We start from the raw sequence: 72,089 nt of genomic DNA, 5'->3' as shown, positions 1-72,089 counted from the left end.
TCTTTGACATTGTCGGTTCCCCGACCTGCTTATCTTCTCCAAACATGGTTTGTTAATATCCCTAATCCCCAGTCAGGGTACACCAAGTTATTGGTCATCCCCAAGCAGAAATCATAAACCCCCCAGCCGAGCATCTTCAAAACAAGATCAGACATCAAAATCACAAAGGCATAGAGATTTATTTTCTCAATCAAGACAACATAAATCACATATCATATGTCATAAACGTATTCATACATTGCATACATTACCTCGTAATGAATTCATCCATAACATACAAAGTTTCTCATTGATTTTGAGGGACTCATTACATAATACATGCATCATGATATTGCATAAGTATACCTATTGCAGGATACAGGTACCGACAAATGAACGAAATCTCCAACTTTCCAAGATCTAATTCAGCTACTACGAATGGTACTGACACGGTCAACGCTCGAAGATCTAATTCATTTACCACGAACGGTAATGACACGGTCATTTTCGAAGATCTAATTCAGTTACTACAAACGATACTGACACGGTCAACTCTCAGAGATCTAATTCTATCATCACGAACGGTGTAGACACGATCACTGACCTTCCTAGTCTAATTCAGTTACTACGAACAGTGCTGACACGACAAGAGAATCTAATTCTATCATCATGAACGATGTAGACACGATTATCTCTCCAAGATCTAATTCAGTTACTACGAACGGTGCTGACACGATCGACGTTTAAAGAATCTAATCCTATCATCACGAACGGTGTAGACACGATCATCTTCCAAATTCTAATTCAGTTAGTACGAACAGTGCTGACACGACAAGAGAATCTAATTCTATCATCACGAACGATGTAGACACGATTATCTCTCCAAGATCTAATTCGGTTACTACGAACGGTGCTGACATGATCGACCTTTAAAGAATCTAATTTTATCATCACGAACGGTGTAGACACGATCATCTTCCAAATTCTAATTCAGTTACTACGAACGGTGCTGACACGACCAACTCTCCGAAAATCTAATTCATCTACTATACGATCAACATTCAAACAACTACTTCTCAAACACTTCAGTATCGACATCTGGATGGCATCTTTAAGCCCATCTCCAACAAATATTCCTCAATACAAAAAATTTCAGCCTAACACACGGCATTCCAGACATCTACGGATGCAATTTGGATTAGTCTAACGCACGACTCATCCATCAACCTGACGCACGGTTTTCCAGACATCTGAGGATGCAATTGAGAATAGTCTAACGCACGATTTATTCTTCGACCTAACGCACGGTTTTCCAGACATCTGAGGATGCAATTGAGAATAGTCTAACGCACGATTTATTCTTCGACCTAACGCACGGTTTTCCAGACATCTGAGGATGCAATTGAGAATAGTCTAACGCACGATTTATTCTTCGACCTAACGCACGGTTTTCCAGACATCTGAGGATGCAATTGAGAATAGTCTAACGCACGATTTATTCTTCGACCTAACGCACGGTTTTCCAGACATTTGAGGATGCAATTGAGAATAGTCTAACGCACGATTTATCCTTCGACCTAACGCAAGGTTTTCCAGACATCTGAGGATGCAATTTGGATCTGATCTAACATACGACACATTCTGACTCTCAAAGTATATCAGGTGATGGCATCTTCAAGCCCATCTCCGACAAAAGTCCCTACTGCAGCAAGGGCAAATTTCTTGGTATTCTAGTGTTCAATCACCTTCCACCTTCATATACCGACTGGCATACAAACCACTCTACATCTTCAGGGTTAAGATAATTGAACAGGGGCAGCTGTCATACCCCAAAATTTGCCCATACATTTTCTCCTACACAAATTCTCCTACATAAAGGCTCTGAACTAGGGTTTAGTTCTTTCAAAGGAAAATAATTGAATCAATGGCTCCAAGACATTTAACATGGCTCAATATATTCTACAGCACCTCTATGACAAGTATCAGGGCCCATCTCAAAGAATTGGACACTCAATTGTTCAGAAAATCAACAATCGACTGGTTGACCTAAAAAGTCAACTGTGGTCAAAGCAAAGTCAAAACTCCTGATTTTTTTGTCAAGATCCTCATTTTGAAGTATCATCCACCATTTGATCAAGATTTGATCATGGTTCATCAAGGAAAGATCAAAACTCAACAAATCAAAAAGTTTCTAAATTAGGGTTTTGTATAGGAAAAGTCAACTGAACTTTGACCAGCCATAACTCTCACATGGAACATCAGAAATTTTCCATCCAAAGCTCAATTCGAAGGAAATTTGATTCTCTACAACTTTGTCTCTCACATGCCAAGTCTAAAAATGCTTCATTTGAGAGATATGGACCAAAACATTATAGGTCCTTTTCAAAAGTCAACAAAAAGACATGTTTTTCAAAAGAACATAAAAGAAGCATGGAAAATGATTTTGATATGAGACCAAAGACACTGGCTAGAGGACTCTCTAAGGTTTCCAAAAAGTCCACAAGCTTGAAAAAATATTGAGACATGAAAAACTGGCAGGGTGTACAAGTTCGCCTACTTTTCAAGGGTGTACAGGAGGAAAAAGCCTAAAACTCCAAAATATTTCTTAATGGGCTTGCATTATTTTTGTTCTATCCTCATTATAAGCCCATCCACGTGATAAAAACAAAGACTTTTTATTTTTTATAATTTTTATTAATTATTCATGATTTTAATCCATTTAAATCATGATTTAATTATATAAAATATGAAAAATAATGAAAGATTGGATTTTCCTTCAAATGCAATCATCATTAATCACCAAATATCCAATATTCATATAAAAATTCGTGCAAGAATAAATTGGTAGGAAAAAGATTGAATTTGGCCAAATTTGGAAATCTTACAAATCAAATTTTCTCAAACAAGCAATCCAAGATTCAAGGAAGATTTAATCAAATTTTATTGCCCTAATTTCACCTCTATAAGTATGTGAGCAAGGCCAGACACAAGGGTGGACGTTTTTTGCATCCAGAGAGTTCCAATCCCGAGTTCAAAGGTTCACAAAATCTCAAAATCGTTTTTGGAGTTTTAGGATAATTCAAGGATTCTTGTTGATCGCAAAACGTTCCCTGGTGTTCGTTGAAGGAATTCCAATCCTCATACGCAAGGAATACGTCCAGAAACCTCCCTAATCGCCCACGGTTTGCTTTACTTTAAACTCAGTCGATTAGCATTTTCCATGCATCATCAATGATTTTAATGCATATATTTGTGTTTATTATTGTGTGATGATCGATTCTGGAAGGTTATACGCGTTATTATGCTGTTATGAATGATATACCATTGTTAGGGTTCTTGCTTCAATTTAGGGCTTTTCTGTACAAGCAAAATTAGGTTCAATTGATGCCATGGTCATGTTCGCAAGGACCATACGAATCGAACGGTAAGGGTGCGCCAAATTTATGTGAACGATTAGCCATATTCGCTATTTTTTAGTTTCGTATGCAGGGGTTTTTACAGTGCTTCAAATCAAAAAGCGCTGTAATAGGTACAGTTGCAGAATCTTGAGGTCAGGGACGATGCGTGTCACGCAACCATTGGCCTGTTCAAATCCAAAAGCGCGCGCAAGAACCTGGACTCCTGAGGGATCACATGCGTTAAGAAACACGCTGTTATCATGGACCTTCGCATCCAGGCTGTCCGATCCCACTTATGCTCGATCCAACGCTCATAGAGATGCTGGCACACCGTAGACCTCATGCGAATGCTACACTGGATCAAAAGTTAAGATTTCCAGAAATTATTTTATTTTCTATTACACAGCCACTTTATTTCTTTTAATATATATATACTTTGTTTTTTTAGTTAAATTTATTTTTAATATATAAAAACTATATAAGAATTATAGAAAATTTTATAAAAACCTTTTATATGTTTATTTTATTATTTATTTATTTAAATTAATAAATTCATATATACTTGTTTAATAACTTTATTTATTTTAATTTACCTTTAAATCTTTAAAAAATCATAATTATTTTATTTAAATTCCAAAAATTTCATAAAAATTATTTTTACTCTCGATTTAATTTTCTGATCCCGATCAAATTAATTAGGTCGCAAGACCAATAATTAATTTAAATCATTTGTATTTTCTTATTTAATTCGTACCCTAATTAGGGTTTACGAAGATCATGCCCTACACTGATTGTTTCTTTTCTGTGCCTTTTCAGGATTGTCTTTTCAAGTACACTCCGATTACGCGCCACGTCAGTCACAAAGCTAAGTATTCTATTTATTTTAATTTAAAATCTATTATGTTTCCTTTTAAGATTAGGGTTTGTTCTGCCTTCATCCTTCCTTTTGCCTTTGCCTTTTTCAGGGTTAACCCTGAGATCTCTCCCGACTACTAACCCTATCAGATCAAATGCGAAGCTAAGTCCTTAGTCGTATTTTATTTCTTTTTGCCATTTTTCCCCTTAAGTTATGGGTAACTCTAATTGTCAATGAATTAGCCATACACTCATTCTATTTTTGTTTGTCTGCCTTTTCAGGGTTTGTCGACCGCCAAAGCTACGTTTTTGGTAACCCTAAAACTCTAACCTTTTATTCTTCTGTTTTTAATTATTACTTATGTCAAACCCTATTAAGGGATCCGCTGGTTACAATTTCCCTCCCCCATATCTGTTTTGGTTATATTATTTAAATGCGTGGTTAGTAATCCTAGGGAGTGCAACCTTTGAATTGAACATAGAATCACTAATTTTACAAGATAATATATTCGAATATGATCACGTGATTGATGCACACACGCACACTTTTGGGTAACCTCTCTGTTGCCTTGTTGCCTGTTGCCTGTTGCCTTCGCCTTGTGTATTTTTTGCAGAATAGCCAGTCCCTCGAATACGAGGATACCTCAGCCATGTTGCCTCGATTAAAAGGTCATGGTCCCTAATGATGCTGCCTTCGATACACTAACATGACCTCGACCCTCGGAAGTTGCCTACGAAAAAGGCTGAGGTATCCTCTGGTTGCCTACGAAAGGCTATTCTGATCCTTCCCCTTAGACTACCTGCCTCTCTATGGCATGGGTTAGTCTTTAGGCGAACGATAATTCGATGACCCTTCTACCTCCAAACGAAAGGCTTCCTGCCCACTTATGGCAAGGATTGACCCTTTCATTCTGAAAGGCTAAAAAGAGACCTATCATCTGAGTTTAAGGTAATTGCCCCTAATTGCCTTGCCATGCTCTATTTTCTATATTCTTTCTCAAAATTCTTCAAAAAAACTGGCTACGCTCATTTACGAGTTAAAGTCCATTTTTCCTCTTTCATCTACATTTTCTGAAACAAAAAAGAGCAAAGCAATTAAGAGCCCATGGAAAACCATGGATGCAAAGGGTGACTTACACCTTCCCTTTGCATAAATTACCCCCCGAACTCAGTTTTCTTTAAAAAGGTTTTTTTCTGTTTCTTTTAGCCTTTCTAACTTGTTTGGATAAAATAAAAGTCGGTGGCGACTCTTGCTATCCGCACATTTCGATAAAGTCAGTTCAACGTATTACACCACGGTTTGCACCTTTCTAAACTTGATCGATCTTGCCAAATCATGCATCATAATTCAATTCTAATTACATATTCTTGCTTATCTTGATGTGTTTATCGTTTCTGGAGAATTTGGTAAGCTATAATGCCTTTATGAACATATTGCCATGTTAGGGTTTTCAAGACCAATTTGGGGCTTTTTGATACAGGCATTTTTTGGTCAAATTGAAACCACCATTAGGTTCGTGAGAGTCCTACGAACATGTTAGGACCCTCGCGAAAAATTTTTGTACGCGTTTGGGCCTATTTGTTATTTTGCAGGTACGAAAGGGGGGTCTTTTATAGCGCTCTTGAGAAAAGCGCTGTTAAAAGCCTTGGCCAGAGGTTGAAGATGAAGAGGTGTCATCCTCTGATTGGTCCAAACGCGCGCGCGAAGGATTTTGAATCCTGGGGGATCCGGTGGTTCAAGACGTACGCGCGTGCCATGTTCCCTCATCATCTCTGCCGTCAGATTTCATTAATTCCAGATCCAACGTGCATCAACCTGCGAGTCCACCATGCTCCACAGGCGAGCGTCACACCTGATCAAAAGTTAAGATTTTTCAGAATTTTTTTTATTTTTAATTACATAGCCCCTTTTATTTTGTTTTAATATATATATATATATATATATATATATATATATATATATATATATATATATATATATATATATATATATATATATATATATATATATATATATATATATATATATTGTTTTTTTCTAAAATAAAATTGTTTTTCTTGTATATAAACTATATAAAATTTTTATATAAATATATTAATATTTATTATTTAACTTTATTTCATAATATTTAATATATGTATTATTTATAAAATGGTTATTTAAATTGATTTAATTATTAAAAATCTTTAAAAATTCATATTTATTTTATTTTAATTCTAAAAAAATTCCTAAAAATTATTTTTTACATTCGATTTTATTTTCTTATTCCGATTTAATTAATTAGGTCGCGAGACCAATAATTAATTAAATTCATTTATCATTATACTCAATTTGAATCCTAATTAGGGTTTACGAGAATTAACCCTACACTGAATATTTCTGTTTTGTGTTTCTTTTCAGGTCGATTTTTTCAAATACGCTCCGACTACGCGCCTATCAAGATTCGAAGCTAAGTATTAAATTTAATTTTTAAGTCTACTTTGTTTCCTTTTATTTTAGGGTTTACCCTTTAAATATGAACTCCGCATACACTCACATCCTTTTTATTTTGCCTTTGCTTTGCCATTTTTTAGGGTTAATCCCGAGGGCTTCCCGCCAACCATATCAGATCAAATTCGAAGCTAAGTGCTTATTTACTTTATTTATTTTAAATTTCTTTATTGTTTATTTTTAGGGTTAATAACGTTTGTCTCCAAACTATAATGCACTCACCCTATTTCTGTTTGCCATTTTTCCACTTTTTATGGGTTTGCCAAACACCAAAGCTTCGCATAGTCGGTAACCCTAAACCCTAATTATTACTTATGTTAGACTTAATTGTTTATTATTCCGCTGGTTTCAATTTCCCTCTCCCTCCGCTGGTTTCAATTTCCCTCTCCCGTTATTGCTTTAATTATTAATTGTTGTGGTTAGTAATTTTAGGGAGTGATAACTTCGAATTGAATCTAGAATCACTTAACTATAAGATAAATATCTGAAACTGATCACGTGATTGGTGCACACACGCACACTTTTGGGGTAACCTCTCTGTTGCCTTGTTGCCTTGTGTTTTTGCAGAATAGCCAGTCCCTCGAATACGAGGATACCTCAGCCATGTTGCCTTTTTTAAGATCATGGTCCCTAATGATGCTGCCTTCGATACACATGATCTCGACCCTTGGAAGTTGCCTACGAAAAGGCTGAGGTATCCCCTGGCTGCCTACGAAAAGGCTATTCTGGTTCTTCCCTCAGACTACCTGCCTCTATATGGCATGGGACAGTCTTATGGCGAACGAACTCTCGATGACCCTTCAACCTCCAAATGAAAGGTTTCCTGCCCTCTTATGGCAAGGATAGACCCTTTCACCCTGAAAGGCTAAAAGAACCTCTTTTTTCAAATTATAAGGTAATTTGCCCTTAATTGCTTTGCCTTTCTCTAAAAAGACTTTTTTTCATATTCTTTCTCATAAATCTTCAATAAGGCTACGCTTATTTTATGAGCTAAAGTCCTTATTACTCCTTTTCTACATTTTCTAAAACTTTTGGCTTCAAAACTAAAGAGCAAAGCAATTAAGAGCCCATGGAAAACCATGGATGCAAAGGGTGCCTTACACCTTCCCTTTACATAATTACCCCCCGAACCCTGTTTTTTATTTAAAAGGTTTTTTCTTGTTCTTTTAGCCTTTCTGATATTTGGATAAAATAAAAGTCGGTGGCGACTCTTGCTATCCGCAACATTTCAAATAAAGTCAGTTCACCATATTACAGAACTGGTGACTCTGCTGGGGAAGAATTTCGATAAAAGAGGGGTTACCTTAAAAGTTTAGGAATCACTTAAATGTTTTCTATTGTTTGCTTTGTTTGTTTTATTTTTGCAGGGCTGTTTTGGGTATTTTGCTGTGTGAAAGATCCTAACCCGGATCTGAGTACCTTAGGTAAATGGCATGAGATCAAGGAGACTGCACAGCGTATACTGATGTGGTTGATCTGATGGCCATTGTTAGTGTGACACATTGGTTTGTCCTGGTGTTCCTTGGGATCCGACCTGAGGAAATGCTTGGCTGCCGCGTGGTGTCATTAAGCACTAATTCGCCCTTAGAACCTTAGTCAAACTTGACTTTGGCCTTTTAGAAAGTAGCGAGATGGCTGGCTTTGGTTCCGACCGAAGTTGGTTGATACTTGAAGCTACACTCATATGGACTAGACTTTCAGGACCTTTTCGGTTGGCGATTCGATTTCCGAACTGAGATAAGCGCCTTCGAGAAAGGTCAATGATATGAGCTCCCTAGAACCCGATCTTTATATAGAACGGGTTTGAACCGACTAAATTTCAGGGGGAGGGTACGCACCTCTGGACTACATGCAAGCCTAACCTTAAGGCAAAATTGTGTGACTTGTTTGTGTTTGTTATATACTTGACATCATGACATCATAAACATCATGACTAACCATTCGAGGACCAAAGAATTCATCTTTGTTCTGTTTTGTAGGTCATGGAGACTAGAAACACCATTTGAGTTAACTTTGTGAAGATACCTTCCGAACTGAAAGAGTTGGTATTAGAGATTCCTGGAGGTTCCCGATTCACTGAAAGACATGGTCTCTTGCCCAATTTGGTTACTTCAGGTTTTGACGAAGAAATGATGAGTGTACTATTTCAATTCTTTGATCCCGAGCATCATTGTTTTACTTTCCCGGATTATCAGTTGGTACCTACTATGGAGGAGTTTGCTGACATACTTGGACTCTCCATCCGAGATCAGATCCCGTTCATTGGTTTGGAAGAAATTCCAAAATTGGAAGTTATCGCTTCCGCTTTACATCTTAAGAAGTCTGATATTGAGGGTCATTGGGAAACCAGGAGTGGAGTCAAGGGATTCCTCGCTAAGTTCTTATTCGGAAAAGCTCGCATGTTTTTGAAGTCCATGAGTTATCAAGCCTTCGAAGACATATTAGCTTTACTCATTTATGGTTTGGTATTATTCCCTAATCCTAATCAGTTCATTGATGTGCACGCCATAAAGATATTTCTGACACGCAATCCAGTTCCTACTTTGCTTGGAGACATCCTACACTCTCTTCACACTCGTACTATGAAGAAACGAGGGACTCTTATGTGTTGCATACCTTTGCTATCTAAGTGGTTTATTTCGCACTTTCCTCGCTTAGTAATGAGGAACGACCAAAGGCTGAAATGGCATAAGAGAATAATGTCACTTTCTCATTCTGATATCCGTTGGCTTTCCTTATCCTAGGAGAATGTTACCATCATCGACCGATGTGGACAATATCCTAATGTGCCTTTACTTGGCATACAAGGGGGTATTACTTATAATCCTTGTTTGGCCTTACGTCAGTTTGGTTACGCTCGAAGAGATGGTCCTCATCAGATGCTTATACAAGGGGTTGTGTTTGATTATGAAGATGATACTCAGAATCACCGCCGGAAGTTTATACGAGCATGGGATATGGTGAACAGAATTGATAGCAAGAGCCTGGGGTAAAGAAATTCCATTCCTTTAGGGCCTTACCTTAGATGGGTGCGCACTCGTGCTCAACGTCTCATCATGCCTTATCCATATGTCCTACCTGTTATAGTGGAGCCTGATTGCGAGGAAAAAGTTCCTCAAGTTATTGCTCATCCAGACATGCCAACTGACATCGAAGAATTAAAGAGATCTTGGATTCAATTAAAGGGAGAAAGAGATACTTTTGAAGCTCAGTTTTGCGCTAAAGAAAAGAAAGTATTAGAGCTCACAAAGCTACTTCAAGGGGAGCAAGGCATCAACAACTTCATTGGTTCAAAAAGGAAGCGTCCATGGGAGACTTGAAGACTTTTGTTTTTATTATTTTATTCCTAGTTTGATTTTTAGTTTTATCCTTTCATTATTGTAAAAGATACTAATAAAACAATTCGCAATTTCTTTTCCTTAAGTATTATTAATAAAGTTTCTTCTGTTTTGTTTTAAACAAATTTGAATTCCAAGGTCCTCGAAAACATTGCATATGCATAATCATATCATTCATAAACATCGCATCACAGGTTTCATAAAAACAAATGCCTCATCTTTCCGCTGTTTATTTCAGCGAGAAAATGGATCTCGAACAATCTGTCAAAAATCTTCAGGCTCAGAATAACCAGTTCCGGAAAATAATCTTTCACTTGGCCAAGGGGCAAGAAGAATTAAAGGCACTTCTAGCCGAGAAGGAGAAGGACCAACAAAGGGAGGAAGGTGTGCAAGATAAATGGAAATCCAAACCTAAGCGGTCATTCACTCCGTTGTAGATGCCGTTGTCTCAAGTTCTACAACAACTGCTCGATCAGAACTTGATAACTCTATTGCCTCCATATTCATTTCCTACCAACCCCACTCCTGGGTATAAGTACCATGCGAGATGTGCTTATCATTCGAATAGTCCTGGCCATGACACGGAGGATTGTGGACCATTGAAGCATAAGATCCAAGACTTAATTGACGACATGATCATTAACTTCAATTCAACTGAAGAGCCTTACAGGGCTAATGTTGTGCACAATTTGAAAGGTCGAGACAAATGCAACCAACAGGTTGGGGAAGTTCTGATCTCTACATCAGCATCACAACCACAACGTAAACATAACGTGCCTAAAAGACAATTCACAAAGATCAACATGACTTTGGCTGAAGCATTACAACAGATGTTGAAGAAAGGGCTAATTACGTTGAGGGATCCGCCTCGGAATCCTAACACTTTGTCTAATCAGTATAACCCTAATGCAAGATGTGCTTATCACTCCGACAATATTGGACATGACACTAACGATAGCTGGCTATTGAGGAATAAGATCCAAGATCTAATCGATAATGGGGAAATCAAATTCAACCCTCCCGAAACTCATGTGGTGATCACCGCTCCTATGCCTAGTCATGACAAGACTGATTGACGTCTAGACGGACAAACTTTTGGATCATTAGATCCACTTTCATGCGCAATTCCTATTCCGTTTGTTTAAACATTCGGCTTATGATAGACATTATCTGTTTTAATCATCATCATCAGTGCATTGCATATGTTTGTCTTGAATAAATTATTTCGCTATCACTCATCTAAACTGCATCTTTACTTTGCATATGTTTTATGATACTCAACTCCTGCCAAAGCTGTATACCTCTTGAGGGAGGATGACGAAAACGATACCGCAACCTCATACAGTATGCTTTTAAGCGGACTATGCTGACGATGTACAGGCATTGTTTCAATTCCTAAACAGTGGAGATATAAGGATGTTAATCCCTCGTCAACCCCTTTGAGCCTAAGAAGTAGAAGTTTCTTTCTTGTAATAATTAAAACCCTTGATCATAACCTGGGGCAGGGTAGTTCTCAGCTAATTTTGCCGTGCATTCTATTTTAAGAGAATCATTCAGTACACCTTTCAACAAAGGTTTCAATCACAGGCGTTCATCCGCACACATCAAAAAAGTGTTGGAGATGTCGATCAAAAGCTAATGATGGTTCATCAATCATTAAGTAAGGCAGTCAATATCTTTCAAAAAAAAATGATGAAAACATACATACAAAGAAAAGCCTGCTAAGTCAAAAAATCAAAAAGAAGACTTAGGCAAAAATCAAGGCATCGCGCTGACCGTAAGCTCAAAATAGACAGTTCAGGAAAAAGTTAGGGATATCAAAAAGATGAAAAAAGAGAAGTCAATAAATTCCTGAACAACACAATGTTGTGACTACCAAAAGGAAGAAGTGTCTGCCATCTCAAAAGTTCTCTTTGCTTGTGAACCATCATCATTACCAAAGGTGAAAATCCAAAAGTCTCCTGGAAACTGAATGCATAAGTTGAATTAACTGAGCTTAGGATTGAAGATCATCACGAAGAGGGGTGGGTACAATCAAATTTTGAGCCTTTATCCTTTGTTTCTTAAACCGTGAACCGAGCCACGTTACAACCCGTAAAAGTCCTAACTGAAGCATGGTTAGTTCGAAAGCATACTATCACCAAAAAGGTATCCTGACTCCTTAAGGCTTACCATAAATGCTGAGTTGACACTTCGTTTTTTACAAACATCACGTTTTTATAAACATCGTGCTTTTACATATCCAGTTTTAATGTTTTTCAACAAACTCAAGATAGACATATGCATTGCATCTCGTGAATTCATTATTAAAACATATTTTGCTACATAATTTCAAATGTTAGCAACAGAAAGAATTTGTACAGGGTATGACTAACGACTCAAAGTTATCCTAACAGACAAGATTACTCCAAGAAGCAATGTCTCCTACATATACAAGGGGCATGCCACGTTTTGCCCGATCAATCTGGGGCAATCAAGTCAAGATTCCAATAATATTTCAAACGCAAAACAGTCAAAGGCATACATCCCAAGTGGGTTTCAAACTATGGCCCGATCAATCCGGGGCAACCAAGTCAAGATTCCGAGAATCTCTCAAAGATGCCAAAAACAATCAGGGGCATGCGTCCAAGTAAATCTAAATCTATTTCCAATCAACATGGGGCATTTTCCTGGGCCTATGATTACGAGGGGCATGACGCCCATAGTGCACATCTCATAAAGTCCTCGCGAGGCGAATCTTTCCAAAGTCCCTACTAGTGGGGGCAAATCTATGCAAGTCCGGTTTGACATCTTGATCAATACTCAATGGTGTGTCCTAATCAAATCTAGGAATGGTAGTTACTATAATACTGGGGGAAACTTTCAAGACACCCATGTCTCCCCACAGAGCCGGGTTCACAAGATCATATCCCCCACAGAGTAATCATTAAGAAGATACCTTCAAATGTTCTTGTCCAACAAAAGACGTAACTCCTAAATAGAGTTCACATAACATGGGTTATTCATCTCTCTTATCCCCAATCAGGATACATCAAGTTACTGATCATCCCCAAGCAGAAGTCATAAATCCCCAGTTGAGCATCTTCAAGATAAGATCAAACATCAAAATTACAATGACATGGAGATCCATCTTCTCAATCAAGATGTGTCAAATAGCATAAATCATAGTCACACGTCATAAAACATAAACATATTCATACATCACATACATTACCTCATAATGAACTCATGCATAACATACAAAGTTTCTCATTTATTTTTAGGGACTCATTACATAACACATGCATCATGACATTGCATAAAAAAATTGCTATACCTATTACAGAATACAGGTACAAACAAATGAACGAAATCTCCAAAATTTCAAGATCTAATTCAGTTACTACGAACGGTGCTGACACGGTCAACACTCGAAGATCTAATTCATTTACTACGAACGGTGATGACACGATCATTCTCAAAGATCTAATTCAGTTACTATGAATGGTGCTGACACGATCAACTCACAGAGATCTAATTCCATCATCACGAACGGTGTGGACACGATCAACTGTGTCTAAAGTCTAATTCAGTTACTACGAACGGTGCTGACACGACAAGAGATCTAATTCTATCATCACGAACGGTGTAGACACGATCATCTTTCCAAGATCTAATTCTATCATCACGAACGGTGTAGACACGATCATCTTCTAAAGATCTAATTCTATCATCACGAACGGTGTAGACACGATCATCTTTCTAAGATCTAATTCAGGTATTACGAACGGTACTGACACGATCAACTCACAGAGATCTAATTCCATCATCACAAACGGTGTGGACATGATCAACTGTTTCTAAAGTCTAATTCAGTTACTACGAACGGTGCTGATACGACAAGAGATCTAATTCTATCATCACGAACGGCGTAGACACGATCATCTTTCCAAGATCTAATTCTATCATCACGAACGGTGTAGACACGATCATCTTCCAAAGATCTAATTCTATCATCACGAACGGTATAGACACGATCATCCTTCCAAGATCTAATTCAGGTATTACGAACGGTACTGACACGATCAAATCTCAGAGATCTAATTCCATCATCACGAACGGTGTGGACACGATCAACTGCTTCTAAAGTCTAATTCGGTTACTACAAACGGTGCTGACACGATAAGAGATCTAATTCTATCATCACGAACGATGTAGACACGATCATCTTTTCGAGATCTAATTCAAGTATTACGAACGGTACTGACACGATCAACTCTCAAAGATCTAATTCACTTACTACGAACAGTAATGACCCGATCAACACTCAGACAACTACTTCTCAAACACTTCAAACGTAATCTAATGCATGACCTACTAGATGGAATCTTCAAGCCCATCCCCATCATACACCTAGATGGCATCTTCAAGCCCATCTCCGATAAAAAGTCCCTACTTCAACAAGGGCAAATTTCTGGGTATTCTAGTGTTCAATCCTCTTCCACCTTCAGATTCCGACTGGTATACAAACCATTCTACATCCTCAGGTTTAAGAAAATTGAACAGGGGCAGTTGTCATACCCCAAAATTTGCCTATACTATTTCTCTTATACAAAGTCAAATCAGTACATAAAGCTCCAAGACACACTCTCCCAAACAAGGCTCAGAAACTAGGGTTTGGCTTGTTCAAAGGAAAATCAATGAATCAATGTCTCCAAGACATCCCATATGGCTCAAAGTATCTCACATTACCTCTATGACAAGTATCAAGTCTCAGCTTAAAGGATTGATCATTCAAATGTTCAGAAAGTCAATAGTCGACTAGGTTGACCTAAAAGTCAACTGTGGGCAAAGTAAAGTCAAAACTCCTGATTCTTTTGTCAAGATCCTAATATTGAAGTATCATTCACCATTTGATCAAGTATTGATCATTGTTCATCAAGGAAAGATCAAAAATCAACAATTCAAAAAGTTTCTAAATTAGGGTTTTCATAGGAGAAAGTCAACTGAACTTTGACCAGCCATAACTTTCACAGGGAACATCCAAAAGTTTCCATCCAAAGCTAATCTTGAAGGAAATTAGATTCTCTACAACTTTGTCTCTCACATGCCAAGTCTAAAAATGCTTCATTTGAGAGATATGGACCAAAACATTATAGGTCCTTTTCAAAAGTCAACTAAAAGTCACTTTTTTCAAAAGGACACACAAGGAGAATGGAAAATAATTTTGATATGAGACCAAAGACACTGGTTATAGGACTCTCTAAGGTTTCTAAAAAGTCTTAGAATACATCCATACCTCAAAAATTGAGAGAGATAGGCCTTGTCAAAGTTGGGTCATTTTGGAGGGAAAATGTGAAGAAAACTTGAAACTTTTTGCAAATGGGCCCATATTTTTGAGATCCAAACTTCTTACTTATGATATTAGGGGCCCATAAATCATTGGCCACGAATTTATTTGGTTTAAATTAATTTTATAGAATTTTTTATTCATTAAAAGTTCAATAAAATTAAAGAAAATCATAAAGATTTGAAAGAAATTTGTTTGGTATCAAATCCAATCAATATTTACTCCAAAACTCAATCAAATTTCGTGCACATGGTAAATGGAGAGAGATTGGATCATTCAAGGCCAAAACTAGAAAGAATATAAATCAAATTTCAATCAAATTTGCATGATTTCCAATCAAAGATTCAAGAGGATTCTTTCTAGTTTTATAACCCTAATATGTTCCTCTATAAAAAGATAAGTAGAGCAGAGCACTAGAGGTTCACAATTTCTGCAGTTTGAAGACCATACCCGAGCTTGCAAGAAACCAAAAAAATTCAAATTCGAATTTGAGATACAAGGCAATTCAATCGATTCTAAGCATTGCAACACCTTCCTTGAAGATCACTGAAGGTGTTTGGATCATTGCACGCGATCAATACTCTCAGAGTCTTCTCCTATAAGCCACGGTTTGCACCTTTCTAAACTTGTTCGATCTTGCCAAATCATGCATCATAATTCAATTCTAATTACATATTCTTGCTTATCTTGATGTGTTTATCGTTTCTGGAGAATTTGGTAAGCTATAATGCCTTTATGAACATATTGCCATGTTAGGGATTTCAAGACCGATTTGGGGCTTTTTGATACAGGCATTTTTTGGTCAAATTGAAACCACCATTAGGTTCGTGAGAGTCCTACGAACATGTTATTTTTGCAGAATAGCCAGTCCCTCGAATACGAGGATACCTCAGCCATGTTGCCTCGATTAAGATCATGGTCCCTAATGATGCTGCCTTCGATACACATGATCTCGACCCTCGGAAGTTGCCTACTAAAAGGCTGAGGTATCCCCTGGCTGCCTACGAAAAGGCTATTCTGGTTCTTCCCTCAGACTACCTGCCTCTATATGGCATGGGACAGTCTTATGGCGAACGAACTCTCGATGACCCTTCAACCTCCAAATGAAAGGTTTCCTGCCCTCTTGTGGCAAGGATAGACCCTTTCACCCTGAAAGGCTAAAAGAACCTCTTTTTTCAAATTATAAGGTAATTTGCCCTTAATTGCTTTGCCTTGCTCTAAAAAGACTTTTTTCATATTCTTTCTCATAAATCTTCAATAAGGCTACGCTTATTTTACGAGCTAAAGTCCTTATTACTCCTTTTCTACATTTTCTAAAACTTTTGGCTTCAAAACTAAAGAGCAAAGCAAATAAGAGCCCATGGAAAACCATGGATACAAAGGGTGCCTTACACCTTCCCTTTGCATAATTACCCCCCGAACCCTGTTTTTTATTTAAAAGGTTTTTTCCTGTTCTTTTAGCCTTTCCGATATTTGGATAAAATAAAAGTCGGTGGCGACTCTTGCTATCCGCAACATTTCAAATAAAGTCAGTTCACCATATTACAAGGAGGTATATACGTATCTTATGCTTAACTTGAAAAACTGTTACTTATTTGCTGTGAGATACAATATATTAGTGAGATTATTTTTTTTTGTGAGGATTGTTTAAGTACAATGTCCTATTATTCAGGTTTGACTTTCAATTTTACCTATTGTTCTTGGTTGTCCTTTAGTTGTTAGGGTTTATGGTTGAAATCGATTTGTTTATTTTTTATAAATTAAAATTGTTTTTGTTATATTTTTTAAGGTTGAAGTATTTGGTCCTAAAATTTAGTAGGTTATAGGTAAAGATCAATCCATTCAAATCCTCATTGTTGTTCCTCTCTATCTCTAATCTCATTCCAATGGTGAATTTGTTTTTATCTTTATTAGACTAATGCTTATTATAATTTGGTTTAAGTTTCTTTCAATTCTCCAGAAGGAAAATGGAAGTCTCAGATATTTATCATGACTTAAGTGGCTCAGTTTTAACATTAACATCAATTATAGGGTTGTGTACCACGTTGAAGTTGGAAAGAAATGTGGGGATCATGGGTATCGTTGAGGAATCTGAATCTGAAAAACAGGGCATTTGTTGTTCGCCAACATGAGAGATCGGCTCCATTATCTCAGAACATTCAACTGCATATTTTCCCAATTCCCTTTCAAGAGAAATTCTTCTTTGGTACACATATTTCCATTGCTCAACACTGTCTCTAGAGTGAAAAGAAACATTGTCCATAAGGGCACCGGGTACTCTGACAGAGAGATTCTTCATCCCAGATTTTTTTCATAATCTAGGTGTCTTGGATATCATCTTCAACATCATAATCTGAGTCATCATTCATTACTCTAGCCTTCTTCTTTCTATGAGGTCTCCTCTCATGGGGGATGTCCTGGACATCAACTTCAGCATCACCATTTTAGTTAGCGATATCCCTGATCTTCCTCTTGTTGGAGCGAGGAACCTCTTTAATCCAAGCCTTTGGAGGGCCATACCTACTTCTGGTAGGATTTGTTATCTCTCTTTGTGAATTTCTCCTTACCCTTCTTATGGACTCATCGTGTATAAACTTTCAAGTTTCACTGTAACTCGGTGAACTGACTTTTATTTTTGTAAGCAACCAGTGTTGCGGTAAGCATGAGTCGCCACCGACTTTTATTTTGTCCAATTTAAGGAAAGGTAAAAAGTACAGAAAAAGACCTTTTAAAAGAAAACGGGCTCGGGGGGTAAGTTATGAAAAGGGAAGGTGCAAGCACCCTTTTCATCCGTAGTTATCTACGGGCTCTTAATTTGCTTAGCTCATGTTTGTTTGTTTTGAGTTGAAAAGGGGCATATAGACTTTAGCGTAAATGCGTAGCCTTAGTTTTTGAAAGAATATTGAATAAATGTTTTTTAATCGAGCTAGGCATATTAAGAGCACTACCCTAAATTAGTCTTTTTCTATGCTTTTTATCCTTCAAAGAAAGGGATAGGGCTATCCTTACCATTTAGGGTAGGTAGTCCTATTGTTTGGACGTTCGGGACAATCGAAGGGTCATCGGATGGTCGTTGAAGGCAACAAGTAGAGGTACCTTTAGCAAATTCGAAGGGACAATCATCGTTTCGTAGGCAACCATTCGAGGGACTAGATCATATTCGTAGGCAACATCGAGGGACTTATGATCTTTGTGATGATCTTTTAACCGTCGGGACTTTTGCTAATGGGTACCTCTACATTTCGAGGGACACGACCTTATATTCGAAGGCAACCAAGAGAGGCGTACCCTAAAGGTGAGTGAGTGAGAAGTGTGTTAATTTCAGTTATTTTAATCTTGATTATGGTTAGCTAACGTTCAGTTAATTAGTCTTGCCATACATGCCTAGTTACTAACAATTAAAATATATACAGAAAATTAAAGTGCGGAAATTAAATCCTACGCTATTACATGGCTTCGGGATGAGGGGTTACAATTTTATCGAACGAGGATAAAAATAATTACAAACCCAAAATGAAACTTAAGACAAAAAAGTAAGTCGATCAAATGCACAAGAATCAGAAACTTGTAAATGGTCCACAATAACCCAAAAGCTCAAGATAGTACCTCACAAAAAAAATCGAGAAAATATTAGCAAAATAACAATGCACAAAATAATATAGGAATAAAAATATGAACAAATACTATCAAAGAGAAATCTAACAATTATAAGAAGTGAAATTAAACAGTTTTGTATGAGAAAAAAATATAGTTCTAAAAATGTTTTTGATGTTTTTATATTATCAATGAGAAAACAAGCAAGTGTAAACAATTAAAAAACTAGGAGTAATATTAAAAGAAAGAATTTAGAAACATGAAAAAAATATGGGCTAGAAATGTAGCAAACAGGAGGTGCATGCTGTTAGATATCCGCTGGGCCAGAAGAAACCGAGGCCCACAATATTCAAAGAAATTTCCAGGAGAGAGGGGCCTGTCGATAGCACTGGGGGCGGAAAGCAATTCGGTTAGGCCTATCCCAACAAGCCCAAGTCAAACAACAAGAGAAATTAAAACCCTAAGGACCAAATGATGTGGCCCGCCCCCACCTCCTTGCTATCACTTGGTCTCTCTCTGATTCTCTCTATCGTAAATTCAATCAAACAAAATGATCATAGCAGAAATCGACCAACATCAAAGAAGAACAAAGGAATCGAGTTACACTATCCACACAAACGTGATATCAACCAACATGATAATGATTCACAATCAATCAGAAATAAGATTAAAGAAGGCGGTTACCGATGGCGATATCATTTGATTCGAAGTTGTTCTGTTGGTGAGATTCTTCGGTTTACGGCTTGTGAGTAGTTGGGTGTTCCACTGTGAATCGTGTTTGAAGATTAGCGTTGTTGTTCATCGTCGATGGTAGTGGCTGGGTCTGATCGGAAGGCTTGCCGGCGGTGGCCGCAGCTGGAGCGTAGAGAGTTGAACAGCGGCAGCATGGACGGGAGTGGATCGAAGGACGAACCGATGGTGGCCGGCGATGGTGGCTATGTGTCGTCGCGTGGCGGAATGATGCGCCATGACGAGTTGATCCGTCGATGAAGAGCTGGAGTGTTTTTGCAACCGATTTGATCTGCGGCGAATTTGTGTATGCGATGAAGATGATGATGGTTCTTAACAGACCTGTTTTTGTTGACGTTGTGCAGGGACAACAATGTTTCCTTTGATTTCTGAGTATTCTTCTTTCACCTGAAAACATGAACATAAATTTGGTTAATTGTTTGGTTCATTGTTTTAAACACAAGGACATGTATTAAAGGTTAATGTTAGCATGATTAAGGTTTCGAATTGCTTATGTGAGTGATATGGGAAAGTTCTTGTTGTATAATCTGTGAAGATGATGACGTTAGAAAAAACAAATTTGTTAGAAAAGATGTTATGGTTAGAATAAATCCTAGATGATAGCAATTAGTAAAAATTTACAATATTAGCAAATCACAAAATTATTACTGTTAGTGTATAGGTGGATAAAATATGTACGTGTTTGTGAACTGTGTAGTTACAAGGTTTTTGGTACCGTATAAAAAAAAGTTAGCTGTTAGTTTAGCGATTGAAAAGAAATATGTACGTCAAAAGTTTTTTTTTTTTTAAAGAGCAAAAAAAAAATTGGTAAGGAATATGAGATTGTTAGTTTACGTATGAAAATAATTTGTAAACATATTGTGAAATGTTGTACAAACTGTTATTAGTATAAAGAAAAATGAACCATCAGATAATTATCATCATATGGTTAAAAATAACGGTAAACTGAAAATAAATTGAGAAATGGGGGAGCCTCATATGAAAATCATCGGCCAAAAAAATTATTAAAGAAAAGCGTAGAGATTTGAAGAAAAGGTTTGAAAAAAATGTATGGGAGATTATGGAATTGTGGGTGATTGTTAGATAATTGTTTGTTAGGGTTAGAAAATTGTTGATGAAAATTGTGAATGTGGAGGACTCTATTTATAGATTGAAATTAGGTCAAAACCAATCCTAAAAACCTTAGAAACACACCAAGCGGGAATTGAACCCGTGACCTTCTGCTTGCAAGCCTTACTTCCTTACCAATTGTGCTATGTTATTTGTTTGAAATAAAAAGCCAATTGAAAGTGTATGAAGCATCGGCTAGCATTTTCTATTTATTAAAATATAAGCAATTTAAGAGTAAACTACTATATTTTAACATAGACTTTAAATTGAATATTTTTAAAATTCAGGATGTCGATGTAAATGAATCCAAAATTCAATTTTAAAAATAATTTCGAAAGTTTTTGTCACTAAAAAGTGTGGGCAAATTTTGGGGTATGACATTCACCTATAATCTTGATGTCGTCATCTCCTTTGATACCTATCACAGAACCTTATCATCAAGGCTCAACAAGATTGCACTGTGGGCTTTCTCTATCATGACTATATTTTATTTTTCGTTAACGCATTGTCCATAGTTATCGATCCCTTAAACGCTTCCAAACAACCCTGATGGACCAGTAGGGCTTTCTTCTTCAAGCACCACAGACCAAAATCGTTCACTCCGGTGAACTTTTCAATCTCATACTTTGTTGAAGGTATCTTCTCCACACTCACCGCACCAATAGGGTTGAGAATTAAGGCGAGTTCTATCGACTCTGAGTGAGAACCCGACTACTTTATTATAATATACACAATCTATCAAGTATGAGGTGAAAAAGAGAGTGTTGTGAAAAACGATGCCAGAATCACAAAGTATAATAGGTTTCTTTTGGCAAGAAACCCACAAGGGTAAGAAAAAGTAGGGGAGAAATAAGAACACAAAGAATTGGTTATAAATGTTATTCTTTACTTTCTCTTTCAATCAACATTACAAGTGTTACAAGAATAACAAATAACCCTCTCACCCTAAATTAGGATTTGCGGCATGCAATGATGAGAGACTAGTATGCTATTTATAATAAACCTAACATACTAAACTGATGAGTTTTTTCACAAATATCCCTTACAAGCTAACTTAGGGTACAAGCTAACTTAAATAATTGGACATAACAAACATGCCCAATTTGAAATACTAACAGCCCTAGCATTTTGACACCCACTTACTAGAACACACTTCGACTACAGTATGTAAGTCTTTGACACCAGCATGTGAACATACTTTGATGGCATGCATAAATCCTGTCGAACCAGAAGCTACTCTTCGACTCAAAAGAGTTCGATCCAATTCTCACAAAGAGAAATATTTTAGAGATAGAGATTGGTTGAGAGACTGAATAATCGGGGCGTACACGAATTGTGTTGGATCGGATTTGACCTAACCTTGTACCCAACACGTTCAAACTTCAATGAGTTGGGTTCATCGTCCAACATGCAACTTCACACTAAAAATTGAACTAAACTGACTCGTTCATTTATGAGTTAGGTCTACGGATTGTGTTTCAAATAAAGAATTTTTTTTGGTAATTTTTTCAATTCTAAAAAAATTATAACACAACTCAATACAATTACACTTATGTCTAATACTTAAATTGGATGAAATACATCATATATCTTAATAAAATTTATCCACATGACATAATATATTATAATAGTAGAAAATTCAACCCCAAAAAATGATATTTTCATAAAACACGTTAGTTGAAAATGATACCAAAGAAAATAAGAGACAACACTTAGTTATAAAATTCCATAAACTCGTTAATCTAGTAGTAGTATTGGTGGTGAATAATTTTTTTTGACAATATCGTAGTGAGATATTAGTTTTATATTTTTGTTTACAATAATAATTAAAAGGATCACTAATGACACATCAACGGGTTGAATGAATGGATCTTTGGATTGTGAAATTCAAATCTAATATTTGAATCAATGCTATATGAGGCATTATGGACTGAATTGTGTATACACGTAAATAAATTTTAGATAATTTACACGTTAGTTTGATTTGGAGCAGCGTGAATCGACCCAATAAACACCCGCAATGAAATGTACGACACTAATTTAGATTGATTAAGAAAAAGACAAATGCTATTTTACGCTCTAATGATAAAAGCTAAGACATTTAATATAAAAATATTTTCTATAAAAAATTAATTATTTCAAAATTTTAAATTTTTATACTTTTCTTTAGCATGTGACATTAGTGGATGAATTTGTAAGATCCTTAAAAAACACAAAAGTCTTCGATACATACCCCGTTTTAAATGTATTCAAACCACTAGGCAAAAAATATCACGATTAATTCAAGCCGTGGACTATTGTCTCAAGTATCAACATCAAGATAAATTAATAGCAATTTAGTTAGATTTGTTTGCACATGCATAACATGCAAGATCCTTTCCAAAAGGAAAATTTTGGTGTAATAATATGGAAATCAAGCAACCCAATATTAGTTTATTGGTTGAATATGTCAATCTGATATGTTAAGTTTTATCTTTATAGTAGATTAGTTTTTATGTTTTATTTAATATCAATTTAGTCTTTTATACTTGTAATAATTTACAATTTTTTTCTTTAAATATGATACATTGTAACAAAAAATAATAATTGATGTATATGTTTAATGCGTGACTTGTCACTCCATCTTTGTGCATATCTATAATTTTGATTACAAAAACTCAAAGCAATGATGTGGAAGGAGACCTTTCAATACATAAGGATTACAAAAGAGAGACGACACAATTTTTTTTTATAAATCTAACATTCTATTCATACATAAACGATTTGAGACTTATTCATTCACACTTGAATAAAATACTGAGATTTTTAATTTGAGACAAATATATAATGAATAAAGATAGGAAGATAGAGTTATATCATATATCACATATTTAACGGCCACCTCAATTGTTTTGGAAAGGTGTTTCGTTAAAATATTATATTCTCTGAGTGTTGTTAATCTAGAATAAGGTTTTGGTTCGAATTTACTAAATTGGAGATTTAGAATGGGTTTTGAAATTTGTCAAAAACATGTTAAATCCAAAAACAACCCTAATAATTAAGCCAACTAAAATTTGGACATCAAATGAACTTGAGAATTTAGAAACCAATGGATCATTACAAATACGATTCTTTAATCCAAGCTACCAAGCAAATTTCTTTTCCATGTGATAAGTGAGTTCATGAACCATGATCTTTAAATTTATTCAGTTACAGATCATTTCTATAGTTTTAGGACGCGAATTTCGATTGTACGAGTTATCAAAGTTGGTTAAACTCACCATATGTGAAAGAAACACTTGTTGAGTGGAAAAGAGAGCCTGATTTACAACAACCATTACTAGATTCTCGCTCATAAATGTAACACCCGTATAATTTTAATTTTAATTTAATTTGAATATTAGATTAATAATTATTATTATTATGGATTTTATGAAAATAATGGAAAAATTGATGGTTAATGGCATTTGGGCCATGTGTGAGATTAGTAAGAAGAGGGGGTGTGGTGTAGTAAAGCCCTTACTAATTTAATATTATATTTTCATAAAATAATTAGAATTGGGAAAGAAGGAAAAGAACGTGAAAAGAGAGAAGTTGGAACACGAAGAACATAGAAGAGGAACAAAGAGCAAGAATTTGGCTAAGATAAGGGGGGACTCTTCCAATTATCATCTCTTATCGTGATTATAGATGAATAGTGTATGAATAGTTGTGTTGTTGAGTCAATTCTGTTGGTATGTCAGAGTTAGGTTTTGGGGTTCTAAGAATTGGGTTAGATTTTCGGGATTTGGATGTGTTTGATTGATATATGATGATATATTAAATTGTATGAATGAATCCTGTGAATGAAAACGTGAAATTGGACTGTTTTAGACTCAAAATCGTGGACTGGTATGAGTAGAAACGAGTGGGTTTTGGACTGTTACGAAATTGCAGGTTCTGGACATTTTCTGGTGTTTCGCGTATGGAACAGTGTCATACGCGTATGGGATGAAGTCATACGCGTATGAGGGACACTCCCAAGGGGCTACACGCGTATGATACGCAGGTGCCCTGTCCCAAATACCCTGTACTGATGATTTGCGTATAGGGAGCGTATGAGGATGCTCATACGCGTATGGAAATTTTTAAAGAGGAAATTAGTCCTGGTGATACGCGTATGGCAAGGCTGATAAGCGTATGGGTTGGTTTTAGGCCATTCTGGATTCTGATGAAATGCGTATGATACGCATATGAGGCATGGTGATACGCGTATGGATGCGTATAGGCTATATGATACGCGTATGGTCGTTGAATGTGTAAAATTCTGTTTTGTGAATTTTCTGGAAAGTTCAATGATGTGTAACTTTCGATATGTAGATCTGTTTTGTGTGCTGTTTGAGACTGTGTAAACCTTGTGATGTGATTCTGTGGTTTACTGATGATTGATTGTATTGAATGATGTTAATGTATATATGAACATGCTTAGTAATGATGATGATAATGATGAAATGAGTATAGATGATGCTACTCATAGAGTGGAGATGATGAAAGTATGTTATATATATGTTTGCATGCATTCATAAGCATTAAAGAGGGCTAAATCCTAGATGATGAGAGGATTCAGTGAATGGCAGAATTCCCATTGTGTGGAATTTGTGCTGGCAGGGCCGTATCTGGATGATGATAGATCGGTCGGTGGGTGATTCCCATTGATGATGATTGGTACCACATGCATGGAGTCAGTTGCATTCATTTGCCTGGATTTGATAACATGACTATATGTATACTCTTATATTATTGTGATGATATGTGTATATATGTTGATGGACGATCTGGATATAGATGAGTTGGGTGAATAATATAACTGTTAATGTACTGTTATTTATAATGCAATAATATTTGTTAATTGCGAATGAGACTCACCCTTACACTATATTTTTCAGATTGAGGATAGCGGCTTCGACTCGGTGAGGATTAGCTCATGAGTCAATGTGTCGGTTAGCGTCGGGTCATGCTCTGATAGGTGTAACATTGGGGAACGCTGTTTTTAAGTTTATGACATTAACTCTGTTTTGTTTAATTTATTTTGAGGATTGGAAGCATTAATGATGTGATGCTAGTCGATGATTATGCCGCTGTGTAAACATGAGTTATTTGATTTATGAGTTATGTTAAGACATTTTCCTTCAGTGAATGCATGACTATGACAGATGTTGTTTTATTTTATTTATTAATTGTGACGCCCTTGTGCATGTAACTCTGATTTAATTGTTTAATTGCCGCGGGGTTTAGAAGGGTGTTACAATAGTGGTATCAGAGCATAGTTGGTCGTTGTGACCAGAGTCTTAACGTCAGTTTTTCTGTGTATGCGACTAATACGAGTTATTTGTCGATACTTTTGTTTCTGACTGAATTGTTTGTGATTAAGCAGAGCAATGTCTGGAAGAGGTGGAAGAAATGATGATGCTATTGTTGAAGCTCTGGGCATGATTGCTGGTGTGCTTGGAGGGGGAGCTGTAGGAGCAGGGATTGGTGCTGATAGGCAATTGGGGAATTTTCAGAGGAACAATCCTCCATTGTTCAAGGGCACGCATGATCCTGAGGGTGCTCAGAAATGGCTCAAAGAGATCGAGAGGATCTTCAGAGTCATTGATTGTGCTGAGAACCTCAAGGTGAGGTATGGCACTCACATGTTATCTGAAGAGGCTGATGACTGGTGGTTAACAACCAGAGCCGAACTGGATGCTGATGGTGTAGAAGTTATTTGGGCTATATTCAAGAGGGAATTTCTGAGGAGGTATTTTCCTGAGGATGTCAGGGGCAGAAAAGAGGTTGAATTTCTGGAGCTGGTCCAAGGTAATATGACGGTACCAGAGTATGCTGCAAAGTTTGTGGAGCTGGCAAAGTATTATGTACACTACAACAATGATGAAGCCAGTGAGTTCTCAAAATGTGTCAAGTTTGAGAATGGTCTTCGTGATGAGATCAAGCAGGGTATTAGGTACCAGAGGATTCGGAGGTTTGTTGACTTAGTGGATTGTAGCAGGATTTTTGAGGAGGATAATATCAAGCTGAAGTCATCTCACTCTCGCGAGTTAGTTGACAAAAAAGGGAAGAAGCCTATGGATAGAGGTAAACCATATGGTAGAGGTAAGTCTGCTGATTGGAAGAAACCCAGTGGGGGAGATTCTAGTGCTCGTATCAGATGTTACAATTGTGGTGAGGTGGGACATCGTCGGAACGAGTGTAAGAATGATCAGAAGAAATGTTACAAGTGTGACTAGGTGGGTCATATTGCTGCTGATTGTAAGAGGAAGAGTGTGACTTGTTACAACTGTGGTGAAGAGGGTCACATTAGTCCGAATTGTACCAAGCCAAAGAAGAACCAATCGGGAGGAAAGGTTTTTGCTTTGACCGGGTCAGAGACTAGTCCAGAAGACAGACTTATTAAAGGTACGTGTTTCATTCATGGCACACCTTTAGTTGCAATTATTGATACTGGAGCAACTCATTCTTTTATTTCTTTGGATTGTGCTATGAGGTTGAATCTTGAGATATCTGATATAAATGGAAGTATGGTTATTGACACTCCTGCGTCGGGTTCAGTAACTACTTTGTCTGCATGCTTGAATTGTCCGGTTGACATTTTTGGCAGAGAATTCGGGATGGACTTAGTGTGCCTTCCGTTGAAACAACTCGATGTAATCCTGGGAATGAACTGGTTGGAGTTCAATCGTGTTCATATCAACTGTTTTGCAAAGACGGTAATTTTTCCCGAAGAGGTTAGCACTGATAATCTGGAAATGACAGCTAGACAGGTGAATGAGGCCATCGAGGATGGTGCAACAGTGTTTATGTTGTTCGCATTGATGAATGTGAAAGAAAAGGTGGCGAGTAGCGAATTACCTGTTGTGTGTGAATTTACAGAAGTTTTTCCAGAAGATGTGAACGAATTACCACCGGAAAGAGAAGTGGAGTTTTCTATTGATTTAATTCCGGGAACTAGTCCAGTGTCGATGGCACCATATCGTATGTCGCCGTCTGAGTTGGCCGAACTGAAGAAGCAGTTAGAAAAATTACTGGAGAAGAAATTCATTCATCCTAGTGTTTCTCCGTGGGGTGCGCCTGTGTTACTAGTGAAGAAGAAAGAGGGTTCGATGAGGCTGTGTGTAGATTACAGACAATTGAACAGGGTTACTATCAAGAATCGGTATCCTTTACCGAGGATTGATGATTTGATGAATCAGTTGGTTGGAGCGCGTGTGTTTAGCAAAATTGATCTGAGGTCTGGGTATCATCAGATACGTGTGAAAGATGACGATATTCAGAAGACTGCTTTTAGAACAAGGTATGGACATTATGAGTATTCTGTAATGCCGTTTGGAGTCACTAATGCACCTGGTGTTTTTATGGAGTATATGAACAGGATCTTTCATCCTTATCTCGATAAGTTCGTGGTGGTGTTTATAGATGACATCCTAATATACTCTAAGGATGAGGAAGAGCATGCCGAACATCTCAGAACGGTATTAAAACTGTTAAAAGAGAAGCAACTTTTTGCCAAGCTGTCGAAGTGTGAATTCTGGTTAGGGGAAGTCAGTTTTCTTGGGCATGTGATTTCTAAGAATGGTATTACTGTTGATCCTACAAAGATAGAAGCTGTGTCTCAGTGGGAAGCTCCGAAGACAGTGTCAGAGATTCGTAGCTTTCTTGGTCGTGCAGGTTACTACAGAAAGTTTATTGAAGGATTTTCAAAGTTAGCATTGTCGTTAACTAAACTAACCAGGAAGGGAAAAGCTTTTATTTGGGATGCAAAGTGTGAAGAAGGATTCCAAGAGCTGAAGAGGAGGTTGACTAGTGCTCCTATCTTAATTTTGCCGAATCCGACATAATCATTCGTGGTTTATTGTGATGCATCACTGATGGGTTTAGGTGGCGTATTGATGCAAAATCAACAAGTAGTCGCTTATGCGTCGAGACAACTCAAAGTACATGAAAGGAATTATCCGACTCATGATTTGGAGTTGGCAGCTGTAGTTTTTGTTTTGAAGTTGTGGCGGCACTATTTGTATGGTTCGAGATTCGAAGTATTCAGCGATCATAAGAGCCTAAAGTATCTCTTTGATCAGAAAGAGTTGAATATGAGACAGAGAAGGTGGTTAGAATTTCTGAAAGACTATGATTTTGGTTTGAATTACCATCCGGGTAAGGCAAACGTTGTTGCTGATGCATTGAGTAGGAAGACCTTGCATATGTCTATGCTAATGGTGAAGGAATTGGATTTGATTGAACAATTCAGAGACTTGAGTTTGGTGTGTGAAGGCACTCCTACTAGTGTCAAATTGGGTATGCTGAAGTTGACTAGCGGTATTCTTGAAGAGATCAGAGAGGGTCAGAAAGCTGATGTTGAATTGATCGATAAGTTGACTTTGATTAATCAAGGCAAGAGTGGCGAATTCAGAATTGACGAGAATGGTATACTGAGGTTTGGTGACCGAGTTTGTGTTCCTGATGTTGCTGAACTACGAAAACGTATTTTGGAAGAAGGACACCGTTGTGATTTGAGCATTCATCCTGGTGCTACCAAGATGTATCATGATTTGAAAAAGTTGTTTTGGTGGTCTGGAATGAAGAAGGAAATTGCTGAGTTTGTGTACACTTGTTTGACGTGCCAGAAGTCAAAAATTGAGCATCAGAAGCCATCTGGGTTTATGCAACCGATGTTTATTCCTGAGTGGAAGTGGGATAGCATATCGATGGATTTTGTTTCGGGTTTGCCGGGAACTGTCAGAAATTGTGAAGCTATCTGGGTCGTGGTGGACAGATTGACGAAGTCTGCATATTTTATACCAGTGAGAATGGATTATCCGATGGAGAAGCTAGCTCAGTTGTATATTGAGAAGATAGTTAGTCTACATGGTATTCCTTCAAGAATCGTGTCAGACAGAGATCCGAGGTTTACGTCTAAGTTCTGGGAAGGTTTGCAGAAAGCTTTGGGTACTAAGCTGAGACTAAGTTCTGCTTATCATCCGCAGACTGATGGACAGACTGAGAGGACAATTCAGTCGTTAGAGGATTTGTTGCGTGCTTGTGTGTTAGAAAAAGGAGGTACTTGGGATAGTTATCTGCCTTTGATTGAGTTTACCTACAAAAACAGTTATCATTCGAGTATCGGTATGGCTCCGTTTGAGGCTTTGTATGGTAGGAGGTGTAGGACGCCGTTGTGTTGGTACGAATTTGGTGAGAGTGCTGTGATTGGTCCAGAAATTGTACAAGAGACCACAGAGAAGATTAAGATGATTCAAGAGAAGATGAAAGCTTCTCAGAGTCGTCAGAAGAGTTATCATGACAAGAGGAGGAAAACACTTGAGTTTCAAGAGGGAGACCATGTGTTTATGAGAGTTACTCCTATGACAGGTATTGGTCGGGCATTGAAGTCAAAGAAGTTGACTCCACGTTTTATTGGACCATTCCAAATTTCTGAAAGAGTGGGAGAAGTGGCATATCGGGTCGCTTTACCGCCGATGCTTGCAAACTTGCATGATGTGTTTCATGTGTCTCAGTTGAGGAAATACATTTCAGATCCGTCCCATGTGATCCAAGTAGATGATGTACAGGTAAAAGACAACTTAACGGTTGAGGCAATGCCTGTGAGGATTGAGGATCGAAGGCTGAAGCAATTTCGTGGTAAGGAAATAGCTTTAGTCAGAGTAGCTTGGGGAGGACCGGCTGATGGAAATGTTACCTGGGAGCTAGAGAGCCAGATGAAGGATTCTTATCCAGAGCTCTTTACCTAAGGTATGTTTTCGAGGACGAAAACTCTTTTAGTGGGGGAGAGTTGTAACACCCGTATAATTTTAATTTTAATTTAATTTGAATATTAGATTAATAATTATTATTATGGATTTTATGAAAATAATGGAAAAATTGATGGTTAATGGCATTTGGGCCATGTGTGAGATTAGTAAGAAGAGGGGGTGTGGTGTAGTAAAGCCCTTACTAATTTAATATTATTTTTTCATAAAATAATTAGAATTGGGAAAGAAGGAACATAACGTGAAAAGAGAGACGTTGGAACACGAAGAACATAGAAGAGGAACAAAGAGGAAGAGACCAAAGAGCAAGAATTTGGCTAAGGTAAGGGGGGACTCTTCCAATTATCATCTCTTATCGTGATTATAGATAAATAGTGTATGAATAGTTGTGTTGTTGAGTCAATTCTGTTGGTATGTCAGAGTTAGGTTTTGGGGTTCTAAGAATTGGGTTAGATTTTCGGGATTTGGATGTGTTTGATTGATATATGATGATATATTAAATTGTATGAATGAATCCTGTGAATGAAAACGTGAAATTGGACTGTTTTAGACTCAAAATCGTGGACTGGTATGAGTAGAAACGAGTGGGTTTTGGACTGTTACGAAATTGCAGGTTCTGGACATTTTCTGGTGTTTCGCGTATGGAACAGTGTCATACGCGTATGGGATGAAGTCATACGCGTATGAGGGACACTCCCAAGGGGCTATACGCGTATGATACGCAGGTGCCGTGTCCCAAATACTCTGTACTGATGATTTGCGTATAGGGAGCGTATGAGGATGCTCATACGCGTATGGAAATTTTTAAAGAGGAAATTTGTCCTGGTGATACGCGTATGGCAAGGCTGATACGCGTATGGGTTGGTTTTAGGCCATTCTGGATTCTGATGAAATGCGTATGATACGCGTATGAGGCATGGTGATACGCGTATGGATGCGTATAGGCTATATGATACGCGTATGGTCGTTGCATGTGTAAAATTATGTTTTGTGAATTTTCTGGAAAGTTCAATGATGTGTAACTTTCAATCTGTAGATCTGTTTTGTGTGTTGTTTGAGACTGTGTAAACCTTGTGATGTGATTCTGTGGTTTACTGATGATTGATTGTATTGAATGATGTTAATGTATATATGAACATGCTTAGTAATGATGATGATAATGATGAAATGAGTATAGATGATGCTACTCATAGAGTGGAGATGATGAAAGTATGTTATATATATGTTTGCATGCATTCATAAGCATTAAAGAGGGCTAAATCCTAGATGATGAGAGGATTCAGTGAATGGCAGAATTCCCATTGTGTGGAATTTGTGCTGGCAGGGCCGTATCTGGATGATGATAGATTGGTCGGTGGGTGATTCCCATTGATGATGATTGGTACCACATGCATGGAGTCAGTTGCATTCATTTGCCTGGATTTGAAAACATGACTATATGTATACTCTTATATTATTGTGATGATATGTGTATGTATGTTGATGGACGATCTGGATATAGATGAGTTGGGTGAATAATATAACTGTTAATGTACTGTTATTTATAATGCAATAATATTTGTTAATTGCGAATGAGACTCACCCTTACACTATATTTTTCAGATTGAGGATAGCGGCTTCGACTCGGTGAGGATTAGCTCATGAGTCAATGTGTCGGTTAGCGTCGGGTCATGCTCTGATAGGTGTAACACTGGGGAACGCTGTTTTTAAGTTTATGACATTAACTCTGTTTTGTTTAATTTATTTTGAGGATTGGAAGCATTAATGATGTGATGCTAGTCGATGATTATGCCGCTGTGTAAACATGAGTTATTTGATTTATGAGTTATGTTAAGACGTTTTCCTTCAGTGAATGCATGACTATGACAGATGTTGTTTTATTTTATTTATTAATTGTGACGCCCTTGTGCATGTAACTCTGATTTAATTGTTTAATTGCCGCGGGGTTTAGAAGGGTGTTACAATAAACATATCACCTTCATCCAAATATATTAAGGACATTCCATCAAAAACACGAGTACAAACTTAAAATAAACCAAACTTAAGAACAACATATACAACTGAAATAGACAAGAAAACAAAATAACTATAACTATAACAGATACACAAACACAATATCTTAGAAATTTTATATCTTTTGTTGGTGGAGGTCGTATTCCATCTCATAAAACTTTGAACTATTGGTTGGTGAAGATGTTTTTGGAGTTAAAAGCACATAAGCATACTTGATTCGAGCAACGAGAGTTTGGTGGTTGTTGACGGAGAAGAAAGAAGGTGTGATGGAGGTCGGTGATGAAATCAGGCAAGGAACCAGTAGAGATGAGCAGTTTAAAATAATGGAAAAGAAAGAATAGAAATCAACAATGGAAGAGGAACCTCTGCTAAGGAGAGGACATCCTCCAAGTTGAAGGAGAGAATCTCTGATAGCAGAGTTTAGACCTCTACAAGAAGGGAAATGGCGATTAACCATACAGAAAAAATACCTAATTTTAGAGAGAATGAAGATTTTCTCTCTATACCTGATTTTAGACCCCTTGGCTAGGGGTGGCAAACAAGTATGTCCATTCCGTTTAAACCCATCCTACAAAAGCCCAGAAAAAATCAGACGGAGCGGGGCAGACATAGTTGAGGGTTTGGGTCTAAAATTTTGGTTTGTCATATAAAAAATTGAGGGTGGGCAGGCATATGGTCCTTGCAACTCTAAAGACTCAAAATTGCAAAAAATACTGTTAATTTCAGCGGTCACAAAAAAACGAGGTAGCTGGACATATTAGAGGTTGCGAGCCTAAAACCTTAGTTCGTCCCGCAAAAAATGCAGGTAAAACGGGAATGTTCGACAAGTTGGGACTTCTCAAATTAATATTTACTTAAGTGTAAGAATAATTGTAAGTACATCATCATACATGAACTTTTCATAGATTACCGCTAAATTGTAGGATTTGAGAAGCATGTTTTCAAGATCTGATCATGACTTTGAGACAAACACTACATCTTTTGAATTTTTCATCATAATACTTGCTCCGTTTCGAAATTAGAAGTGTGTAGAGTAGTGGAAGTTGTGATAGAGGAGAGCTTCCAATGCGACGGAACGGGGTGTACCTACAAGGTTAGCACTCTGACACTCAAGTTACTGTGTGAATAAAAATAGAGTATTCAAATTGCGTTTGAAACATGTTACTTGAAATGGCGCTATCTGCATATATAGGGGAGCAGAATAACTACCTCGCTATCTTTCCAATGTAGAAATTGGAGGATCGTTGAATGCGTCGGGGGTACAAATATACTGCTTTCGTGTCTCTAAGGATCCAGTAGTCAGGAGAATATTCTAGACACTTAGTAAATACCTGATTTAGATCCAGAACGTCACGTTTTGTGGTGGTGGGACAAAAAGAAATATGACCAACCCAAAACAATACCCACATTTTCAACTTTATTCTCAAATTAACCATATTTCCAAACTAATTTCTAATGCACCCATATTTCAAACAAATGAATTTTTTTTGTTTAAAGGGGACGCTAATTGTAATAGTGACATCCAATGAAATACTTGAAAAGAGCAATGGGTGTCAATGTAATTGACATCATTCTATTTTTTAGTTATATTTTAGTTTCTTACGAATTTTTTTTACAGATTTTATTAAAAATTATAGTTTTTATTAACTAAATTTTCACCCTAAAAAAATCTGAAAAAAGCTAAAATATAACTAAAAAAATAACACTAACATGTTAATTGTTTTAACTCATATATACTGAGTTAGAGTAGCATACAGACTAGGCAAGCGAGGTGCACTGACAGAAATGCAAATGTTATTGAGCCTTATTCACCAAGAGAAATACATGTGTTGGTCTAGAAATAAGGAGAATTCAGATATTGTAGCTGATATCTTCTGGACACACCCTGACTCCGTCAAGTTGTTGAATATGTTTCCAATGGTGTTAATTTTTTATTACACGTACAAAACAAATAGTTAAGAATTTTAATTTTAATTTCTCCCATCTTAAAAATATTTTGATTTTTTAATGAGTTTTTTAATCGTGCAGGTACCAGCTACCACTGCTTGAGATTGTTGGTGTTACATCAACAAAATTGACGTTTTCAGTTGCTTTTGCATATTTGGAACATGAAAGGGATGAGAATTTTACATGGGCACTAGAGAAGCTTAAAGAGTTGTTCTATTATGAGAAGTTGCTACCAGATGTTATGGTGACGGACCGATAACTTGCATTAATGAATGCCATTTATTCTGTGTATCCAAATTGACTCATTCGCTGTGAACGTTTCATATTTCAAAAAACATTAGCATGAAATGTAAAGAGTATGTGAAATTAGAAATACAAGAACATGTCATGGATCAATGGAACAACATGATGTATTCAAATACAGAAGACAGATTTGATGTACATCTCAAACACTTCGAGAGTGTATGTGGTGATATTCCATCATTTGTCAATTATGTGAAAGAAACATGGTTAACACCATATAAAGAAATATTTGTTGCTGCATGGACTAATAGAGTCCCTCGTTTAAGGAATACAATAACAAACAGGTACATTCTTCTAAAAGAAAATATGTTTATGCTTTCTATTTGTGAGTTGTTTGTTTAATGTGTCCTTGATTTCTAGGGTGGAGTCTGCACATTTGAGACTAAAGAACATGTTGACTACAAGTCGTGGTGATTTATGTGCAAGTTGGGATGCTGTGAACACAATGTTGAAGTTGCGGTTGGGTTCCATAAGAGTGTCATTTCAAAAAAGTATCGTCAACATTGAGCATCAGTATAACACTTCATTCTATTCTAAATTGCATAGTTTTGTTTCAAGACAATGTATATAACTCATTAGAAAAGAACTAAAAAGAGTCAAATTTGTTGGTGCAAGCAAGCAGAGGTGTGGTTGTTACATTAGAACAACACATGGGTTACCGTGTGCGTGTCAGCTCGTCGGTTACCAGATTCTAGGCATACCTATACCTTTGGAATCTATTCATGTGTTTTGGACGAAATTGCAAATTTCGGAATATGAGGTGAGTCCCGACGGGAGCAAGTGGGATTTAGAAGAGGAGTGCGAAGAGTTGAAGCGACAATTCAATACTATGGATATTGTGGCTCAAAGGGCATTGAAGAAAAAAGTTTGTGATCTTGCCTATCCATCAACGTCTTTAATGTGTTCATCGTTGGTGAAATACAAACCAAAGAGAGGAGCTAAGAAGAGTAGAAAAGGCGAGGAAAGTGATGTGCATCGTGATCCAAGTCAGTGGGAATATGCTGATGCTTCGCAAGGGAGTCTGACTACAAAGAGATCAAGCACACAACCAAGTGGGATTCAATCATCGTCAACCATGCTAATAGGTAAGCAACCTTCTACCAATTCTGCAAAAGGCAAGTACTTGTCACAGTTTCCTGCTTTCTATCATCCATACATCGATGATATTGTTGATGTTAAACCGGATGGAAATTGTGGTTTCAGTTGTATTTCATCTGCATTAGGATGGGGGAAGATGCATGTTACGATGTTCGAAGACAGTTGCATACTCTAATCCAGCAACACGCAGATTTGTTTTCCAAGTTGTTCTATGACACTGTCTCTGATGTTAGTAATTCATTACTCGTAAAACACCTGGGTGTTTAGGGTAAGGAGAAATGGATGTCGATTCCATATATGAGTTACCGTGTTGCTTATATACAGTGTTGTATTTGTTTCTCTTTCCATGTTAATGAACATAACATTTTTCCCGCTTCTCATAGCTCCACCCCCATACACGAGTCGACATACAATCTTTGTTGTTGGTTTTGTCAACCGTAATCATTGGGTTTAGGTGAAGTTGAGACCTGATTGTCCACTGGCTCCCGTCATGATCGTTGGAAGAAGGTTTGTTCTGATAATACAAAAGCATGGGAATTAACATATGCGGGTTGGTTCATATACTAGGAAGAATTGTCCAAGAAGTCAGACATTCAAAAACTGTAGTTTTGTTGTAATGCTTTTATGTATGTCATTTATTCTACATGTATTTTGCATTAAGACGATTCATATTTTATTTAAGTTTTTTTAAAAAAAAAAAGTTTCAGTATTACCAAAAATTTGAAATTTCCGGTATTTTTCATTTACCGGAAATTTTAAATTTTCGGTAATTTTAAAAAACTGAAGTCATACCGGAAATTTCAAATTTCCGGTGTATTTTTAACTTATGAAACATACCGGAAATTCCAAATATCTGGTACCAGAAATTTAAAATTTTCAATATGTATCATCTGGCGCTGTAAATAGGTAAAATCAACAAAAAATTTTATATTTATGAGAAATTTCCGATACGAAACCGGAAATTTAGAAGAAAAAAATAATATTTTACAAAAATAATATGGTAAAATCATATCCCTTGAAAGATGGCATGTATAATATGAGGGTGACATGTAGATTTCTTGAAAATGAAAAAGGGCACCATTCGGAATGCAGCCCGTATGAATTTATTTTTTTTATTTGAAAGTTGATTTAAGTTGAAAATTGAAATAAAATAATATATTTGTTGAAAAAGTTGAATAATAGGATAAAAAATTCACATCTTTTTAATAAATATGAGTTATGTTGAAAATCGTTAGTATCTTATTACAACCAACTTTTGTCATTTTCATTAATATTATAAAATTGTGTTGTTTCAAAATAAAATTATGATTTGTATTTAACCTCTCTAGCTGATGGTTGGTGCTCATTTCTGTCTTTACCCTTATATATTTTTGGCCTTTCACTACCGACGAAGTGTGGCTCAGGGTCATATATGATATCAACTGGATTTAGCCCTTTTGATTGCAATTTGTTAGGGTTAGTTCTGGCGTCCTTGATCGCAGTTTATAAAATATTCCTAATTTAACCCATTAATTTTCCATCGCATATTTAGATTTTGTTTGGTATGTTCTTTTTTTTGAGTTTATAGTTGATAGTTGATAAACACATACAATAATAAAAAATCTGTTTGGTAAGGGTGTTTTCATCACGAGTTTATAGTTTATTTTACTAGCTTATAGTTTATTTTTCAGACGATAGCGTTTTAATTTATAACTTATAGCTTATCATTTTTCTTCCATTTTTACTCTTATTATTTTAGAAAATTTCTTTAGCCACCTCCCTATGGGGGTCACCCCCAGCGAAAATCCCAAAATACCCCTGCTTCGGAAATGAACTTCCGAAGCGCTTTTTTTTTTTAAAAATTCCATAATTCGGAAGTGCATCTCCGAAAACACCTCATGGGGGGTGTCTTCGGAGATGAACTTCCGAAAACACCTCATGGGGGTGAATTTGGAAGTTCATTTCCGAATTATGCAGAAACTGTGTTTTTTTTTATGTTTTATCTAAAACAGTCTCGCATTTTAATTAAACGTAAGCGCCAAATAAAATAAGCAATAGATAAACTGAAAATACTAATATGATAAATAAACAAAAAAAATACTAATCCGATGAAAATAATATATACAAACCGAAACAAATAAAAATAGTGTGCTAAAGATACAATCCGAAAACAAAAAATAAATAAACCCGGCCACTACTGGGTGTGCCTAACCCTCTCACCCTGGGCCCTCCTCTGCCGCCTGTACCCCGCCGCACGGCCCGCATCAGTGACGATCATCTCCATCACGGCGACTGCATCTGGACCGCCCTGATGAACGACACCTCCATCCAACGCGTCCCGCCCAAGCATCTCTATCCGCTGGCAGATCGGCAGGAGATCAATGGCGTGGTCATCCTCGGCCTGCTGGTTCTCCAGGATCTCCTCATGTGCTGGCCTAGGAGCGCCGGGAACGTCAGGTCTCAGCAGAGGATGGGACACCCGGTAGAACCATGTGACGTACCCCTCCTCACTGTGCCAGTCCTGTGTGACCCGAGTGAGACGGTACTCCTGCGGTACCACATGATGCTGCCAGTCCTCCCATATGGCAGTGAGCTGCACTCGGGTCACTGTGTCGGGAGCTGCCTCAAAGGGTGACCTGGGTATCCGCTGCACGAATCTGAACTGACGCATGCACCGCTCAAGGAGATACCGGACCATGATGCCGGTCCCGCATGCCAACCAGCCTGAATATAGTGCACTGCCGTCAAAGGGGACAATCTGAGCGTAGTCGCTGAACGGCCTCCATGTGACGTCGTCATGCATCGTCCGGTCCAAGTACAGACGGTATGGTCCCACCGCATCGTTCCCCCTCTAGAGAGCGTATCTGGCGGCCCTGGGCATGGCGTCCACGTACGCAGGATCGATGTGAAAGCCGTCATGCAGAGCCCGCAAAGCCCTGAACGTCGCACATGGTCGTTAAACCACGCAGCTGTTGGTTTAAACAGACTAAATATCTTCCGAGCGTGGTTCACCATTTTCAACGGCTCTCGCTCCTGTTGAAAAAAAACAAATAAACGACATATATTAAATAAGCGACATATATTAAATAAGCGACAAATAAACGGTTAAACTATAAAAAATGGTGACAATTAAACGGTTAAATTAAAAAAAAATACCTCTCCCTCCCAGATCCGCCGAGCGACGTGATCGTGGTAGTGAATCAGCACAGAGGTGTCAAAGGGCCCTCCCGGATAGTCGTCCTCCTGCTCATCCTCCTCCCCGGCTGGAGGGTCAACTTCCGGTACCCCCTCCGGCTCGTGGTAAGTCACTGCCGCCACGTCCTCCTCCTCCTCTTCCTCTCGCTGGCGAGAAGAAGATGCCCGAGCCAGCCGACTCCTAGATCCTGAACCAGATGTACCCTCTCCCACGTCCACGGGAACTCGCACACGGCGTCCCCGGCCCTGCCCCCGTCCCTGGGTCGACGCCAGCTGCGCCGCCGCCCGCTCGCGTCTAGCCGACGCAGTCTGGGACTCTCTCCCCTGTCTGATGCGTGCTGGTTGGTTGCCTGACATGTTCCTGTAAACAATCGAAATCGATTAATATGCGAGACAAATGAAAAAACAAAAAAAATGAACTTTTGGTACAGTTCGGAAGTTCATTTCCGAAAACTGGGATGGAGGTGTTTTCGGAAATGAACTTCCGAAACACCCCTGCGCAGACCTTCAATACAGCCTCCAATGGCAGACCCAAAAAACCTAAACCCAAACTACTTTTATGCCTACTAAACATCCTAATATCAGTACTAACCTATCTTAATGTGATTTTTTCAGTTTCTAAACACCCTATTAGAGTTTATTCAAATAGATCTAAAACTTGAAAAAACAATGTAGAACTTACCAATTAGTGTTTGATGATGAGTTTGGAAGAAGACTTGGGAATGCTCTTTGATCTTACACTTGATTTTGGCAGAAAATTTGAAGAGGGGTTGTGTTTTGATTTGAGTTAGGGTAAATGAATGGGGGAGGGGGAGTGTTTTGTTAAATCTGCAGAACGCGCAGTATTTCGGAAGTGAACTTCCGAAATGCTGTTTTCGAAAATGAACTTCCGAAATAAGACAATTTTTTCAAAAAAAAAGGCGCTTTCGGAGATGCATCTCCGAAAACGCCTTTTTCTTGCATTTCGAAAATGAACTTCCGAAGTCAGGGGTAGTTTGGATTTTTCACCAGAGGTGGACTAGAAGGTTGGGAGGTCTATAGAGAAATTTCCTTATTTTAACTAATATCCACTTTTACCCTCTATAATTTATTTTAATTTAAAATAAAATAATTACATATTAAATATCTATGAGTTAGTTGAACCGTTAATTTTATCAAATACTTTAATTTATTTATCATTTATAAGTTATCGGTCATTAGCTAGCTATATATCATCAGGTATCAGCTATAAACTATCCGCTTTCAACTAACTTATTAGTTTAATGCCCCTTTTATTAAAACTTAGACAGCACAAGCCATGTTCGTTTTTCTTGACACAACACCACTGATTGTTAAATAGGGGAAATCCCATGAGTAAATGTAAAGTAAAGCACAATCACACGTTACGCTATAATGCAATCACGTTCCATCCTAAAATTTGAAAAATTTGTTTAAAAATATTATATATTAGAGGGATTATTTATGGTTAATTTTTATCTAAATTTACCTGATTTCTTTTCCTTCAATTAAATAAAAAGTTCTCATTTATATTTCAGTTTTTGTTTTTGTGTTTTATTTTTTATTTTGTTGTTTTATTCTTGTTATGAAGTTCCTCAATTCAAAAATAGGCTTAAAGGCACATAGTTTGCTTAGCACATAGTTTGTTTTTGTAAAGTAGGAGGAGTACAAGGTTACATAATAGATCTAAATTTTTTATTATAAAATAAATTATTAAAAGTACTTTAAATTGTTATGAGATTTAGTTAAATATATTTTTTTATAAGTTGGTATATCGGAGTTTGATGGTGATTGATAGTAAATTATGTGTTGTAGCAATTTTTATATAGTGATATTTTATGGTTGCCATTTGACAAAGACTTTGATATTTTTTTCGATTTTGGAGTTTTCCGTTATGTCCTTGTGCAGGGCCGTCTCAAACTATTTTGAGGTCCTGTTCTATTTTTAAAAATCAGCCCTAATAGAAATATAAATAAAAAAAAATCATATTACATTAAAATTATAAACAACATTAAAAGCTAGAGAAAAAACAAATGATGCATTAATATTTTAAATGTAATTTAATATATTTAAATATGATTTTTGTAATTTTTTTATTTGAAGTTCCTCCGAGAGATTATTATCATTTGGCAAAGGAAAGTAGTTCATTGAACTATCAACACAAGTTATTAATAATGAAGTGTTTTAATTTAAAAAAAATAAAATTAAAAAAAAATCTAAAATTGCAAAATGTGAGAATATCTCTCATCCCTTTTCTTGTCCGTTTTCTCACAATCATTAAATCAAATATAATTATGTGTCGAAAAACATTAATAATTATATTTTAATAATATTCTTAAAAGTTTAATATATTGTGTTAATAGTTTCAATATTTTAATTAGCATTGGTATAGCAACATGAAGAAAATTAAAATAACTAAAAAAATTATAAATAATATACTATATGCTAGACAATTTCAAAATAGATTAATCAAATATATTTTAAAATTATTAACTAATTATATTAATTTATTATCTATTTAATAATAATAACATAAATATAACAATAATGATTAAACAACATATAACAATATATTAATTTTCATCATAACTGTTTTGATGATAATAAAAGAAAAATTGGATGGGCCGATAAGAGTTGATTAACAAAAGCGCAATGGTGTATTAGATTTTAATTGTATGCAGAGAACACGGTATTAGATTTTAATGGTGTAAAATAATGCATTTAAAAAATTTGTTCTCCATGGATCGAACTGCATATCTCTTAGCCAAGATCTAGAAGCACTACCGCTGCGCTGCTGAACAAAGATGGTACTTCTTGTCCCACAAATATTATATATAAAATAATTAAAACGTTTATAACAATAAAAAAATTGAGGCCCCATATTTTGGAGGCCCTGTGCAACGGGCCTGGTTGCACGGGCCCAAAACCGGCCATGTCCTTGTGTTGTGATTGTGTTCTTTTATTTTTTGTCTATGTCGGTTTTTTCTAACAACTGATATTAGAGCTTTTGGTTCGATTCAGGTATAGGAGTTCTTAGTATGCTCTTGGTTGAAGTTTTGTTTAATCTTCCTTATCATTCTTTATCACTAGACTGGACTAACCCACTTGATGTCGAAGATTGGGTATATTACCCCAACTTCTAGGAGTTTCAACACCTTCTTCTTAATCACCTCTTACATGTTAGGGTTTAATCTCTCATGATGCTCTCCCGAGGGCTTGTAGTTCTTGTATAGCAAAATTTTGTGCATACACAAAGAGGAGCTTATTCCTTTCACATTATCGATGGTGTACCATATCGCTTCAGGATATCTTTTCAAGACAACTAGTAGTTGCTCAATCTCAGCTTTTCCTAATTCAACACTCAAAATTATTGAATGGTTCAATTCCTCGTCCAAAAAACTCATATCTTAGGGCCTGTAGGAGTGGTTTCATTTCTAACTTATGCTTTTCCCGACTTTCAATAGGTGTTGTGAGTAACTCAAAGCATTGGTCTTGATCGCATGGATTTACCCAACAGATTTTCATATGACTTTTCTTCGTCTTTCTTATGAGTGATACTTCCATTGAGACAACTTCCAACCCACCGGTTGGAAGTGGGTCTGATGAATACTCCTTAACACACTCATCTATAATATCAATTTGGCAACAAGAATCGCCAATTGATGGGTTCTTCATGAATTTGAACGAGATAAATTCGATTTTCTCATCACATACCTCAAAAGTAAGTTTCCCCTTTTTGACATCAAGTATGGCATCAATAATGGCCAAAAAGGGTCTTTCTAAGAGGATCAAGATGTGAGCATCTTCCTCTAAGCCCATGACTAAGAAGTTGGTGGGAATTTATAACTGACCTATCCTAATAAGGGCATCTTTTAGTATTCCTATCGGGTAATTTATGGACCTATCATCTAGCAATAAGGACACTTTTGTGGGTTTGACCTCACCAAGATCGAGTCTTTACAAATAGACAGAGGCATCAGACTGACGCTCGCTCCAAGATCACTCAGAGCTCTGTCTATGATGGTATTACCAATGACAAAGGGAATTACAAAACTACCTGAATCTTTTAGCATTCGAGCCAGCTTGTTCTGAATAATAGCACTGCATTCCTTTGTAAGCGTCATCATACCAATGTCATCAAGATTTTTCTTATTTGATAGGATTTTCTTCAAGAATTTGGCATATGAGGGCATCTGATATAGAGCCTCAGTGAAGGGTATATTGATATGGAGCTTTTTAAGTTGCTTAACAAATTTCTTAAATGGTTCCTTAATCTTCGCTTTCGTGAATCACTATGGGAATGATATTGGGGGCTTGTATGGAGGAAGAGCCGCATATGACTCTTCTTTTTCTTTCTAAACAACCTTTTTTGCTGGTGGTGTTGGATCACTCTCATGGGACTTTCCTTCATCACTCTTATTGGTAGGGGCTTCTAGCTCTTTACCACTTTGTAACGTAAAAGTGTTTACCTGCCCTTTTGGATTGGGTTCAAGCTGTCCCATAAAAATTTCAGATGGAACAGATGTAGACACTTTCTATTGGGCTATTTGAGAAATTTGGGTTTCTAGCATTTTCTTGTGAGCAGTCATGGCGCCAACTTTGGACCCGAGATGCCTTAATACTTCACTAGTGTGAAGGTTTTGATTCTTGAAGTCTTCGCTTTTATGGGGTTAGATCATAACAAAAATTTCTTTATCATTTCGAGGTTTGAATTTCAAAGAGAAACAAGGGTACTTTTCTGTCCTTGAAATTTGGGTGTTGCACTGGGTGGTGTAGGACCGGCTCCAAACTGGGGATTATTGTTATTGTAAGAGAAGTTGGGATGGTTCCTCCAACTAGGGTTATAGGTGTTAGACTATGAGTTTCCCTGTTGGCCATATTTTATCTAGTCTGAGATGGGTTTGGTTACGACCATCATTTGGCATACAACACCAATATGGCCAGCTACACCTCAAATTTCATAATTTGGAGTTACAACGATCGTTGTAAGAGCATGTGTGATGCTTATGTTATCGATATTTTGGTATAAAGTATCCACCTTTACGTCTATATGATCGAATGTGATAACTTCGTAAAGTCTAACTTTTGTGGGGATTTTTCAACGAGAGCATGTTCACATTCCCTACACATGCATATTAGCTTTATTTCATTTCCTCTATATGGGAATAAGCCTCATCGTAGGGCGTATTCATAAGGTCCCCTCCTGCAGAAGCGTCTAGAGTCATTCTCAAAGTGTAGAGAAGACCATTGTAGAAAGTATGGACTATAAGCCATTTTTCGAGTCCATGATGTTGCATTTTCGCATCATATCCTTGAATCCCTCCCATGATTCAAAGAGTGAATCTTCATTCGTCATTCTATAGCACGTGATTTGGTTCCTTAGTTTCGCAATTTTACGGTAGGAAGTATCTGACTAAGAACGCCTTTTTGAACTCATTCCATGTCGTTATAGAATTGGATGGAAGGGATTGTAGCCATGCTTTGGCTCTACCAGGGAAGAGTCTAAGTCAAATAGTAACTAGATCTACTCTATTACATTTTAGAGTATCCCAGAATTTGACAAATACCGAAAGGTGTAAATTCAGGTCTTCCATTAGGGAACTGGAAAATTGGTTATATTGTACTATGGAAAACAAATAAGGTTTTAGTTCAAAGGTATTTGTTGTTATGGAAGGATGAACAATACTCGAATACGGTTGTTCATCGCAAGGTACATCATACTTTTTTGAGAGTGATTATCATTTTCGACCGCTATTGCTAATTATTGTAATCGACATCTTTCATGGAAATAACGCTTGATTTCTTTAATCGGTTTAGTGAGGTTCCCTAAACTTTAGGTTATTCGCATACATCCGATAGCGAGAAAATTTTAGAAAAATAACAAAGAAAAAAAATTTCCTTTGTCTAAACAGTGAAGCAATGGAATAGCGATATTGAAAAGTTGGTCCTTGGAAACGGCGCCAAAAACTTGATACGCCACACATGTACAACAATATTGAAGTAGTAAAAATGAACATCATCTTCAGATACCAGTGTTCGAGTACCGTTTTATATCATATTGATGTTTATCTAAAACTATATAACATTTAGTTTATTTGTGTGAAAAGGTAAACATATTGATTTTCTTATTAATAAAAATAAGAGTCCAAGACTATGATTCTTGTCTCCCAACTTCACTTAAACAAGTTGTTGTATCGATTATAACGAGAATTTAAATTTTTATAAAAAATACTAAAACTAGTGGTAACTCCCATTTTTGTTGGCGCATTACAGAACTCTAAACTCACAATTCATCTACTTTCACAGGATGATTTGTAAATTTAGAAACCCTTTGTAAAAGAATAGTAATTTCTCAATTGGCTTAAAACACTTTCACAATTTTAGAACCAATCTCCCGAAATTCTAAGTCAGACCTAGCTTATGCCCTTTCAATGCTTAGACAATGTCCATGCATTCCTACTTTTATAGCGAACATTTTTTCCTTTTAAAAGAGAAACTACAAAACATAATGATATTCTTGCTTCAATTGATACTTAGGAAACTTGCACGAGGTCTGTCACTACAATAATCCTCATGTCTGAGACTCTAAAATAGTTTACCCAGATATGGCTAACGATTAAACATCATAGATATAATAACCACACATTATAACAATATAAATGATAAGTAATTGTCGCGCGCTCGGTTTTTAGCCATACCTCTCGCGGAGAGATACGCGAACTGACTCTTTTTTGTTTCTGCTTTTGTGCTTGAAAATCAGAGAGTCGCCACCGACCTTTTATTTTATCCAATTAAGGAAAGGTTTATAAAAGAAACAGAAAAAAGACCTTTAAGAAATTCTGGGTAAGGGGGTAGGTTATACAAAGGGAAGGTGTTAGCACCCTTTGTATCCATGGTTATCCATGGGCTCTTTAATTTGCTTAGCTCACTTGTTTTCAATTGCTCTAAAATGCTCGTATGTGGTTTGAAATACCTTTGTAAATTGAATTTGTAATGATCCTTGTGCGGATGTATACAAAGTGTTTTTATCTTTCAAAAGATGCTTTGGAAAAAAGAGCGTTAACTTCGTAATGATCCTTGTTTGGATATATACAAAGTATTGTCTTTTTGAAAGTTTTATTTTGAAAAACAATGATATATGAGAGATTTGTTTGTTTTGATTTGAGCAAGCAAATTAGGAGATCTACCCTGAGTTATAAGGTCTTTATCCTATTTCCTTTAAAAATCTATCCTTTCACCGGATATAAACAAAAGTTCGATTTTGCGTTTGAAATAATAGAATTTGATTTTGATTTTGAAAAGAATGAGAAAGGGATTACCCTAAGAGGTGCAAGTGTGATTGTGTTTGGATTCAAATATTTTATCTTTGAAGTTAGGGATCTAACGGTTCAGTTTTATCTTTGGCCTGTACGCAGTTTATATGTGCTGGAATTTAAAATGCGGAAATGTAAAATGCGGAAAGTAAATCTACGCTATTACATCGATTGTGCAGGAAATGTAAACTACGCTATTTACATGAATTTGACAACCTATACATTTATCTAGGAATTTAAATTGCAAGAAATATAAAAGAAATGTTTTTGGATTTTTATGATTGATTTTAATTATAATTAATGCATGATTAATTAAATTAAAATGAGGAAAAAAGATGAAAATAAATTTCAAACCTAAAAATTAAGTTCAAAATATGTTCAAAAACGCTTGTTAATTAAATTTAAAACAAAACTAATTTTTTTGTTTTTTTTGAAATTTGATTTGAAATCTATTAAGTTAATTAATACATAATTAAATAAATAATTACACAAATAATTAAAACTTGAAGAGAAAATTATTCAAAATATGTACAAAATTAGCTTATAATATATAAACAATATTTAATATAAAGAACAAATTTTTTTATGATTTTTGATTGGGTGAAAATAATTAAAAGATAAATATATGCATATTATCTAATTAATTACACAAAATATTCAAATTATGAAGAAAAATAAAATATTTTTATATCAGAAAATAAAATATTATTTTAGAAACTTAAAAATATTTTTTGTGTATTTTTTGGATTTTTAAAACTATTTTTAATTAATTTAACAAAGAAATTAAAATAAAATAGAAAATAAAAAGATGAATGATCAGGTGTGGTATTTAAATGAGGACCATGGTAAGGATGAGTGTTTTGATGCATTGGATTGAGAGTTTAATGATATCAGACGACCCAGATATTGAGGTCACATGGAAAGATGATGTAAAGCGCACATGGGAACCCAGGATTCAAAAACACTGGCGCGCGCGTTCTATCCAATGAGGTGAGGACACCTCATCGTCTTCAACCTCCAGCCAGCATATTTAACAGCGTTTTTATGAGAAAAGCGCTATAATAGATGTGTTCTAAACCTGCAAAATAGCGAATAGGGTCAAACATGAATATAAATTTGGCGCGACATGCCCTTTTGACTGGGTTTTCTCTCCTGAATTCGAATATGGCCTTAGTTTCTTCTAATTTTGCTTGTAACGAAAATCCCTAAATAGGATCTAAGAACCCTAAAAATGGTAACCTCGTATACAAGCATCCAAAACTTAATTAAACTTCCAGAAATGATCAACACATCAAACTAAACTCAAATATATGTCTACATCTTGCTAAGCATGCGTGTATGATCAAATACGAGTTGATTTATGTTTGAACAAACCGTGGCTTGTGGGGCTCGATTTGTGAGGTTTTGATACTTTAAGTTTACTTGGACAAGTTCAATGAAGTTCAGGGATGATGTTTGAATGCTTAGTTTGTATTGAAAATGACTTAAACTTAAAATTCGAATTTCAAGTTTCTTTGAATTTTTACAAGTTGTTACAAGAGTGATATATGCCTATGGGAGCTTCTAAATTCGTCCTCTCTTTTTTGCTGAAGTGATATAGCCTTTATATAAGCATTGAAGTGCTTATAAACTAAGCTAAGAAGCATTTATGTCTTTGTTGAATTCTTGATTTCTTTAATATATCAAGCTTGAATTTTAAGCAACCATGGCTTAATTTTTCCACACCTCTTGCCCTAGGCCTGCTGTACTTGCTTCTTGCTGCAGAATTGAGTCAATTGTGGAGGCTTTAGCTTAAGATTAAAGCTACATCATTATCCTTCCATTTTCCATTTTCAATTTAATTTTAAATGGGATAAAATTAAACCAAAAATGAATAAAAATGATGTGGGCTTTGTCTTGGTCGTGGGAGGCCCATTGTATCATGGTAAACATGTTTGAACTATGAAAACTTGGCCCCATTTGGAAAAAATACATTTTTGAGCAATGTTGGTTTTATGCATTTTCCCAAAATTTAGCCAACTTCAACAATGTGTAAATCCCTCAATTTTTGTCATATGAAGGAGATCTTGCACTTTTTCGAAACCTCAAAGAGTCCTTTAACCAATGTCTTTGGTCTCATGTCAAAATGATTTTTGATGCTCCTTGTGTATCCTTTTGAAAAAAGTGTCTTTTTGTTGACTTTGAAAATGATCTGTAATGTCTTGGTTCATATTTTTCAAATGGTGAACCTAATGACAATGGGACCAATTGCATTTGAAAGATAATTGAATTTCCTTCAAAATGAGCTTTGGTTTGAATTTTTTGGATGAAGGATGAGAGAGTTACGACCAGTCAAAGTTCAGTTGACTTTTTAGGAGAAAACCCTAATTTTGAATCTTAGGGTTTTGTTGATTTTTGATCTTTCCTTGATGAATTATGATCATCCAATGATCAAATGATGAATACTTTGACAAAATATGGATGTTGACAAAAAATTTCATTTTTGACTGTCTGTTGACTTTTTTGGTCAAACGGGTCGTCTGTTGACTGTTTGAGCTGCTGACGGTGCGTCTGAGTGAATTGAAGTTTGAAAATTTGTATGATGGTACTTTGAGATGTATGGAGGTCCATGAAATCCATTTGAGGTCTCAAAAACTTGTTTCTCCTGAAAAAACAATAAACCCTAATCAGGGACTGTTTGTGTAGGAGACAGTTAAGCGTACCTGATTTTTGTGCAGTGCTGAGTCTCTGCTAATCATGTGATATTCAGAAGACTTCTAGGACAAAAATCTTGGAATTTTGAAATGCAAAAGTTTGATTTGATTGATGGTACAAAACACGGAGAATTGTACTGTCAGCAGTTTGACTGTCAACTGACTATTCAGGCATGTAACAGTTAGAGTGAAAAATCAACAGTCAAAGTTAATTTTCTTTTTGTTGTTTTTGTTTTATGTGAAAGATGAAAGTTTATTTACATGACTTGTTAAAAATCACAGACATAATAAATTATAATTATTTACTATACGCGAGCAAAATTACCGATAATAACCCTAAAAATCATTTAATGCACAGAAACATAAATATTTGACTGGCAGAAAACACACAAAATATTATCTGAATAATTAAGCAACAATATGACAAATAGTACAACATTTAATACTGACAGTACAAACATTACATACTATAATGAACGGTACGACGAGTAAACGGTACATTTAAGAAAATAAGAGATACGACAAACTTTAAGAATGACGATTAATAACCCATGCTATGACCAACAGAAAATAGATGATCGGGAGTGTAACCATCGCAGGTCCATATTTTTCAGGACTATGTAGACAGAAGAAGTACATGATCACCGTAGCAATGGTGATGACCATAAGAAAACACGTTTCCATCCGCTTCGCCATTTTGCCGGGGAGGAAGAGAGAATGGATATGAAGTAGAAATTTGAGAAATGATTTAGAATTTGATGTAAGATTTTATGGAAAAAATGAGAGGTATTTATAGAATGAAAAGAAGGATAGAGACGTTGGAGAATGAAGTGATTCCGTACAAAAGGAAAATTTGAGTGGAAGTAAGATTTGAAAGAAAGTGTATGATAGTGTTGGGAAAAAGAGAGATGTGTAGAATAAAGTTAAGATTTGATTTTTGAAAAAGAGATTTGAAAAGAGATTTTGAAAATAATGGAAGATAGTACAAAAGTTAGTGGGAAACAAAAATTAATAATAATTTACTTGTTTACCAGTACAGTCTGAATCCCGGACTCTGCGCCTGCAAAAGATTTAATTCTGTACCAATTGCGTCAGTACTATTTATCTGTAAACAAATATCAAATAAATAGCGTGTGTGAAGCAATAAACAGTACTTGGCGTTTGCGTAAGAATAAATTCAACAGCAAGCCAAAATACTGTATAAGAAAAAATTCTAAAAATCAAGTATTCATAAATCAGGATGTGAAAATCCAAGATTATATGAAACTCTTAATTTTTAGATTGAAGTTTTCTTGAAAAAAGATGCGGGCAAATTTTGGGGTATAACAGTTGCCCCTATTCAATCTTCTTAAACCTGAAGAGATTGTCTGAAATCTGAAGGTGGAAGATGATTGCACTTACCTCCATCGGGAGTGATGTTGGAATTTGTCTTTGAATGTTGTCTGAGAAATGTGGTTGGAAGATTGAAACATTACCTGGGATGGGCTTTCAGATGCCCCCTGGCAAATGTGTTTGATGGTTTGTTCATCAGAATGAATCCATTGATTATATCTTGATGAAGGATTTGAAAGTCTTTGTGTTGACTGTTTCGGAACCGTCCAAGGTTACCGCTTTAAGTCTAGGAGGATGATTGTTATGGAACTGTCCAAAGTTTTTCTGCTTTAGATTTTGAAAGTTGATCGTTGTGGAACCGTCTGAGGTATCAGCTTTAGATCTTCGATGGTAGATCGTTCTGGAACCGTCTGAGGTATCAGCTTTAGATCTTCGATGGTAGATCGTTCTGGAACCGTCTGAGGTATCAGCTTTAGATCTTCGATGGTAGATCGTTCTGGAACCGTCTGAGGTATCAGCTTTAGATCTTCGATGGTAGATCGTTCTGGAACCGTCTGAGGTATCAGCTTTAGATCTTCGATGGTAGATCGTTCTGGAACTGTCTGAGGTATCAGCTTTAGATCTTCGATGGTAGATCGTTATGGAACCGTCTGAGGTATCAGCTTTAGATCTTCAATGGTAGATCGTTCTGGAACCGTCTGAGGTATCAGCTTTAGATCTTCAATGGTAGATCGTTCTGGAACCGTCTGAGGTATCAGCTTTAGATCTTCGATGGTAGATCGTTCTAGAACCGTCTGAGGTATCAGCTTTAGATCTTCGATGGTAGATCATTCTGGAACCGTCTGAGGTGTCAGCTTTAGATCTTTGATGGTAGAACGTTCTGGAACCGTCTGAGGTATCAGCTTTAGATCTGCGTTGCTTGTTTTTTGAGTTGATAAGGAATTTGAAAGGAGAGATCTCTTCAGAACGAATCCTTGGCTTGATTATATCTGAGAGGACTGCTTATTTGAATAGAGTTCAAGGGGAACACTGTATGTGATTGAGAACATCTTTGTTGAAGACATCCGTCTGCCTGAAAAATCAAGTTAGTGATATGCAATGGCATGATGTATGTAATGCATGAGATTCTCTAACTAAAGGTGAAATATGCATGTTATGTATGCGTTTGTCATGAAATATCATATGTTGTGTATGAATATGCGTATGACGTATGATATATGATGTATGATGTATGATGTATGATGTATAATGTATGATGCATGGTGTATGATGTATAATGTATGATGTATAATGTATGATTTTGAGCATATCAAGCTTTTAGTTGGGAGAATAAATCCCTGCTAGTCATCTGGACGTGAAGGCATTGTGATCGTTGATGATTTTTGCCGTCTTGTTTGAGTACCCTCGGCTGGGAACCTTCTTTGAGAACCATGGTACTCTGTTGAAGGATCTTCGACTACTGCTCGGGGATGAAAGGTAATTTGAAAGTTCTGATTTTGATGCCCTTTAAAGTGGGAATGAGGAAGATGCATAATCCTCCGATGCACTATTTGACCAAGTCCTGGTGTGGAGACCACACCTTCTGGAGATAGTAATCTGGAACAGCCCTGCTGGGGGATAAGATTTCTCGAATCACTTCGTTTGGAGAGAAAAATCTTATCGAGGAATTTGCTGAGAAATGCATCTCAGTTGGAGATTTTCTTCTGATGCTGATTTCGGGATGATGTCCCAATGATTGAGACATTACCTGAATGCTATTCCTTTTTCTTTTTTTGGTAAACATCAATCATATTCAAATGCACATGTTCATTCAAAATTATCATTGGGACGTTTACGTATTCAAAACAGAAAAAGTGAAAACGTTGATTTTGAGCCTAAGCTGCATTGTTTTTTGAAAAAGAGCCATGATAGGCTGATTAGTTCAAGGAAACAAAAATCCTAGTAGTAGGAAATTGTCATAAAGCTTTGGAAAATATTTATAAAGATAAATAGCTATGTGAAAACAATCCAGTCAAGTTTCAATTCTGCTATTGCCAATCTGTCTTCGAGCATCTCATCCCTCGCTTGTTGGAAGAAAGTGATTAGACTGATCGGCGTCTTCGATATGTTAAATCTTGATGGTGAGTAGGCAGCTGAACTGAACATAGTTGTACGCTTTATTCCCTAACTTTTGCCTAGGCTGCCTTTTCAGGTTTTCAGCCTACCGGGATAGTATTATTTAGTCTCTAATTTTTGCCTGGACCGCCCTTTCGGGTTTTCAATCCACCGAGACGCTCATTTTTTGCCTAAGTTGCCCTTTCAGGTTTTCAACTTAGCGAGCTTTTCTTTTCAAGCGAAGTATTTTTTGACTATGTCCGCATTCACAGGGTGTGGGAAATCCTCGCCATCCATGGTGGTAAGCAACATGGCACCGCCGGAGAATATTTTCTTGATTACAAATGGTCCCTCATAAGTGGGAGTCCATTTGCCTCTGGGATCACCTTGTGGTAAGATGATGCGTTTGACAACCAAGCCACCAGTTTGGTATGCTTGACTTTTGACTTTTTTGTTGAAGGCTTTGATCATGCGCTTTTGGTACAATTGACCATGACAAATAGCTGCGAGCCTCTTCTCATCAATCAAGTTTATCTGGTCCAACCGGGTATGAATCCAATCGTTTTCGTCTAGATCGGATTCTTTCATAATCCTTAGGGAAGGAATCTGAATTTCAATTGGAAGAACTGCCTCCATACCATAGACTAAGGAGAATGGAGTTGCCCCTGTTGAAGTACGCGCAGATGTGCGATAACCATGAAGAGCAAAAGGTAACATCTCATGCCAGTCTTTGTAGGTTACTGTCATTTTTTGTATGATTTTCTTGATGTTTTTATTGGCAGCTTCCACTGCGCCATTCATCTTTGGTCAATATGGAGAAGAATTATGATGTTTGATCTGGAATTGTGTGCAGAGTTCAGCAATCATTCTGTTGTTTAGATTTGTGCCATTGTTCGTGATGATCCTTTCGGGAATGCCATACTGACAAATGAGATTGTGCTTGATAAATCGGGCCACCACATTCTTGGTGACAGAAGCAAATGAAGCTGCTTCTACCTGTCATACCCCAAATTTGTCTTACCCTTTATTTCTAACTGGTTTAGGCTTTTCATTTCATTTGCATCTCTCCATTAGGTCATTTAACACCCATGCATTCATTAATCAATAACTTGGCTTTGGGATCAAGGTTTGAAAGTTTAGGGTTTCTACTTCAGACAAGCTTATCTCAACTGGTTTCCCTGTATGCATTGAAATACGTACTAGGGTTGATTCATGGATTTCTTCTTCATCAAGTTGCAAGGTGTGCATCCATCAGAAGTTTGACTAAGGTTCATTGAATTTTATTTCAAGGTTTGAGTTACAAAAGTTAGGTCACGATGCAAGAAGTGATGTTTGTAAACTCATGTGGTGATCAAGACATTATCGTTGTCCCTAGCGTTTGTTGCATGGTTTGTAAGGTGATTTGGATCCGATTTGAGAAATAAGGGCAAAAATTCGTTCAGAGGATAAAGAAGTTTAATCTAGAAGTTTCATTCACTACGTTTACATATGGCTCAAGTTCGCATCATTCATCATTCATTCAAAAATCCACACGTGTTTACAAATGACAAAAGAAAGTTCTACATCATTTACATCTCAAAGCTCAAATCCACATCACCTTATCACTGTGTTGACAAAGGGAAGAGAAGTATTTGAAGGTGAAATAAAAATGGAGGATTTACAAAATATACAAAACAGGAACGGTTGACTTTTTGTCAACAGTTGACCTTTTGGTCAATTGTTGACCATTGACCAGAACTTTTGACCTTTGACCAAAGACTTAGACTGTTGACCTCTTAAGTAACCTAACAAAACTAATCCTACTGCCCCATCCAATTCAAAAACATACAATACATGGTTCTATTCAACACACCATATAATTCAACATACACTCCAAAAAAAAGAAATACCATACAACAAAGAGGTACATCTATCAATTTCCAAAAAAAATCCTAAGTTCCTCTTCATATTTTCTTCAAGGCCACTTCTGTTCAAAACTTCGTCTTGCCATTCCATCCTCATATTCTCCCACTCCCATCCAGATTCATCTTCGTGCTTTCGCCATGATTGTCATGTGTTCTCGAAACAACGTGCCATGACAAAACTCATATATCCTGACCTGCACCAGCAAAAGAAAAAAAACAAATAAGATTGACTTTATATCATTCACAATGTCACTAACATGTATCATATTTTCACTTCATAAGCCTACATCATTCACAACTTCACTAACAACCATTTCTTAAGTAATCTCAGCAGAGCCAAATAAAATTACAATCCCTAAATGTTCTCAAGCTTTTTTTCAAAAGCCACCTTTCACCTTCTAATGGAAATTCCGGACTTGTTCAAATTTGCCAACATACCAAGTCCACATAAAAACATCAGAATCAGTCCCTGCAACAATAATGAAAAAGACATATTCATGGCTTGACAATCACATTCAAGTACAACTCAGGTTCTCTATTTGCAGCTCAGACTTACCAACAGAAAATTAGCAAAAGAACTAATTGCAATCCATACTTCCAATGCCATACAAATGCCATGTACTAGCCCTGCACAGTTGAAGACAATTCAAGGAAAAGAAGTGAACAAGCCATTCAAAATCCAGAAACTAAGTCCAAGAAACCTACTGCATATAGTTACAAACAGACCCTGCACAAATCAAGCCACAAACCCAGTTCAACACTAATACCAATACAAAATACCAGCAGCCCATAGTTCTCATTCAAACAACATAACTGAAACTAACTTGAACCTTTTTACTAACTTTTCTCAAATACCCTCACATAACTAACATAACCGAACCAACTAACCTTCAAATTAACAACTAACAAAATCAGAATAACAGAATGTAACTAACTGCCAGCTCACATCAACTAACTGAGTCCTATATCAACTCAGTATAACCGACCGAGTTAACCGACTCTAACAGACTGAGTCAAGTAAATCCTCACCCTCCATTCATAACAGAACCCATCAAATCCAATGGCTCAGCTCACTCCACCTCTAACTATATAAGTCAATCTCCCTCCACAATTCAAACACACGCCATTCTCACACTTCACTCATCATTATCTTCATCTCTCCCAATCATCTTCTTCATCACTCTCACATTCTTCTATCATCCATCTTCAATCTCACGCCACCATTCTCCTTCATCCTCTCCCTCAATTCACTCTGCAACAAAACCTTTTTCACCCTCCCTCTCACTAGAGCTCCTTCGACATACCTCTTGAAGCCTCGCATCGAAGCTTCGACGAGGTAGAGCTAAGCCTCACGCATCTTCTCCATCGAATTCTCTCCCGTACTAAACAATTCAACAGCGATAACTATTCACTCTCTCGCTAATTCTCACTCAATAGTTCGCAAGAATCGGAAAAGAAGAAGAAGAGAAAATCGGAAAACAAGAAGAGGAGCAGGGGGTATGCGTACGCAAGGAGAAGAAGAACAAGGACGATACCTGGCTTGAAGCTTTCCTCGCTTATTTCAGAGGCGCCGGACGGTTCTCCAGCATGTAAGGCGTTCTTCAATCTTTCTTCGATTTTCTCGACGCTATGTGATTGATTTGTGTTCTCTGATCATTTCCCCTAAGCTTTCGCGCCTTGATTCTTCTTATGCGCCGTTGAATTTCGGTTTGAACTAGCTAGGGTTTCTGAACTTAGGCTCTCTAGTTCCGCCAATCGGTGTGGCTATCTGTGAATTCATGGTTAGATTAGCATCTAGGAGTAGATTTTGGTTAAGATATGTAGAGGAGGTTGTTGGATTCGAGGTGTTTGGTGGCGGCGACGGCGGTAGTGTTCGCCGGAGATCGTATCAAGGAGAGAGAGGCTTTGAGAAGCTGAATAGTCACTAACGTAGAACCCTGAAATCCCTTCTTGTTTTTAGTTTTATTTTTAATTCTTCTTTTTTTGTAAAATAAAATCTGAATAAACAATGGAGAATGGATCAACAATATTGGGCCACCGGATTGATATTCACACCCCCTCTGAGCCCATAATACTTTTTGACAAACCTGAAAACTCAACAAAAACTCATTGGGCCATGCACGAAATTACTAGCACACACCCCTGGCCCATTGTCTTCATTTTTGGCATAAGAGAAAACTCTACAAAACGTCCTTGGGCTGGGCCATGCGCCTAATTGCTCCTTACACCCATAAAATCAATTGACACCCCTTGTTTCCTTTATTTTTCATTTAGGTTCAATTAGTTTTTACCAATTTCTTTTATTCAATAAAACACTTTTTAGATTTTGTCATACATTTTTGACACATAAAAGATGTACATAAAAAATATTAGTTTTTAGGCTATTTGTTTTTTAGTCTTTTTACTTGACTTGTAATTCAATTTCTCCCATAAAAATCAATATAAAAAATAGTAGTACTTTTAATTCACTTTTGTGCTATATTTTGACTTGTTCTTTTTTTCATGCTATTTTCAATATTCTACTTAGCGCTTTATTTTTCATGCTTCTTTTAAATCCTAACCTTAGGTAGAAACCATGATAATATTAGGTAGAAATTCCCATTCATATTAGGCTAGTTTACTTAGGCTAGTTTCCTTTTTCTTTTACACCATAAAACATCTAAAAATATTCAAATAAAATCCCCATAAAAAATACAAAGAAAACACCTAAAAAACATTAATAAAAAAGTGAAAATCATTAAAAAGGGAATGGAAGCTTGAATCTCCCTTGCTTTAGGGAATCATTCGAGTGCTTGGATCTCCCTTGCTTTAGGGTTCCATTCGGGCGTAAGTTCCCAAATTCTAAAAGACACAAACCAAAGAGTAACTCGAGTTTCCCTTGCTTTAGGGATTTCCTCGAAACACTCAAACTCTCTCTCTTTCTCTCCTTTCTTAAGGGCATTGTTATCTCCGCTCTATTGCATCCTAGGTCGATCCCTTATGCAAGAGCGCGAGCGTTAACTCCGCCCAACTAAAAAACACAAAAACAAACAGAAAATCTTGAGCCGAACTACGGCGCTCTGATTCCTGAAAGGGATACGTAGGCATCAAGTCGCGGGGCTTGAACGAGCACATTTGTAAATATTTCCTTCTTTTCCCCGTATTTCTTTTTGCATTCGTTCGCATATAGACATAGACATAGTACACACCCTTTAGATAGAAACAAACATAGGTGGATACCATCGAGTACGATGGGCGTGAGGGGTGCTAATACCTTCCCCTCGCGTAACCGACTCCCGTACCTTGATTCTCTGGTCGCGAGACCTTGTTCCTTCCCTTTGTTAGGTTTTCTGATATTCCTTTCCCTTTGGGATAAATATATTGGTGGCGACTCTGTTCATTTTTCGCGAGCGTGCGACAGCTGGCGACTCTGCTGGGGATGTACCTAAGCAAGTCGATCCTAGCCTTTGTTTGTTTTATTTTATTGGGTGTTTATTTGTTTTATGTCTATATCTTCTATATATGTTTGCATGTTTATTTTCTGCTTGCATATCATGTTTATTTCTGCTTGCACATCATGCATATGGATTATATTTTGTGTTCCCTGGGGTCTTCTGTTCTGTTTTGCAGGTGGGGGGTTTGTATGAGGTAAAAGGCCCATAACCCAGGCCAGTGACACATAGGATTAGCGTGGATGCTCATGTTGACTCCCGTGGCCCTTGCTACGATCGAGTTCAACATGGGGTACCACAACTGGGCGAGGTTCTTTCATGGAACACTGTGTCTGGCACGCTTGCTGCCTCAAACACTTTGTACCCCATGGGAACTGTAGACCCTGGTGACCATTAGGGACCACTTGTCCGTGTCTAGAATTCATACCCGTGAGATTGGGGTGGGACAGGAAACCTTGGCTCCTACATACCATTGCTTCTTCATATTTGAGGTCGGACCTTTATTTGGTCCGTTCTCATGGTGCTTGATATTCTGGTATTCAAAAAGGCGTCGAACCTTTGATCCTGTGACATTTGGCCTGTATAGAGGTTTCACATCAGTTATTCAGAGGATTGTGCGGTGGTTACCAAGATTATATGGACCTTGATCCCATGCTTTTGCATTGCATAACATCATCGCTTTATCCACTTCATTTATGAGGGATCCTAAAGTCTATTTCCAAAAAAAAATATACAAAAAAAGAGAGAGAAAAAGGAAAAAAGAAAAATAGAAAAGCAAAAAGAAAAGAAAAGATATTCTATAAAAAAAGAGAAAGCTTTGATTTCAAGAACAAAATGTGTGAAAAGACTTTAGGATTCTTCGGAAATGAAACATTGCATTCATATCATCATGCATTTCATGGTTACGTATCAGAAGCTAATTGGGGTCCTTTCAATTCAGATATCTGCTTCATCAACGAAACTGACTTTCCTACACCTATATCGTACAAGGAGCAATCAGAGAAGAATCATGGACCGTCTTGAACAGAATCAGGCTGAACTTCGTAAAGACTTGGATACTATGGGGGAAAGGATGGCCCAACTCTTTGAGACCCTCCATGTTGTTATTCAAGGGCAAGAAGAGTTAAGACAAAGTGTTGCTAAGTTGGCTAATGGTACTCCGACTATTGTTGCTAATGGGGGATCAAAACCTGTGCCCGTGGAAGTTCCCAACAAGGAGGACTCACATCATGAGAACGATTCTGAATTGGAAGCTTTCAAATTCCCGATCGAGGAAAATGAGAACAAATTTCATCTCCTGGAAGAAAGATTGAAGGCTTTAGAAGGTCGAAGCTCCTCCGGTTTGAATGCTATTGATTTGTGCCTAGTGCCTGATATCAGGATACCTGCTAAGTTCAAAGTCCCTAGTTTTGAGAAATACAAGGGTACCACTTGTCCGATGAGTCACATCAAGGCATTTTGCAACAAGATGGCACCGTATGCAGAAAATGATAAGCTTTTAATGCACTTCTTTCGAGATAGTCTCAGTGGGGCATCCCTTGAATGGTATACACGACTTGAACGAACCCATGTCCGCACTTGGGATGAACTAGCAGAGGCTTTTCTCAAGCATTACAAGTACAACAGTGACATGGCTCCTACTAGACTACAACTCCAAAGTTTAACTCAGAAGGTTGATGAGTCTTTTAAAGAGTATGCACAGAGATGGAGAGAATTAGCTTCTAGAGTCGAACCTCCCCTTTTGGAACGAGAGCTTGTAGACATGTTCATGAATACTCTGAAAGATCCTTATCTGAACATGATGATTGGGTGTGCTTCCTCCGAATTCTCAAGTTTGGTTGTCGTAGGAGAACGAATCGAAAACGCCTTAAATATGGGTAAAATCCAAGATCTGGCCAATGCTTCCGAATTCACAGAAGAAGAGAAAAGTGAAACAAATGCAATTTCAGATAATAGAGAAGAAGAACTCCCTGCTTATCCTCAGGTTCATGTTCTTAACTATCACCAAAATTACCAACAACAAGGTCCACGAAGGCCGAGAAGACCACCAAGAAAGATTGACCCGATTCCTATGACTTATAGTCAACTGCTCTCTCATTTACTCAATGAATCTTTGGTCGAACTAAGGGAGGCTAAGCCCCCTCCAACACCGATTCCTCAAGGATATGACTTAAATGCAAAGTGTGAGTACCATTCTGGGACGTCTGGACATTCAACTGAGGATTGTAATATTTTGAAACACAAAGTCCAAGATCTCATTGACTCCAAAGCGATATCATTCACTCCAAATGGTCTTCACATAAATTGAAAGGTTCATGGGGCTCCCGCACGAGGGATAAGCAAGACATACTCTTATCTTGAGCATTGCATCACTTGCATTGCTCGAATCCCTAAAGTAAGGCAAAAGTTTACAACTCTTGGGTGACTTCGTTGGAGTTTTCTTTTGAAGTAATCTGAAGTATTTGGAAAGAACTGCAAAAAGTATTCAAGATCAACAAGTCCAGACGGAGTCAAGCCTCCTCAACTATGGCAATCATCAATTCATTTCTGCATTCTCATTTGTAATTTTCCTTGTTTTGTTAAATGTTACTTCCATGTAGAACTTGTTTTGTTTTTAAATGAAAATAAAAATGCATTGCATATGCTAGTTTCGAATCAATCCATTCGTGTTCACTCATATCTTTCTGTCTATCGATATCAAACTCTTGATTAAGCAAAAAAAAATATCAAAAGGAGAATGATGAAAATATAATAAAACGCAAAATCTCTAATTGTATGCTTTTGAATAAAACCCCGCTGAGGATGTACAGGCATTGTTTCAAATCCCCAAACACTGGAGATATAAGGGAGATAGACCCTCGTTAACCCCTTTGAGCCTTGAAGTAGGAGTTTCTTTTCTATACAAAAAAAAACCCTCACATTTAACCCAGGGGCAGGGTAACATTCAATTAACCTGATCGAGCAATCAAAATTCATCAGGAGTGTACATCTAAGGGTACAACAATGGCTATCCTTCAAAAGGTTGAGGAAAGTCAATACCACAATGGTAATCCCTCATCAACCAAAGAATGAGGCAGTCACAATCACCTCCCGCAAATCAAAGATTCAGGATCACACGACTTGTTCAAAAAAAAAAAGGTGAATAAAAAAGAAAGAAAAGCCCGCTAAGTCAACAACTTGAAAACAAGTGACTTAGGCAAAAATTAGGGCATCCCGCTGGACTCCAAAATAAAATTCAAAAGAATTTGTCCAGGCAAAAGTTAGGGAAACAAAAAAGGAAAGGCAAAGCAGAAGCGAAAAACGAGGATTATAACAACAAAGTCGTGTGATCAGACACCAAAATCGAAAGGTAAAGTGACTGCCATGTCCAAGAACTTCATCGGTTCAATCATCTCAAACTCCTATTGAAGGACGAATGCTCGTATCAGGTTAAGTTGAATTTAGGACTGGAGAACATCACGAAGAATGGGTGGGTTAGGTTAGACTTTGAGCCTTAAATCCTTTCTTTCTAAAACCGTGAACCAGGCCACGTTACAACCCTTAAAAGACCTAATTGAAGCAGGGTTTATTTCAAAAGCAAGTTGTGTAAAACTGACTCCTAGATGTTTGCTTACCATTTATGTTGATATCGATATGACAAATAATTCAAACACTGAATGTCACAACTTTGTTTTAATAACTTTGATTTCGAAGCTAGCATAAGCATTGCATTAATATTAGCATCTTCAAAACAAATATCTTTTACTTGTGAATAGACACTTGACATCAAGGAAGATCCAACAATGAACAATTGCAGAAAAAGTTGATCGATTCCATGAGCCATTCACTTCAAAGACTGATTACTCCAAGGGGCGAGTTGTGTGAAAACTCTGTCAACTGAAGCATCCATTCACTGTTGGTCAATCTGGGGCAATTGAATCGAGGTTCGACCTCTCAAAGTCAGCATATCTGGGGCAATCAATTCGAGGAATCTCTCTTGGGTTCAACCAATCTGGGGCAATTACGTCGAGATTTGACAAATCTCTCCAAGGATCCTCTGGGGCAAATTCCTTCGTAGTCCACGAATCTTGGGGCACAATCTTCTGAGTTGTATTGCTCTCCCCGATCATAGGAGTTTATTTCTCCTGGAACTTCGGTCTCTCCCCAGGCACATGAGTTTATGGGAGTTTGTTCCACTCCCCCCAACCTGGTCTCCTTGTCTGAATTTCTCATCCTCAACATGCTGAATCGAGGGAATCTCCTCAAGCTCACCATCCCCAAGCAATTCAAGATGTAGGGAAAGTCAAATGAAGTCACTTCCTCCCCAACAAAGCTACATTCCAACCCTCAAGGCAGTTGCCAATAATCTTTGGTACTGTAGGGTTTCCAACACCGATTCATATTGGCACCTCAAGACAATAAGCAATGGACCCCAATGATCATGTTTCTCTATCCCACTAATGCCTTTATTTGGCACTCTGCATATAGTATCCATTGCATACAGCATTTCATCCTCAAAGCGTAGCATATCCATTACAATGGACCATTACGCCATAAAATTCAAACATGCATACAAAGCATAAGCCAGATAATACAAATCAGCACTCAATCAAGCCGATGATACTTCCCCACATAAAATGTTGTCCTTACAGACTCCGATTGATATCTGTTACTACATCACAAATCTCCTCAAACCATGGTGCCAATACCTGGTATTCTCAATCCCCAAAAGAAATCTCATCTTCTCTCTCCTGGCCTTCTTCGTCAGAATCGTTGTCTCCGAGGTTATTTCCCGCGTGCTGCGTGAAGATTAGAGTGCGAATGAGGGTGGGCATTCAACCCATCTCATTTTTCAACCGTTTGAATAACCATACTTGGTGTGTGGCAACTCGAACGATTGCCACTCTTGATGAGTTACACCCCGCCTTTGGCCTGAGGGATTAATGTAATTCTTATGCTTCGCCAGCATCAACATCTTCGTGATTATGTCTTTTGATCGAGTCTAGTCGTGACTAGTCTCCGTGATCTCTTCCCTCGTACGGGAAAACTTTTAGATCCAACCCCTGTGTTGTGTATCCTTTGCCTTCCGTCCTGGCAAACCATTTCAAGACTAATTTCCAACCTCAGTGTTGATATTAATTCTTTCTTCCTTCGACCTCAGTGTCGATACCTTTCCTTTTTCAACCTCAGTGTTTACGCTTATCCTTTCCTTGTCCAACCCCTGTGTTGATGCCTATCACTCCTCCACCGACCTCTGTGTCGATGCCAATCGTCATTCACGACCTCAGTGTTGATGTTTATCTTTTCTCGTTCCAACCTCAGTGTTGATGTCCTCGACCTCAGTGTCGACGTCTTTCCTTTCACAACCTCAGTGTTGATATGCTCCAACCTCAGCGTTGATGTCCTCCAACCCCAGTGTTGATGTTTATCCTTTTTTCAATTCTTATGGATCGTAGGTCCGTTGACCTTATCCTCATCTTTTTCATTCTTATGGATCGTAGGTCCGTTGACCTTATCCTCATCTTTTTCATTTCTTGTGGATCGTAGGTCCGTTGACCTTATCCCCATCTTTTTCATTTCTTGTGGATCGTAGGTCCGTTGACCTTATCCTCATCTTTTTCATTTCTTGTGGATCGTAGGTCCGTTGACCTTATCCTCATCTTTTTCGTTCTTGTGGATCGTAGGTCCGTTGACCTTATCCTCATCTTTTTCATTTCTTGTGGATCGTAGGTCCGTTGACCTTATCCTCATCTTTTTCATTTCCTGTGGATCGTAGGTCCGTTGACCTTATCCTCATCTTTTTCATTTCCTCTGGATCTTAGGTCCGTTGACCTTATCCTCATCTTTTTCAATTCTTGTGGATCGTAGGTCCGTTGACCTTATCCTCATCTTTTTCATTCTTGTGGATCGTAGGTCCGTTGACCTTATCCTCATCTTTTCCAATTCTTGTGGATCGTAGGTCCGTTGACCTTATCCTCATCTTTTCCAATTCTTGTGGATCGTAGGTCCGTTGACCTTATCCTCATCTTTTCCAATTCTTGTGGATCGTAGGTCCGTTGACCTTATCGTCATCTTTTTCAATTCGTGTGGGTCGTAGGTCCGTTGATCTTACCCTAGATTTGAGTCGTGGATCTGTTGATCCCACCCCGGTTTCGAGTCATTTACCCTTGCTTTCAATTTCTGAGTCAGTAGATCCTATCATTCCATCGGACCCATACTTTCCAATCATAGTTTCATACAACAATCATTTCCATTGAGAACCTTGTATTGGCACCTAGGCTACGTTATAAGCTATCCCCATTCAATCCATTACTCACCATAAATGCTTCCACCAGAAAAAACAAAATTATCTTTCCCCAGCAGATATCAAAAACAAAAATAAGGGTAACATTTAAAACCATCTTCTCTTTAGGACAAATTTCTGGTACTTTGGTATTTAATCTTCTTCTACCTCGAATGTTCGAAAGGCTAACGCCAATCTCACCTTCAGGTTTAAGATGATTAAATAGGGGCAGCTGTCATACCCCAAATTTGTCCTACCCTTTATTTCTAACTGGTTTAGGCTTTTCATTTCATTTGCATCTCTCTATTAGGTCATTTAACACCCATGCATTCATTAATCAATAACTTGGCTTTGGGATCAAGGTTTGAAAGTTTAGGGTTTCTACTTCAGACAAGCTTATCTCAACTGGTTTCCCTGTATGCATTGAAATACGTACTAGGGTTGATTCATGGATTTCTTCTTCATCAAGTTGCAAGGTGTGCATCCATCAGAAGTTTGACTAAGGTTCATTGAATTTTATTTCAAGGTTTGAGTTACAAAAGTTAGGTCACGATGCAAGAAGTGATGTTTGTAAACTCATGTGGTGATCAAGACATTATCGTTGTCCCTAGAGTTTGTTGCATGGTTTGTAAGGTGATTTGGATCCGATTTGAGAAATAAGGGCAAAAATTCGTTCAGAGGATAAAGAAGTTTAATCTAGAAGTTTCATTCACTACGTTTACATATGGCTCAAGTTCGCATCATTCATCATTCATTCAAAAATCCACACGTGTTTACAAATGACAAAAGAAAGTTCTACATCATTTACATCTCAAAGCTCAAATCCACATCACCTTATCACTGTGTTGACAAAGGGAAGAGAAGTATTTGAAGGTGAAATAAAAATGGAGGATTTACAAAATATACAAAACAGGAACGGTTGACTTTTTGTCAACAGTTGACCTTTTGGTCAATTGTTGACCATTGACCAGAACTTTTGACCTTTGACCAAAGACTTAGACTGTTGACCTCTTAAGTAACCTAACAAAACTAATCCTGCTGCCCCATCCAATTCAAAAACATACAATACATGGTTCTATTCAACACACCATATAATTCAACATACACTCCAAAAAAAAGAAATACCATACAACAAAGAGGTACATCTATCAATTTCCAAAAAAAATCCTAAGTTCCTCTTCATATTTTCTTCAAGGCCACTTCTGTTCAAAACTTCGTCTTGCCATTCCATCCTCATATTCTCCCACTCCCATCCAGATTCATCTTCGTGCTTTCGCCATGATTGTCATGTGTTCTCAAAACAACGTGCCGTGACAAAACTCATATATCCTGACCTGCACCAGCAAAAGAAAAAAAACAAATAAGATTGACTTTACATCATTCACAATGTCACTAACATGTATCATATTTTCACTTCATAAGCCTACATCATTCACAACTTCACTAACAACCATTTCTTAAGTAATCTCAGCAGAGCCAAATAAAATTACAATCCCTAAATGTTCTCAAGCTTTTTTTCAAAAGCCACCTTTCACCTTCTAATGGAAATTCCGGACTTGTTCAAATTTGCCAACATACCAAGTCCACATAAAAACATCAGAATCAGTCCCTGCAACAATAATGAAAAAGACATATTCATGGCTTGACAATCACATTCAAGTACAACTCAGGTTCTCTATTTGCAGCTCAGACTTACCAACAGAAAATTAGCAAAAGAACTAATTGCAATCCATACTTCCAATGCCATACAAATGCCATGTACTAGCCCTGCACAGTTGAAGACAATTCAAGGAAAAGAAGTGAACAAGCCATTCAAAATCCAGAAACTAAGTCCAAGAAACCTACTGCATATAGTTACAAACAGACCCTGCACAAATCAAGCCACAAACCCAGTTCAACACTAATACCAATACAAAATACCAGCAGCCCATAGTTCTCATTCAAACAACATAACTGAAACTAACTTGAACCTTTTTACTAACTTTTCTCAAATACCCTCACATAACTAATATAACCGAACCAACTAACCTTCAAATTAACAACTAACAAAATCAGAATAACAGAATGTAACTAACTGCCAGCTCACATCAACTAACTGAGTCCTATATCAACTCAGTATAACCGACCGAGTTAACCGACTCTAACAGACTGAGTCAAGTAAATCCTCACCCTCCATTCATAACAGAACCCATCAAATCCAATGGCTCAGCTCACTCCACCTCTAACTATATAAGTCAATCTCCCTCCACAATTCAAACACACGCCATTCTCACACTTCACTCATCATTATCTTCATCTCTCCCAATCATCTTCTTCATCACTCTCACATTCTTCTATCATCCATCTTCAATCTCACGCCACCATTCTCCTTCATCCTTTCCCTCAATTCACTCTGCAACAAAACCTTCTTCACCCTCCCTCTCACTAGAGCTCCTTCGACATACCTCTTGAAGCCTCGCATCGAAGCTTCGACGAGGTAGAGCTAAGCCTCACGCATCTTCTCCATCGAATTCTCTCCCGTACTCAACAATTCAACAGCGATAACTATTCACTCTCTCGCTAATTCTCACTCAATAGTTCGCAAGAATCGGAAAAGAAGAAGAAGAGAAAATCGGAAAACAAGAAGAGAAGCAAGGGGTATGCGTACGCAAGGAGAAGAAGAACAAGGACGATACCTGGCTTGAAGCTTTCCTCGCGTATTTCAGAGGCGCCGGACGGTTCTCCAGCATGTAAGGCGTTCTTCAATCTTTCTTCGATTTTCTCGACGCTATGTGATTGATTTGTGTTCTCTGATCATTTCCCCTAAGCTTTCGCGCCTTGATTCTTCTTATGCGCCGTTGAATTTCGGTTTGAACTAGCTAGGGTTTCTGAACTTAGGCTCTCTAGTTCCGCCAATCGGTGTGGCTATCTGTGAATTCATGGTTAGATTAGCATCTAGGAGTAGATTTTGGTTAAGATATGTAGAGGAGGTTGTTGGATTCGAGGTGTTTGGTGGCGGCGACGGCGGTAGTGTTCGCCGGAGATCGTATCAAGGAGAGAGAGGCTTTGAGAAGCTGAATAGTCACTAACGTAGAACCCTGAAATCCCTTCTTGTTTTTAGTTTTATTTTTAATTCTTCTTTTTTTGTAAAATAAAATCTGAATAAACAATGGAGAATGGATCAACAATATTGGGCCACCGGATTGATATTCACACCCCCTCTGAGCCCATAATACTTTTTGACAAACCTGAAAACTCAACAAAAACTCATTGGGCCATGCACGAAATTACTAGCACACACCCCTGGCCCATTGTCTTCATTTTTGGCATAAGAGAAAACTCTACAAAACGTCCTTGGGCTGGGCCATGCGCCTAATTGCTCCTTACACCCATAAAATCAATTGACACCCCCTGTTTCCTTTATTTTTCATTTAGGTTCAATTAGTTTTTACCAATTTCTTTTATTCAATAAAACACTTTTTAGATTTTGTCATACATTTTTGACACATAAAAGATGTACATAAAAAATATTAGTTTTTAGGCTATTTGTTTTTTAGTCTTTTTACTTGACTTGTAATTCAATTTCTCCCATAAAAATCAATATAAAAAATAGTAGTACTTTTAATTCACTTTTGTGCTATATTTTGACTTGTTCTTTTTTTCATGCTATTTTCAATATTCTACTTAGCGCTTTATTTTTCATGCTTCTTTTAAATCCTAACCTTAGGTAGAAACCATGATAATATTAGGTAGAAATTCCCATTCATATTAGGCTAGTTTACTTAGGCTAGTTTCCTTTTTCTTTTACACCATAAAACATCTAAAAATATTCAAATAAAATCCCCATAAAAAATACAAAGAAAACACCTAAAAAACATTAATAAAAAAGTGAAAATCATTAAAAAGGGAATGGAAGCTTGAATCTCCCTTGCTTTAGGGAATCATTCGAGTGCTTGGATCTCCCTTGCTTTAGGGTTCCATTCGGGCGTAAGTTCCCAAATTCTAAAAGACACAAACCAAAGAGTAACTCGAGTTTCCCTTGCTTTAGGGATTTCCTCGAAACACTCAAACTCTCTCTCTTTCTCTCCTTTCTTAAGGGCATTGTTATCTCCGCTCTATTGCATCCTAGGTCGATCCCTTATGCAAGAGCGCGAGCGTTAACTCCGCCCAACTAAAAAACACAAAAACAAACAGAAAATCTTGAGCCGAACTACGGCGCTCTGATTCCTGAAAGGGATACGTAGGCATCAAGTCGCGGGGCTTGAACGAGCACATTTGTAAATATTTCCTTCTTTTCCCCGTATTTCTTTTTGCATTCGTTCGCATATAGACATAGACATAGTACACACCCTTTAGATAGAAACAAACATAGGTGGATACCATCGAGTACGATGGGCGTGAGGGGTGCTAATACCTTCCCCTCGCGTAACCGACTCCCGTACCTTGATTCTCTGGTCGCGAGACCTTGTTCCTTCCCTTTGTTAGGTTTTCTGATATTCCTTTCCCTTTGGGATAAATATATTGGTGGCGACTCTGTTCATTTTTCGCGAGCGTGCGACACTACCCATTTTGTGAAGTAGTCAATGGCGACCAGGATAAAGCGATGTCCGTTGGAGGCAGTGGGCTTGATTTCTCCAATCATATCAATACCCCACATTGCAAAAGGCCAAGGAGCTGTCAGGACGTTTAACGGGACTGGAGGTACATGTACCTTGTCTGCATATATCTGACATTTGTGACAGGTTCGGGAATGATGATGACAGTCCGTCTCCATGGTAGACCAGTAATAACCTGCTCTGAGGATCTTTTTAGCCATTGTGTGTCCACTTGAATGAGTACCAAAGGCACCATCGTGTATGTCTTCCATAATCTGTTCTGCTTCCTTCTTGTTTACACAACGAAGTAAAGTCGAGTCATGGTTGCGTTTGTATAGGGTCCCATTACTTAGAAAGAATTTGGCAGCAAACCTCCTTAGAAACTTTCTATCGTTAATAGACGCCCCTTCAGGGTACTCCTGAGCTTCGAGATATCTTTTTACTTCATGGAACCATGGTTTTTCTTCCACAGGTGGTAACAAGATTGGCGGTTTTTGGAGATACTCTTTGATTTTGTCAAAGGTTAACTGGCATTTGTCATTCCACCTTTCCACTTGATCTTTCTTCAACAGTTTGAAGATCGGCACACAAGTAGTAGTCATGTGGGCAATAAATCTGGCGATGTAATTCAGACGTCCCAAGAATCCTCTGACTTGTTTCTCGGTACGGGGTATAGGCATTTCTTGAATGGCTTTGACCTTGGCCGGATCAACCTCAATACCTTTGCTACTGACGATGAAACCTAAGAGTTTGCCGGATCTTACTCCAAAGGTACACTTATTTGGATTCAGTCGCAACCTGTATTTCTTGAGTCTGTCAAACAGCTTGTGTAGATGACCCAAATGTTCTTCTTCGGTGTTGGACTTTGCAATCATATCATCGACATACACCTCTATCTCCTGATGAATCATATCATGAAATAGAGCTACCATTGCACGTTGATAGGTTGCTCCTACGTTCTTTAAACCAAAGGGCATTACTTTGTAACAAAAGGTTCCCCAGGGTGTTGTGAAGGTTGTTTTTTCCATGTCTTCGGGTGCCATCTTGATTTGATTGTACCCTGAGAATCCATCCATAAAGGAGAATACCTTGCATTGTGCGGTATTATCAACCAGTACATCGATGTGAGGTAAAGGGAAATCATCTTTGGGGCTTGCCCGGTTTAGATCTCTGTAGTCTATACACACATTCTAACTTTCCCGTCTTTTTTGGGCACCGGTACGATGTTAGCTATCCAAGAAGGATAACTTACAACCTTCAGGAATCCGGAATTGAATTGCTTTTCAACCTCGTCTTTGATCTTTTTTGACATATCAGGCCTACTCCTTCGTAGTTTCTGCTTGACTGGAATGCTACCTTCTTTGATTGGCAGGCGATGAACCACAATGTCCGTGTCAAGGCCTGGCATATCTTCATAGGACCAGGCGAATATCTCGACGTAGTCTTGCAACATTTGAATCAGTCTTTGCTTGACACTGTTTTCTAAATCAGCCCCTATTTTGACTTCTTTCTTTTCTTCGTTGCTGCCCAAGTTGATAACCTCAATTGGTTCCTCATGAGGCTGTATAGCCATCTCTTCTTGTTCTAGCAGCCTTACAAGTTCTCTTGGTACTTCACAATCTTCCTCACTTTCGTCCTCAGTTTGGTAGATCGGATTTTCAAAGTCATGACGGGCAATAGCAGAATCGTTATCGACTGGATCCAACGTGAATGTGAATCTGCATTTTATTTATGTGAGTGTGTGTAAGAAAACATAGCTATTTGAAAAGAAAAGAAAGAAAAAGGATCACAAAATTTGAATATGCAAACGTCCCATGATTTTATTGAATGCACATGCTCATGATATGATAAACCCTTATAAAAGGACCAGTGTGCTTCGGGCAAGGCACACGGCTTTCAAGCTCATGGTTCGATAGTATAGGAACCATTTTTATCTTTGCACAATATACACAAAGAAAACAGGAAATTGCATTTACTCCTGATCGAAGGAGATCACATCCTTAGTTTTCCAGTTGTTCAATCCATTGTTGTGAGCAGGGAGTATCCAGCTGTTCCAGTTGCAGTTGTCTTCTTCATCTCCCACAGCATTGATTTCATTGGTGGGGAAATGAGTCGGTGATCTTTCAGGATAAGTAGGATGATCTGTTGGATATGAGGATCCAGGTTGAGGTACCTTTGTTGGCTGAGCGAGATACTCGATAAGGCCGTCCCATCCAGTCGGGATGATGTCTTTGAGGGAGACCTGTGCAGTCTGCTGAGTAGTGTACTTTGACAGAAAGTAACCCTCGTTATTTGGTGTTTCCCTGGTGTTTTCAGGAGTAAAATTTTCATCATAATGTTCATCCCATCCAGTTGGGACAATGTCTTCCATGGCGATTTGTGAGCTCGGAAGAGCGGAATATTTCACCATAAAGTCATATTTGCCACTTGGCTCTCCTAGCATATCCCAAACTTCTTTAGGTGGATTTTGATATTGCTGAGTGCTGGGACTTTTGTCATTTTCAAATTGATCACCCCATCCAGTTGGGGTAATATTTTCCATAGCAATAAAAGAATTCTGAGGTGTGGTATATTGATAATTATACCCGCTGCTTGGTTCTCCCAAAGTATCCCACATTCCCATGGAAATGGGTGGAATTTCATCTGGATATGGCTGAATGATATGGTTCAAGAACACTCCATCGTCTTCAATGGCGTTTACTCCTTTGCTGATGAAATGTGACATTAATCCTCCAGAACAAGGACTTTGATCATTCTTTTGATTTCCACTATCATAGCCCAGGCCTAGCTTGTCGGATTTGTAAGGTATATCGAGGAGCTGTCCCCATACTGTGCAATCACCTTTTTCGATCACAGCTTTGGCATCTTTGAGAGAAGCCATAGTTGTAGTTGGAGTAGCAGAAATATGCTTGGTAGTAGAGACATCTGGAGAGACCACCTCAAAAGATTGGCAGGGAGTTTCGATGAATTCGTCATCCAACTCGACATATTTGGAATTGCTCAGGTGACTAACCACATATTCCTCTTCGCCATAAACTGTGACAATCTTTCCTTTTACTGGATATTTCAACTTCTGATGCAGGGTAGAAGTTACAGCATTTGCCCCATGTATCCAAGGGCGTCCTAGTAAACAGGAATATGCTGGGTGAATTTCCATTACGTAAAAGGTAGAATCAAAGATCTGAGAGCCCACTCTGATTGGGAGATTCACCTTTCCGTACACTGTTCTTGTTGACCCATCGAAGGCTCTTACCACAACATCGCTTGGTTGTAACACAACTCCTTCGAAGTCAAGCTTTTCCAGTACTGTTTTTGGTAACACGTTCAAAGAAGA

General features: G+C 37.5%; 1 protein-coding gene and 1 non-coding gene across 2 annotated transcripts; both read left to right on the top strand.

Moving 5' to 3' along the window:
* The first annotated feature begins 34,922 nt into the window (after window positions 1-34,922).
* On the top strand, window positions 34,923-36,156 carry LOC131658740 (uncharacterized). The gene is made up of 3 exons (XM_058928004.1): window positions 34,923-35,167; window positions 35,244-35,342; window positions 35,463-36,156. Exons 1-3 carry the CDS (start codon window positions 34,923-34,925, stop codon window positions 36,154-36,156), a joined length of 1,038 nt encoding a protein of 345 aa, XP_058783987.1.
* Window positions 36,157-44,432: 8,276 nt separating this feature from the next.
* LOC131593820 (small nucleolar RNA R71) lies at window positions 44,433-44,538 on the top strand. The gene has a single exon (XR_009281199.1). It is a non-coding gene; the product is annotated as a small nucleolar RNA R71 (small nucleolar RNA).
* The last annotated feature ends 27,551 nt before the right edge of the window (window positions 44,539-72,089 follow it).

The sequence above is a fragment of the Vicia villosa genome, linkage group LG3 (genome assembly GCF_029867415.1).
Source record: "Vicia villosa cultivar HV-30 ecotype Madison, WI linkage group LG3, Vvil1.0, whole genome shotgun sequence".
Taxonomy (NCBI): domain Eukaryota; kingdom Viridiplantae; phylum Streptophyta; class Magnoliopsida; order Fabales; family Fabaceae; genus Vicia; species Vicia villosa.
Note: the sequence above shows the minus strand (reverse complement) of the source record. Positions and strands in the feature narration are given on the sequence as shown.

What these genes read in the sequence shown, in the direction of transcription:
- LOC131658740 (XM_058928004.1), top strand. Translation starts at nt 34,923, where the DNA reads ATGAAATGTAAAGAGTATGTGAAATTAGAAATACAAGAACATGTCATG. An exon ending in AGGAATACAATAACAAACAG is followed by an intron (nt 35,168 to 35,243) that starts GTACATTCTTCT and finishes CTTGATTTCTAG; the next exon opens with GGTGGAGTCTGCACATTTGA. An exon ending in AACACAATGTTGAAGTTGCG is followed by an intron (nt 35,343 to 35,462) that starts GTTGGGTTCCAT and finishes ATAACTCATTAG; the next exon opens with AAAAGAACTAAAAAGAGTCA.